Source organism: Ipomoea nil, unplaced genomic scaffold (genome assembly GCF_001879475.1).
Source record: "Ipomoea nil cultivar Tokyo-kokei standard unplaced genomic scaffold, Asagao_1.1 scaffold3199, whole genome shotgun sequence".
NCBI classification, from domain to species: Eukaryota; Viridiplantae; Streptophyta; class Magnoliopsida; order Solanales; family Convolvulaceae; genus Ipomoea; species Ipomoea nil.
Window position 1 is genome coordinate 1,617,764 of NW_017619627.1, and position 72,089 is coordinate 1,689,852.

General features: G+C 34.2%; 5 protein-coding genes and 1 long non-coding RNA gene across 20 annotated transcripts in view; 3 read left to right on the forward strand and 3 right to left on the reverse strand.

Moving 5' to 3' along the window:
- Positions 1 to 1,796, reverse strand: part of LOC109168499 (probable fructokinase-6, chloroplastic) — a 4,240-nt gene extending 2,444 nt beyond the window's left edge. Inside the window, exons 1-4 of one of the 3 annotated variants that reach the window (XM_019317534.1) lie at positions 1,392 to 1,796; positions 799 to 1,013; positions 456 to 668; positions 1 to 142 (exon numbers count right to left, since the gene is read on the reverse strand). The exon at positions 1 to 142 is cut by the window's left edge and continues 56 nt beyond it. In XM_019317534.1, coding sequence (XP_019173079.1) covers positions 1 to 142; positions 456 to 668; positions 799 to 1,013; positions 1,392 to 1,539 — 718 coding nt within the window. In that variant the 5' untranslated portion in view covers positions 1,540 to 1,796. Of the gene's footprint in view, positions 143 to 455; positions 669 to 798; positions 1,020 to 1,391 lie in introns of all 3 variants that reach the window. The other 2 variants (XM_019317535.1, XM_019317536.1) reach the window with 2 other exon arrangements.
- Positions 1,797 to 9,635: 7,839 nt separating this feature from the next.
- On the forward strand, positions 9,636 to 10,450 carry LOC109168501 (probable calcium-binding protein CML18). Its single transcript, XM_019317538.1, has one exon. It carries the CDS (start codon positions 9,771 to 9,773, stop codon positions 10,245 to 10,247), a length of 477 nt encoding a protein of 158 aa, XP_019173083.1. The 5' UTR covers positions 9,636 to 9,770; the 3' UTR covers positions 10,248 to 10,450.
- Positions 10,451 to 14,018: 3,568 nt separating this feature from the next.
- Positions 14,019 to 16,283, reverse strand: LOC109168500 (protein C2-DOMAIN ABA-RELATED 1-like). The gene is made up of 3 exons (XM_019317537.1): positions 16,048 to 16,283; positions 15,251 to 15,346; positions 14,019 to 14,620 (listed from the first exon to the last, which is right to left on the reverse strand). The coding sequence occupies exons 1-3, from the start codon at positions 16,180 to 16,182 to the stop codon at positions 14,321 to 14,323; spliced, it is 531 nt and encodes a 176-aa protein (XP_019173082.1). The 5' UTR covers positions 16,183 to 16,283; the 3' UTR covers positions 14,019 to 14,320.
- Positions 16,284 to 34,461: 18,178 nt separating this feature from the next.
- On the reverse strand, positions 34,462 to 34,696 carry LOC109168503. The gene is made up of 2 exons (XR_002052090.1): positions 34,606 to 34,696; positions 34,462 to 34,519 (listed from the first exon to the last, which is right to left on the reverse strand). It is a non-coding gene; the product is annotated as an uncharacterized LOC109168503 (long non-coding RNA).
- Positions 34,697 to 42,149: 7,453 nt separating this feature from the next.
- Positions 42,150 to 43,435, forward strand: LOC109168469 (uncharacterized protein At4g22758-like). Its single transcript, XM_019317494.1, has 2 exons — positions 42,150 to 42,716; positions 43,085 to 43,435. Exons 1-2 carry the CDS (start codon positions 42,455 to 42,457, stop codon positions 43,264 to 43,266), a joined length of 444 nt encoding a protein of 147 aa, XP_019173039.1. The 5' UTR covers positions 42,150 to 42,454; the 3' UTR covers positions 43,267 to 43,435.
- Positions 43,436 to 62,381: 18,946 nt separating this feature from the next.
- Positions 62,382 to 68,105, forward strand: LOC109168400 (MADS-box transcription factor 23-like). 13 transcript variants are annotated; one of them, XM_019317416.1, is made up of 8 exons: positions 62,382 to 62,524; positions 62,668 to 62,886; positions 64,974 to 65,058; positions 66,777 to 66,838; positions 66,965 to 67,061; positions 67,155 to 67,196; positions 67,282 to 67,323; positions 67,684 to 68,105. In XM_019317416.1, exons 2-8 carry the CDS (start codon positions 62,705 to 62,707, stop codon positions 67,846 to 67,848), a joined length of 675 nt encoding a protein of 224 aa, XP_019172961.1. In that variant the 5' UTR covers positions 62,382 to 62,524; positions 62,668 to 62,704; the 3' UTR covers positions 67,849 to 68,105. The 13 variants fall into 13 exon arrangements, with proteins under 13 accessions (XP_019172961.1, XP_019172969.1, XP_019172957.1 ...); XM_019317412.1 differs by having other exon boundaries at positions 62,383 to 62,527; positions 62,651 to 62,886; positions 67,155 to 67,195; positions 67,278 to 67,323; XM_019317419.1 differs by having other exon boundaries at positions 62,383 to 62,524; positions 67,690 to 68,105.
- The last annotated feature ends 3,984 nt before the right edge of the window (positions 68,106 to 72,089 follow it).

Here is a 72,089-nt window from a genome sequence, read left to right on the forward strand (position 1 = left end):
CTGATGGCCATAGTGGAAGCCTCAGGTTTGGATCATAAGACAAAATTACACCAGCATCCTTTGCAGCTTTAGCTGCAGCAACATGGGCTGATTTGCATGGTTCTGTAATCAAGCTTATAGAACCGTAATGGAAAATCTTTGCCTGTCAAACAATACAACTATCACTCAGCATCTACAATTGTAAAACCGCAGTGTTTGAAGGGTAAAGATAGGAATACTGGGCATGTCTATAAACCACAAAATAAATTGGTCTAAGTTAACAATTTCTAATATTTGGCTAAATTGTGCTTATGCACACAAATCACACAAATTGGCCCGCTTTAATCCCTCAGGCTCAACACAAACCCCCTCTTCCCTCTCTGTCTTTTTTATCTTAGGTTCCTTTTTTGTTTTGTCATGACCAATTCTACCCATTGCTACATTAGTTTACTAATGCTTCAAAGAAATTTATATACCTTCTTAATTAATTCAAAATCGAGTTCACTCGGTTTCAGCAACATATCAGCACTAGGATTACGGTAAAACATGAACTCGCGCTCCCCATCTTTTCTAAGAGTTACAAATGCTAAGGCAGTGCGAGCACCAGGATCAAAGCGCATCCCTTCACTGTTCACATTATTCTCCTTCAAAATATCAGCAAGCATGTACCCGAATTCATCTTCACCAACCTGTGCATAATTGCATATTCATATATTATCAATTTGCAATGCTGCAGCATAATCCAATCTTCTAGGTGTTTTTATGTGATAACATGGAGTTTGAGAAAGACTAAAAGGAGAAGAAATGCGAAAACGATACCTTGCCTATAAAAGCTGATGAACCACCAAGGCGAGATATGCCAACAGCAACATTAGCTGGTGCACCACCTGGAGCCTTTTTAAATGCAGGTGCTTCAGCCAAAGAAAGTCCACTTGTGGTTGGAACGAAATCGATCAACATCTCCCCAAAGCACACCACAAGTTCAGATTCATCCTTCTTTTCAAGTGCCCCATTATCGCTTGGCTGTGCTCTTCCTTGAATAATTATGATAATAAAAGTACATGTTAAAAGTTACAGTAGTTAATAATGCACAATTCTTGTTACACTTTCTGTGATCATTTGTTTGACTATACAATACAAAACAAGATGGCCTTATTAAACTTTCTGTAATTTTCTTTCATATCCATCCATCTAATCGTGTTAACCATATAGCCATATGCAACCAAACTATCAGCTTAGGCTTTTAGTTGAATGGAACACATGCTTCAATTAATCGTTCTACTATCCTGTCTGCTTCTTAATTTGTGAGCAACAAATTTAAAACACTAATTAAAGACATAAGCTCACACGGAATAAATATGCAACTCACTCAGTTGTCTAAATAAATAAATGAAGCAGGAAAATTTGAAGACCTTGAAGTCTGAGGGTTGGTGGTGGGGGCCTGCATCTCGGAAAAGCAGACGGACCGGAGAGTTGAGACCAGCCAAAACTTCTCCGACCGGAAGAGACTGAGACTGAGACTCCGGTGAAGCAGAGAGTAGAAGAATGAAGAGCGGCCATATATTAAGAAGCAGGCAGTGAGCTGAGCTTAGGTATTACACCCAAACAAATACGTAAAGGGGAAATCCCTAGCTATTGTGGCATTGGGAAAATCAGTTGGGATGAACCCTAATTTCAATGGCTTTGCTGACGAGACTGAGAGAGTAGCGGAGAAAGCAAAGAGAAAAAGGAAGCGTCACTTGTCAGCTTGCCATGTGTGACGTGTCTGCACTCTGCTACTCTGCTACTCTGCTACTCTGCCATTGGACACTTGTATGATTCTATATCAACTATGGAGGACACTGCAATTACAAATTACTCCCTCTCATTTCATAAAGCTGAAGCCTGATTCAAATTATTTTTATTTCATTTTTTATAATGTTAACATTTATATATTAATTAATTAAAAATATTATTAAATACAAAAAATATATTTAAAAAATACTAAAAAAAAGAAGTAAAGAAAAAATAATTTGTTTAATTAATAAATAATAAACATGACAGATAACTATTATCACCATCTTCCGCTTATTTTCTAGCCACCCTCCTTTGCTTTTTTCATTATTATCCTCTATCGTCGCAAAATTTTCTTTCCAGCTATCATCTTCAGCTTCTTGTGTTGAAATTTGTGTTTATAATTTTCAAAAATAAATTTAAAATTTTAGAATAATGAAAAACTGAAAAAAGAGTAGCCAGACCTTTAAAGATATTTTTGAAAAAGAAAAAAATAATTGAGTGGCAAAAGTATTACAGGGAATCATTATTATTGTCTAGAAGGATACAAATTGGGCCAGTGGACACGAGGTTGTGTAGGATACGTGGGTTTTGACGCACGTTGGTTGTTGACTTGTTTAGTACGGACAATGGAGTAGCCATTGGGCTTGTTTTACCTTTGACCCTTCTCCAAAACCAATATCCAACAACAGCCCATATCCAAGGAGGAAGACCGGAAAGACTGAAAGAGAGAGATTACTTTTTTTTTTTTTTTTTTTGACATATTGCGATTTGACGGACTGACCAAACAGAACATTCTGGAGTTTTCCATTCTTTATTATTCCCCCACTTTAGTTGCCGATGATTCCAACACCTTCAATCTATGCTCGCCTCTCATTGCTATGCAAATTCCAATTCTTAAGCCAAGTAGCAAGCCACGCTTTTAACCAATAATAATGGACCTCATCTCTATGGATGTTTCCTTACTTTTCTTTCTTTAACTTATGTATACTAGACTCCACCGCTGTATAGTATTCCGATCAATCATTTTGTGTTATGTCAACTACAAAATATTAATCACAAATTGTATGAAAAATAATATTAGGCAGCTTGAATCTAAGGATGACTACAGTTCTGTTTAGATTGAACCAAACACCGAGCAATCGAATCAGAACCATAAGAACGATTCCGGTTCTGATTTAAAATCATGGCTTTTATTATATAGAAAAGTCTAATTTTTAAAGAAAGAAAAAAAAAAAATAACAATTCAAATTGACGATTCCAACAATACCAAAACATTACTAAAGGTTTTGATTCTGACTTATCATTTTTATAACCGTAAACTAATGATTTAGAACTGAAATCGAACTAGAACCAAACCTGCATACATGTCTACTTGGACCCATCAATCCTTGCACTACTTATTGTTTAAACTTATTTACTAATTTTTTGTACACGTTTAACAAAATGATTACCAAATGTGCCAGATACTCATGAAGTAGTGCTTCACTGCTTGAGGAAACATGTGTTCAACAAAAAAAATCATACACACGACAATAAATAAAGAATTAAATTTATACTTGAGATATAACTCTTGAATTAAATATGTTATTTTTTCAATTTAAAGTGATATGGTTTATTATAGAGTGACGACTCTCCTATGTTTTACTATAGACAAGTTGGGTCAATATTAAAAAATGTAATACTAATTAGAAATAAAGTGTTTGTTACTTAATCAACATGAAAAAGTATTATATTTTTATTCAAAAATATTATACTGAGGTATAACTCAGGAATCAAATATATGTTATTTTTTTAAAAAAAAATTGTCAAATTGGCCCCTAAATCAAACGGATAGTGCAATTGAGCATCTAAGTGAAAAAAGATCCATTTAAATCTCCTAAACCGGTTAAAATGTTTAATTGGATCCTAAATTACCTGTTTGGCAAGTTAGTGTTTTCTAATGCTGACACATGTCTCATTTTTTAATTATTATTATTTTTTAAAAAAAATTACTTTTTTTTTGTTTTAATTTATTACTTTGTTTTAATAACTTATTATTATTAGCTCAGACGGCGGACGAAGAGAGGAGAAATGGAGAGTGTCGCCAAGTTCGCAGGATTCAAATGAAATTTTTTTCACTTAAAAACTCAATCGCATTATCTGTTTGATTTAGGGGGATAATTCAATCTTTTTCCTTTCTAATTTGAAGTGGTGTATGTGTTTGACTATAATATAACTCGAGCCTTTGGATTCAAAATCAAAGAAACTAATTAACCAAATTTAAGAGAAAATTTCAATTTTGGTCCTATAACTATAGGGGTTTTGTTAATTTCAGCACTTAACTTTTAAAAGTGTCATTTTAGTACCTTGAGTATGTAATTTTTGTCAATTTTGATCACTCCGGCCAAACTTCGCCAGAAAATTTTAATAAGTAAAATAATGAGGGTATTTTAGTTATTTTACCATTTTTCCTTGCTTCTCGACCAAAGAGAGGGATTAACAAGACCGCGGTGATGACGGCGGCCACGGTGAGGACGACATCTCTTTCTTCTCCGACGAGTGGAATAGCATTGGCCGGTCGCACGGAGTCCGCCGAACACCTCCGTGGTCCTTGGAGTGTGCTGGGGCTAATATCACCGACCTGCCGGCCACCTCGTACTTCTTCGGTTGCCTGGTCGGCGAACTCGCGCTCTCCACGTTCGCCGACACCTCCATTGGCCAGAAGAAAATGCTAGAATGGTTTTAGAACCTTCAATTTGGTCCTCCACGATGGTTCCCCCAACGTCGGTGGTGCCTGGCCTAATTAAGGAGGCTACCAATCAAAATGCTTTGGTCATTGATTCCGTTAAGCTCGCAAAAGTTGCGTTTAGATTTGTTTTGGTTTTAAAAGTGGCCTTGAGCCGCTTTGCCTGTACTTTCGAAGCCGGGAGAACTCGCCGGAAACAACTGAAACATGGTAGACTCGTCGGAGAAGAAGAAAATAGATGTGAAATGACTAAAATACCCTCATTATTTCAACTATTAAAATTTTTCGGCCAAATTTAGACGACAATTTGACCGGTGTAACCAATATTGACAAAAATTACATACTCAAGGTACTAAACTGACACTTTTGAAAGTTAGGTGCTAAAATTAACAAAGCCCCTATAGACATAAGACCAAAATTGAAATTTTCTCCCAAATTTAATGTTAAATTCGTGGGTTAAAGCCATTGTATATCATTCATTTGCTAAATGATTGTGTATGGCAAGATAAACTCGACAAAAACACGTATAAACTTCCTGTTGACGACACCAATAAAACAATTAATTTGTCCTACATTTGAATATAGGATTCGAGTTGGCAGCATATTACATAATGACATGTGAAGAAGGGTGGCTCAATTATTAATTAAGCCGGTGGATGGAAGGAAAGAGTTCCACTCATTTGTGCCTTGGATCGGATGACAGTTAACCAAGAACATGAAACATGCAGGAAGTACCCCACGCAAATGCCTTAGTCCCGTGGCATCACAAGCTTTTGTGCATAAATTATTAAAGCATCTATTCTACGCCATGATTTCACCCACTACTATACCAAAATATATTGAATGTACACCCAACTACTGCATGAATTGCGTGAAACCATAGGAATTATTGGTCCCGTCTCTGCCGACTTTTGCACCTCCATCACTCACCAATATCCCACGTACCGCCTTTCTCCATCACAAACACAACTACTAAAAATAGAAAGGGCTGAAAAGTTAATTAGGCACTCAATTTTTTTAAAGTTGTAATAATTAGGTACATAAACATGTCAATTAGTTCATCAATGCTCAATTACCTGTTAGTGACCTATAATACTAAGTCACTAAAATTTCGGCGATTATTCGGCAATAAAAATCGATGACGAAAATCAAGGCATCTCCGAAGAAGGCGTGGCCATCTCCTGTGATTGGAGATGGCGACCAAACTGGTCGCCATCTCCTAGGGACAAAGAAAGCAACCAGTTTGGTCACCATTTTCGTCAAGTGGAGATGGCGACCAAACTGGTCGCCTTCTTCGTCCCTTAGAGATGGGATGGTGACCAATTTGGTCGCTATCTCAGCCAGAGATGGTCACGCCTTTTCCGAGGACGTCTTGGTCTCCGTCATCGATTTCTATTGTCGGACAAATGTCAGAATTTTAGTGACCTGGTATTACGGGTTACTAACAGGTAATTGAGTCTTGATGAACTAAATTGACATGTTTATGTACCTAATTGTAACTTTAAAAAGTTTGAGAGTCTAATTGACTTTTCAGTTAAAATTCGATGACATATTTGACTTTTTTTTTTTTCAAAATAAAATAAATCCTCTTGTACAATTCAAATGGCCAATTAAATCAAAATAAGATTACAAACATTGTTTGCTAGTAGTACAGTTGCAGGGTGTAGAGTTCAAATCAAAATAAGTTTACAAATATTGTTTTGCTAGTTTTGCTTTATTTTGGACACGTGTATAAGAATTTGAGGGTCGGTAAATCAATTGAGACACATTTTGTCATTTGACTTTTTACAGGTACTAGTGTACATGTACTCGAGAAATGGTAGACTAATTAAGCGACATTTCCTACAATTTACCTTCTTTACTAAATTATATGACTTTTAAAAAAAAAAAAAAAAAAACTATAATGTTTGGAAAAGTACTGTGTCTACGACGGCAAATGAGAATAATGGAATGGTCTAGCTTATTTTTATTTATAGTAATATAGACACAAACATGATGGTGCCTGGCCTTTTTCGCCTGAGTAGAACTTTGCTATTATTTTATAGCAATAGGAATGTCTTAAACTACCAAAATAAATAACATACTTCATCCGTCTCATTTTATATGTCTAGGTCAGTTAACAAAATTTGATTGAAGTTACATTTAATTCAATTTTTTATAATATTAAATTTAGTATTAGTATACAAAATTTATCTTCACCAAAAAAAAAAAAATATACAAAATTTATATATTTAGAAACTACACTAAAAATACTATTAAATACAAAAAAAAAAATCAAAATTTGAAAATAAGTAAATAATGCTAAAGATAATTAATAAATAAAGAAGAAGAAATTAATTTGACCAATAAATAGTGGGTAAGACAGATAAAATGAGACAGATGGAGTAATAAATACCTTGCCCTCTTCAAAGGTATTCTAAAATTGACTTAATGGAGAATGTGGGTTATGTAAATTATTATGAAGTACGGAATATATATTATTAAGTGATGAAAAACTCTTATACCAAAATTACTACTTAGTATTCACTTTTTCTTATGATGTATTGTATTAAATTGTTTTGGGATAAGGCACTTGAACTCCAAAAAGCTTTATATAACCACCTGAACTTGAAAAAAAATAAAAATAAAAAAATTGGCCCATGTTTACCTGTTAGCTTCCAGTAATTATATTGACTTGGAATTTTCCCTTTAATTTTTAACTTATTTGGCTGATGTGGAATTTTTTTTTTAATTTTTCTTTAATTCTTTTTATCTCTTCTAAATCCCTACTTCCTAAATACTTTGTATATGTACTCCTCTCTTCTCCATCACTCACCCTTTTCAAGTTTACCTGCTCCTTTCTGGTTCATCGTTTTTTCATTTAATAAATCTTCATGTTGCGATTTATTTATTGACACCGCGGATGAGAGATTCAAATTCAAAATCAATTCAGTTGATCAGAGATTACAACAATAGAGAGTCCTTTGTACGTAGTAAGTAAAGATCTAGCATTTGTTGTTCAGTCGAGTTATCATAATTTACATTTTCCCAGATGCTCTGTCGGGCCGGGGTGTGGGAGACCCTCGGAGTTGGGGATTCAACCTGACAGAGTAATGGTGCCAGCACCCGACCCGGGTTGTCAAACGAGTACCTGACTCGACGCCACATGGAAACCCATCGGGCAGATTACTAATGGATGGAACGTTACCACGGTGCCACTTATTGCTACCATTGATGAGAGAGAATTAAAGGCATCAGCTCCTCATTTATGTCCCACCATGTTACCGTTAGGGCTTAATATAAATAGAAGCTCCCCTCAGCTTGAGGGGACACATTCTGATTCTTGTACTGAAACACTCAGCAATACAACTATTGTTACTCATTTACACAAAATAATTATTATCCAGTAACATATTTACCGTCAATCTGTCACAACTTTTTAAGAAGAATAAATATGATTGTATAGTTAATTTGGTAATCATAATGAGAATTGTCTATTTAACTCTTTGGGTTGAGTCGGTAGGTATGAGCAACCTATATTAATTTATTTCGTGATCATTTGTTGATTAGAATCATAAGTACAATCAAATTTCACTCAAAGCATTGTATGTGCTCAATTTGGTTATTGGAATACAATATATGGTGGTGGCTGCGTCAACTTCAATTACCAACTCCTTCCTTGTCTGGAAGAGAAGCAGAATAAATTAAAACTCCTATCAACCCATTTATACAATTCAATAAAAATTTGCTGTGTCTAAATCTAATTAACGAAGCAAAACCCGATTCTAGTTTTCTCACCATTGTAATACTAATTCACGATATTCAATAGTAGTAGAAGGTTTAATTAGAATTCTTTAACATGCATGATACAAATAAGACATACTACATAATTCAAAACTCTTTAACATGACAAACATATATTTATAATTGTATACTTGTATCAACAACCCACTTAGCAATCATCTTGATGATAATTTATTTTAAAATTAACATAAATAAAGACAATTGATAATGATTAATGAACGACAAAATCAGGCATAACCATTAAAATTAATGACAAATTTATTAATCAATAATTAAATTAAGAAATCCATTAAAATTGAGAACTAAATTACAAATTAAGTCTAAATAGAAGTCATGGACAAATGTTATGGCCTATTTGGTAAATGGCTATTAGCTGATAGCTGTTAGTTGTTAGCTGATTGTGTTAATTAGAGGGTATAAATAGTTGATAACATTAGCTGATTGTAGAAAAGTGTTTGGTACTGTTAGCTGATAGTTGTTTGATATAATTTCTTTTCTCAAAAAGCTAATTGAAAAAGTTGCTTGGAGTACCATTTTGAATTTTAGTATTTTAAAGTTGCAAAAAGCTAATTAACCAAACATTTAAACTAAATTAAACAATTAATAGTGATCAAATAAATTAAAATTGACCTATAGGCCAATTTTTTACCAAAAAGGGCCTATATCTAACAATAACTTTTGTGGTCATTTGCAAACGAATTATGCAGTGTTTTATATTTTTACATTCATTTATTTCAAAAAAAAAATATAAGAATGTTCGAAATTGTGATGCTCTTATTAAAAGAGCGAGACTATGAGATACTATTTTATGAAAAATACTTATATGAGAATAACCTCTCAAAGTGAGATGGACTTCTAGTGCGCAGTAAGTAATGGCCTAGCCTCTCTGCTCAGCGGAGTTATCATGATTTTTACTCATTTACATTTTAGTAAATGTTCTATCACGTACGTGAAGCCCTTAGAGTTAGGATGAATGAAAAATATTTATGTCTATACATTTACCATTCACACAATTTCCTATTCTCTTATGTGGTAATTTCTAATTAAGTTATTTTTTTCTTTATATATATATATATATATATATATATATATATATTTTTTTTTATATTAAAAAATTAAAACTTAACATATAGAAAGAATGAAAAGTTTGTGAGTGGTAAATAAAAAGACACTATGGTCCCTGTTTGATAACTTAATTTAAGGGCATCACGGTCCCGATAAACGGTTACTTTCATCCTGAAATCTGAACCAATAACAACCGAACACGTACCAATACCGTATGGAAAACTGTGTAGCCCAACACTGGATACTTCCCCTTATAATTAGTCGACAGTTGGAGTACAATTCACGTTAGAATGCGCGTGACCAGAGGATTATAACCAAGCACGCGTATATTCCTTCCATAACCGCGTGATGAACTATAGCTATATAACAATGGCTGAAACTAACTAGAAACCGAAAAAGTCTCCCAGAAGTCACACTTTCCCTATTATAGTCTCTCTCTGTAATGGCAAAAAGCGGAAGCGATCCGAAAGCGGCGGTGATTTCTGGCGGCGCGATGGGGGAAGTGGAGAAGGTGTTCAGGAAGTTTGACTCGAATGGCGACGGCAAAATCTCGCTGTCGGAGCTCGGAGCGATTCTGAATGCGCTCGGCTCCAAGACGTCGGCGGAGGAGGTGAAGCGCATAATGCTGGAGGTCGATACTGACGGCGACGGATTCATCGATATGGAGGAGTTCGCGGCTTTCCACTGCTCCAGCGACGGAGGATCCGACTCCGAGGACAAGGACCTCCGCGACGCCTTCAGCCTGTACGACAAGGATAAGAACGGGAAGATCTCCGCCAGCGAGCTTCACTCGGTGATGAAGAGCCTCGGAGAGAAGTGTTCGCTCAAGGACTGCCGCCGCATGATTAGCTCCGTCGACGTCGACGGCGACGGCTGCGTTAACTTCGAGGAATTCAAAAAGATGATGGCTAGGTCTTGAGCCTTGATCATTCAGTTTAGCCGAGTTTCGAAATTAACGGTAGGTTTAGCATTTAAGTAGTTTGATCTGATTAGATGCTTATTGCATGGCTGTATTACTGTCCAAACTTCATACTTTTTTTTTTCGGCCAAAAGCTGTTGATATGACTGGATTACGATTTATTCCAAATATTTCTACGGTTATTCCGATCCAAGTCCAATTTCATGAATTTGATTTTGAAGTTTCATTATCATTGATGAAAGGCCTCATGTGAATTATCTTTTTGAGTGGTGCTTACTCCTCTCCATTTAAAGTGATGCCGACTTCTCTCTCTCTTGATTTTTCTGCTTTACTCTTATTGGTTCAGAATTTAGAGTGCCACACAAGGAAATGTGTGGCTCATGGGTGATTGGAGAATGGGGAGTGGTTAAGTTTCTGCCGTGATATACACAACAATATATATGAATCGCGTTTTGTGCACCAACTAATATTAATTACTACTATTATTATATTCTTCATAGTTTTTATTTTCTCTGCTTTGATTACTGGAGTAATCCAACTTCTGATTTGTTGTTTTCTTCTCATGGTGTCGTTACTGCTGGTTTTGACCATTATAAAGTCCATGCTCAATTTTGCTCAATTTTTCAGTATAGGCAGAAAGTCTTCCTTTTTGGCGTAATTATGGGATAGCCATTACTAGTGTACTCTGCATACTTTTCCTTTTTTATGGGATCGCCGATTGGCGGATTGGATATGCTATTTCCCTATTTAAAGGGTCAATGTTTTATAAGTCAAGATTTTCGGTTTCAGAAGTGACCATTATAATTGCTATAAGCCTGTCCTCACATTTCACTATTTGTGCTTTAATTTTACTACACACTTTCTAGGAGCTTTAAAAAAACAAAAAAAGTTGTTTAGCCTCTACATACTCTTCTCTAGATTTCTCTCCCTCAACTTTCCATTCTCTGGTCTTCACTTTTATATGGAGTTTGGCTTCTAAAGTTTTATTACTTTTGACTCTAGGAAAACATCTTGATACTGCTTTTTACATTAAAGCAAGAGTTGTCCAATGCCGCCATAGTGGAAAGAGCACCATGGGGGTGAACATGGGCATTATAACGGACATATAAATTAAATCAACACAATTCACCAGGACTATGTGGTCTAATGGTACTCGGGTTGGACTTCCATTTGGAAGATTATGAGTTCGAGCCTTAGTGGAGGCGTTATTGGTTCTTTGTGTTTCAGTAGGTTGAGAAAGTATATGAACAGATACTACAATGTAATAGAGCCAGTAACTTTCAAAAAAAAAAAATCAACACAATTCAATCAATTAACTCTTTTTTTTTTTTTTGGAAGTTTCAAGATCTTCCTCGTACATTGGAATTTCTTGAGTTATCCCTCGAGCATGCTTAACAATTTGATTCATTGTTCCTCGTGTGAGTCTAGGTTTGGGACCAGTCAAGAATAATCTAAACTAGTTTGCATTCGGATAGCGGCTACAAATTTTCTCGTAAATTAAAGTTTGATTCATTATATTGGATTATGATTTTGTTATTCAAGACATTGAGCATAAATAGCTGTACCAGCCTCTATTATCTAATAGATTTTAAGAAAAGAAAAACAAACATTTTTATTTGATTTTACTATAATTTTCTCTTCTTTTATTTTTTTTAACCCACCCCAATATGGCACTATATCCCCCAAAATGGCAAAAAAAAAAAGTCAAAATATAATACTTGATCATAAAATAAGTACTTACTTAATTTTTGTTTATTTCTTACAATTTTCCGGATATAATACAATGAAGGACCTTTAATGTGAATTTATGACGAATTAAATACCAGGACTATGTGGTCTAATGGTACCCGAGTTAGACTTGAAAGGTTATGATTTCGAGCCTCAGTGGAGGTGTTATTGGTTCTTTGTGTTTCAGTACTTCTCCTAAAGATAACCTATCTAATCTCTTTTTTAATTACCGCCTAAAAAAATTAGCACCCCATAATTCGTGCAAAGAAAATTTGTGAAGTGAGATTGCTTTTGAGAAGGAAGACTTTAAACTTATTTTAAAACGCTTATATAACCATTTATTATTTAAACTATTCATACAAATTGTGCAAAAATTCACTGTTAACGAAACGTTTTATTTAAATAATTTTTTTAAAAGATGTTACTCGTTATATGAATAATGAATCTTATCATAAAATTAAATATGTTTGAATCGGTTTTGACATATGTTTATGATTTTATTTAATTTTAAACGTCTCCATAAAAGTTTTGAGACAAGTTGCAATTAAACAAAATTTGTTAAAGTTGTAATCTAAATCCTATACTTTTTTTTTTTTTTTGTTTTAACTTTTTTAGCCAATTCTTAATTTTAATTAACATTTAAGTGGACCCTAGTTCCTAATACATTTGGCCCTATTTTTTAAAATAGTTAGCCTATCAGTCAATTTTGACTTATTTGACCACTATTAAATGTTTGACTTTGTTAAATAATCAATATGTGTTTTTGATTAATTAGCTTTTTGTAACAATTTATTGCTCGAAAATGCTATAATTCAAAAACCTCTTCAAAGTTGTTTTTTCGATTAGCTTTTTGAGAAAGTCATTTTGTATGTAATCAGCTAACAACTAATTCATCAAACACTTTTCTACAATCAGCTAATACTATCAACTTGTCAAATCCACTAACCCAATCAGCTAATTATTATTAGTTAACAACCATTTACCAAACACCTCCTTTATATTTTATCATTATACTTCTATAAATATCTTTTCTAACCAAAAAGTTATTGAATTTCTTACACTCAACCAACATATCACCATCAGCCCATCACCAATGATTTACCTATTTAAATTGGTTGGCTAAAATAACAATACATTTTTTAATTTATGAAAAAGTTCGGCAGCCATTACTCGAAATTTGTTTGATTCAGAATAATTTTTAATATAATATATTTTACTAAGACTATTACGATATAGATTTAAGATAATTTCATATTTGGCAGGGTGGGGTTCCATTTCTAGTACGAACATGGGGACTTTGGTTTGAGTGTGACTCGTTATATGCAAAAGTGTACAATTTAATATTAGAGCCTTAAAGTTAAATTGATCTAATTTATCTCCTCATGAATCTAAGAATACTGGTTTATAAGATTCATGATATAGTTAAATGAAACAAGGATATTAAAGAATAAAAATAAAAATTGATTCAAATCTTGCCGTTGAAAACAAGCATAGTGCAAGCAATATAAACCTTGGAAGGGATGCATGGAGTTATGTGTACGGAATAATCACTTGAAAGTTGAAACCAATCTTCAAGTCACAAATTCATAACTACTACTAATAGAAAAGTTTAAGCACCAATATACCCAACCTTTCCCAATAGAGCTGGTCAATCTTAAGTATGACAAGCAATTATATTCATCACCCGACTCACTCCTATACTTTCTACTTCTAGTCTAAACCTTATTCCCAGAAGATTGAATCCCCCACCCCAAAGGCCCCACACTCCAGCCCGACAAAGCATCTAGAAAGATGTAAATCATGGTAACTCAACTGAACACAAAGACTAGACTTTTATTTACTGCGCATAAGGAATCCCATCACTTTGAAAGGTTGTTCCCACACTGCCGCTGGTGAAACTCGACCCAGGGTCATTGTTTCTAAACTTCACCCTGTGACCAACTGAGCTGCCAATGCGGGCTCCACCTGGTCTAAACCTGGGAGGCCGGTGGGTGATATATATAGTAGGAGGTTGATTCTATATAATACTCTCTTAAAGAAGTATATAAATATGGTTGAACTTAAACCACCACTTTAACAGAATACATTCCTCTGTAGATCACAATCTCTGCTGTCACATAAAATTGTGGCACTAATAACCCAAAGCACAATGGTTTCTCATCATAAACAGTCACAAAACCTAATCACAACATTGATCATCTCATTCTAGTACTAGTAAAAGCACCATTACAATGTAACACACACATCTTTACATATGACAAAATAGAAGGCAATGCAGATTAGACACCGAGAACCATTTATTTTACATCTTGAAGCTTGTATAGTATAGCACAGTGGTGACACAGCTACAGACCTCTGGAACCCGGAATATCAATCCAGTGCAGCTCGAGTTCCACTTCACCACGCTCAACATTTTGCAGCCTAACGACCATTTTCTGGACAACCTTGTCATTTTCCCACACGATGTTGCTTGCTTCAGCGAGGCAGTTTGTCCTGCACGATTCGACTCTAGTGATTATACTGCCACTGGGAATGTTGTGTGAGCTCATATTCAGATTCTTCACAGCTTCTAAGAATGGTGTGATGTTAAATTCTGCATCCCCCATTTTATCGTCGAGACTGAATGTATCCTTGTCATAGACTTGCTGCAACGACAAACAAAAAAAATAAAATTCCTCATATGGATCATAGTCTGTATATGGAATTGCAATAAATCCACGCCATCCAAAATTTATAGAGAATTTACAGCCTATACTGTCATTGCGTTTATATATCCATTCTGAATGACATGATCTAGTATACCCAGAACGTGTTTCAAGCATAAGCAATATCACTTTTCACGAAAATAGACTGTTTAACCATTATATCCCGCCCCCTTAAAGCTTTGGATTGAGAACATTATTATAATCCTTTTTTTTTTGCAGTTTCTTCATCGAGTAAGGATGCAATGGGATTTCGTTGGATACTTAGCAGGTGCCTATTCACCAGAGAATTTCAAAACGCCATTCATCTTAACCAAAATATCAGCAGCCAAGAACGATTGGCTGCAATAATAGCAGATTTCAAATATATGAGGACACACAAATGCACAACTCCTATAATTTTCATCTTTAATCAGCAAAATTGTGCTCCCAAGAAGTCCACCAACCTTTGGCACTTTCTAATCCCTATTTCTTTTTTCTAGCAACCAAGAATTATTGGTGTATGAATATACAAAAGGAATTTTCTTTTGATCAAAATAATACTATGAGGCACCAAAAGGTGAAGACACATACCAGTTTTATAGGGAGATTTGGGTCTGAGATTGATAGAGTTAATTCTTCATTCCACTCAGGGTTGACAGTCTTCTTCACCACTTTGGTCTTTAGTTTCTGTGTTAAAAGATCAAAAAGGAAGCAAAACAAGAAAACAATACTAGCTGTGAAACAAGCCCAAAAGGAACATAAGCACATGTCCTAGTAATTTGCTGAAACAAAAACAAATGTTTCTTAATTGAAAACTATGGTTTAAACTAGAAACCATTCAATACAAAGTTAATGGTCTATGGTGTCCAAACAAGTAGCTCAGTTGATTTTTGGATGGCAAATTGTGGGTAAGGAAGCAGGATCGAGCCCCGATGGCAAGGTGGGAGTTGACTCTTTGTGAACATGATCCTCTCACCTAATAGGTTAACCGTGATTTACACATAGCAATCATGTCGGATTGGAGCGTGGGTCGGGGTGAGGGATTTGGCCTTTTGTTGCAAGTTAATGGTCTAAAGCATATTAATACAGGGCTTCAGTTTTCTGGGCATTATTTTGACATTTTGAGATGAAATCCAAAAATGAATGAACTTTGTTCTGCACTTCAGCAAATCTACAAACCCAAAACAACCCAAAGGGAAAATTCAAGTCAAAAACTCATCATCTGCACCAAAGCTTTCATCTTTCCCCCAAGAAAACCATGGGTTTTTGACTGATTAGACAAAATGATCCAAGAAATCCCATCAAAATCTGGAAATCAAACACCCTGAGACCATGAAGCTGCAGTAAAAGCACAGCACACAACGAGAAACAGCAAACACAGCGATTACCTGCTTGCCCATGCGCACAATAACGTATGGGTCGCTGGTGTTGACATCTCTCACAGCCAAGTTCACTCCTCTGCGAATATGAATCCTCAGAAGCCCCAACAAGTTCTCCATTGAAACAGAAGCTCTGCCCTTCATTTGCCGCTGCTAACTTTATGGCCGAACCGCGTGAATGAAGAAAGAGCAGAAGGGTGAGATGGGGGTGCAAAGGGGCCTATTGGTTGAGGCTGAATGGCTGACGCTAAACACCTAATTTGTCCAAAATTAGCAGAAAAAGTGATTTCGTATACAGACTTGAAAATAAATGTCAGATTTTAAATGGCTAAATTGGTACAATTGAACATATAATTTATTTATATAGAACTTTTTTTAAATCACGAGGTGGTTCGGATCTTTCTCTGTTTGTTCATTTAACGAATTTATTTATATTCATTATAAGGGCTTTAATATGATTATTTTTACATGGTCTGGAAATGGAAATACAAACGGTAATTTCATAATCAAATTAATTATTAGAGAGCAAATTCCAATTTCAGTTCACGACTATTGCCTTATTGTCACGTTTACTCATTCTTTTTAAATTTTACCTAAATCCATAATTGACTTTGTGTACAAAAAAATTGACTTTTATTTATTTGTCACAATTAGTTTTCAATCTAATTTTTTTTTAATCATTCAATCGTTTAATAAAAATGATTAATACGTAATTTGATCTTTAAAGTTTTTTGCTTTAACATGTAATTTTTCTTTCTCTCTTTGTAACTTCTTTTAATTGAGTGATGAAATTACACGTTACTGATCTTTATTAATTGTGAAATTTAATAAAAATTAAGGACATAATGGGACAAAATTTAAACAGTGTGATTAAATGTGACAATGTTGTAATGGTTTGAGGCTAAAAGTGAAATTTACTCATTATTAAATTACGGAGTACCTGCCAAGGACCTTGTGGTCTATACGTCTAGTACTCTAGTGGCACTAAGTTGCACTCCCATATGAGAGGTTGTGGGTTTGAGCCTTGCTGGAGGTGGTATTGACTTTCTCTTTGTGCTTCAATAGGTTGAGAAAGTAGTTATGAATAGACACTGCATTTTAATAGAGTCAGTAGTACTCTTCTAATTTCTAACAAGATAATATTGTCATTGTTTATTCGTCGAGTGACTTTTCTATTTTTAATCTCTCAAAATTTTCAAATAAGATTTAAAATATTTTAAAATTCCTTAACTTTTATGAAATCTCATATGTTTTTTTGTAAGCACATTTTAATTTTAATTTGATTGATTTCAAATTTGAGAGATCAAACATAATCAAATGGAAAGTTGAAAATCAAGAGTAGAGATGTGCCAAAAGGATGATTTCCTCTTTACCCTCTTGACAACTTGGTTAGTTGTAACATTTTTATTTATATTGAGAAGATTATGTTTACATTAAAAAGATGATGATGAGTAATATTTGATATATATGGTAAATGGTAAAGAATAATTATGAAAAGTAAGAGAGTTGGTATTTAATATATTTATACACACGGGCAAAATCTTAACAATGCGATGACAATTTAGACCAATAAAGCTTAGAGTACAATACACTAGCACAACATTCACAATTTAGGAGTATTAAACTTATTTGTTCTTTACTAATGCTAATTTTGGCTACTTTCACTACTAGAAATTATGGAATTTTTGACCACCTAAAAGTAATCTTAAATCACGTCGAAAGCAAAAAGTGGTCGGAAATAGCAACAAAAATTTTTCCGGATACCAAAAGTGGTCGGAACAAGGCTTTCGACTTGATTTAAGATCACTTTCAGGTGGTCAGAAATTACATAATTTTCAGTAGTGTTTGGTGTGGTTATTTTGGATAGGGATGGTGGTTTCATTTCTGCCAAAAATGGTAGATTTCGATGCTTGAATGATCCCTATTTTGCTTAGGCATTGGCTGTGAAGGAAGTGCTTTCTTGGGCAAAGGATAGACACTTTACGAAAATAAAAGTCTTTTTCGAATTGTCAGTTGGTGTGCAGGGCTATAAATCAGACGTTCATGGACAATTCTTATGCAGGTTGTGTGATTAATGATAAGAAATTATCAAAAACACTTTGAAGTAGTGTCCTTCAATTTTATTTCTAGATCAGTGAATAAGGCTGCCCATGCTTTAGTTCGGGCTGCTCTTTCACAGATTGATTCTACAGTTTGGATTTCTTTAGTTCCTTATTGTACTCAACATTTGATTTAATAAATTTCTCTCTTTTGGACTTCAAAAAAAAAAACTTGTTTGTTCTTATAAAACTTTTTAGATTAAAGGGATCAAAAAACAACATTTTTAATTAAAAAGTTATAAGTTAATAGTAAACATACAATATCTATATTACAAACGTTACCACTTTTAATTAGTTATTGAAGTGATTTCATTTCTTCCATTAATAATTTTGTTAAAATTTATCATTAATTTTCAAGAATTCTAAATCATCAAGGTTAATCAAGGAATTTCATCCGCTTTCAGTTTTAAAAAGAATTTCCCCTCTCAATTTGCGCTTAAATTCTTTCTATAACTTAATAGCCAGAAATGCAAAATGTGGCAAATTATGCTGTGCAAGGTAGACACAGTTCTAAAACTGTTCATAATTATGAATAGAGTTAATACTCATTTTGGTCCTCTGACTATTAGCTAATACTCGATTTAGTCCCAAAGTATTAAACGTACTCAATTTAGTCCTCTCACTTTTAAAATCACACCCAATGTGATCCTCCGTTACAATTGTCGTTTATCCACCGTTATTTTGAAGGCACAAGCGTCATTTTAGTTAAAGGCCAAACCCGTTTCTTCTTCTGCTAGCCGCTGAACGTGGAAACTGCCCAGGCCAACGGCGTCGTTGCTGATCTCTCTTCATCCAGGAAGCGCCGACCGACTACCTTGAGGAAGATGGTTGGCGGCATTGGCTGGTCTTCGGTGTCTCCTTCACCTCCGATGAAACAGCAGCGCCGTTAGGTCTGTCTCCTCCGACTGCGGAGAGGACAGTTGAATGGTATTCAGAGCAGTTGTACGGTGGGGGTTGGTGTTCCTCAGGTGTCAACTAATTATTCTACCGGTGGAATATTTCTAGGGTGCAGCAACATGCCTTTTCCGGTCACATTAATGAGAATGGTGTTCCAGTGTTGTCATCTGGTGCTCTAGCAGATGGGGTCAATGGGTGCCCTGCTCTTTCTGGTTCGAATTTGAATGCTCTGCCTGCTGGGAATAGATTGGGTTCTAGAACCCCTGGGATTAGTAGACAGGTGGCTCAGGGATGCCAATCGAATCTGGGGGGGGGGGGGGGGGTGGTGCTCCTCTGACGTTGAATGGCTCTCCCACCGGCGGAGATACCTCTGGGCTGCCTCTTCCGGCCATTTCCAGTCATTGTGCAAGCAGTGAACCATCTGCCTCTTGCACTATTGGTTCTACTGATACCTATTTTGTTGAGAGAGTTAATGATGGTGATGAGCAGGGGCGGACCTACAGTGGGGGCAGTGGGGTCAGCTGCCCCCACTCACCCCACCCCCACCCCTTATATAACCCTTGTATGTATATGTGTATATATAGTAGACGTTTAAGTATAAGTATTAAAAAATAGAGAAATGTCAATAGAATGTGGCTTAGCCCAGTTGGCTGGGCGCGTGGGTGGTTTGGACGCAGGCCAGGGTTTGAATCTCCTTCATTTATTTTCAACATTTCCTTTTCTTATTCTTTCACTATTAACACTATCTTTTCTCATTATTTCACATTTTCACTATTATTAAAAGTGCATATTGCTTCAACACAATAATATAATCTTCATTTATATATTAATAATGAGATGAGATGTGTAATTTATAATAGATCTTTACTCAAATTATTTTATCAAATTGATTATGTTCATATTTTGTTATGAATAAAAATATAATGTTTTTTATGTATTTTATAATTTTCTTACATCCAATATTATTTATGGCTATACTTTTTAAGTGTTTCATTTTTTTTTTCTAATTATCTATTTTACTTTAATATTTTGCCCCCGCTGAAAAAAATTCCTGGGTCCGCCACTGGTGATGAGGTGTTTGGTACCAAGCGTATGAGGTGGGTTCCTAAACAAAATAATAAACAAACTAATCCCACTAATAACTAGCAGAACCGTTACAGTAATGTGGTGTCACGAAACACTTTGGAAGGGGATGAATATAAGCTGGATTTTCTTGTGTCTAAGGAAGAGATATTTCAGTTGGCAACATACATACATACTAACTTATACCTTCTCCTTCCTATTCCCACTTTTCTTTTCAATGTTTTCTTAGTTATTTTGCCCAAATTTCAACTAAAATTATACATAGATAAATATCATCTTCTTGAATTTTTTTTAAAAAATTACTGTGTATTCTATGTGTTTGGCTGAAGTCTATAAAGAGCAAAGTCTAGTATCAATTGAGATTTCTCCTACATGTATGTTTTTGGTTGTTGAAATTAGAAGACAGAGCCATTTCTATGGGAGAGAGAGGTTTCATTAAGCAACAATCTCTTCTTTTATGAAACAATGCTTATTATCCTTTTTGTCAAAACAGATTCTACAACATTTTTCAATTTTTATCCTGCCGCCGAACCACCACCTGCTACGCCAGAGTTCGTTGGAGGGGAGGTCTGCTACGCTAGAAGGTCGCCGGAACACACCCCTGTCGCCTGCTCTTCGATCTGCTACTGCCGCGGGCTACGTCGAGCGAAAGGAAGGGAGAGACGAAGAGGAAGGAGGACGAGAAGGTTGAAGAACCTGGGGGTTCTTGTTTTTTTATTTTTTTTTATTTTTTTATTATTTTTTATTTTTTTGCGAGGGAGAAGAGGCTGAGGACGGCTGGTTTGTGTCTTCACATTTTGACGAAGATGATGAAGAAATCTCCACTAAAATGACGCTTATACCCTTCAAAATAACGGTGGATAGATGGCAATTGTAACGGAGGACTACATTAGGTACCGTTTTAAAAGTAAGAGGACTAAATTGGGTACTTTTAATACTTTGGGACTAAATCGAGTATTAGCTAATAGTCAGAGGACCAAACTGGGTATTAACTCTTATGGATATATAGTTAAAAAATTATGAATATATAGTTTTATAGTTATGAACATAGAGTTCTGGACATAATTATGAACCTATAGTTCTGTAATTAGGAATATAGAGATTCAATAATTGTGAATATGAAGTTTAAAAATTTTTAATATATAGTTCAGTAAAAGTTAATTTCAGCAATGGTCTTCCGACTATTGCGATTTTCCAAAATTGATCCTCGACTTTTAATTTGGACAAAAAGACACTTGACTTTCTAAATTGTTCCACAAAAGGTCATTCTGTTAGGTTTTCGTTTGTTGGCCGTCAGTTTTAGGGGTAATTGTGTCTTTTCATTATATTGTGTCTATTAAGTGAATGGTAGAATGGTAAATTACTTGGTCTTCTAATTGACTGGTAAAATCCCCAATTGTAAAACTTAATTTGATAACCCTAAAATTGAATAAGTCTCAGCGAGCGAAATACGTAGCAAGCAAGACAACATCGAGCGAAATTCAAGCGATGGTGTGGTGAATAGCGAGAAAGCAAGACTGAATTCGACGTAATACGCAGCAATCACAGTTAATTTGTTCATTGATTCGACATGTATGTACTTAGTTGCCCTAACTTTTGTGATCTTGTGAAGCTTTAGAGTCGCAATAGCAGGTGTAAATACAATTTAGAGTCGCAATAGCAGGTGTAAATACAAAATCCGTAGGGACCATTTTTGTTTGTAACAATAGCAGGTTTTGTGTTTACTAGAGTTGTTTTTGTGTAATATAGCATGTGTAATATATGCTTTATTATAGTTGTTTTGTGTTTTGTGGGGACCATTTTTGTTTGTTTATGCTTATACATGTGCTCGCTGGGGACCATTTTTTGTTTCTTTCTATAAAGTGTATTGCATACTTTATTATTTGCAGTAGAAAGTAGTTGTCACTAGTACAAAATTAAACATAGAAGACTGGCATTTAGCCACTGTTGTTGAAAGAACAGTTGCCTAATCTTAACCCAAAATTTGTGATGGCAATTTTGTAAATAAGTGATCAATAATCCGCCACCGTTGTTATCTGTAACGGTTGCCTATTCTATTTCTTATGCATTTAAAAAATATATTGCTTTGTAATAGGCAACCGTTCTAAGAGAAATGGTTGCCTTAAAAAACAAATTGCTTTATAATAGGCAACCGTTTCCCTTCTAAGATAAGAGAAGCGGTTGCCTATAGGCATCCCCTTTCAGATCAGATATGATATTGTCGTCTCGCCTCCCACGCACGCTCTTCAACTTCAGATCTATATTCTCCATCGCACACCCACCGGCTACCACCGTTCACTGCTTCACGTCGCACCCCGGCCACCACCGTTTGCAGCCACTGCGACGTCGCGCACCGGCCACCACCGTCGATGCACATCCACCGCGACATTGCACACCACCAACTATCATCGCACGCACATCCACTGCGACGCCACAGCTGCCGCTTCCGCCCTTGAGTGCTAGAGATCTGTTCGATCAGCCGGCGCCTCCCTCCCCCGGTTTGCTGCAGGTTAGGTTTTTTTTTTTGTTTTTTTTTTTTTTTGTTTTTTTTTCAATTGTTAATTTTGGTTTCTGATTTTAACATTACTTGATTTCAAAATGGATTGGTTCATTGGAAAATGGAAGCTCATGGAGTAATATACTATCCGTATGGAGTATTTTAATTTGTAAATTTAGCTATTTCTATTGTGAATTATTTGTAAATTTGGTGATGGATTTTTTGAGGTAGGAACGAGCTAATCTTAGAATATAGATTTTAGCTTTGCTTGTTAAGATTTGTTAAGTATCGAGTTTGGTAACATATATACAATTAATAGTGATAGACTGGAGTAGTCATTACTATAATGTTCATTGGTTTAAAACAAAATGCTCTTTAGTACTGTAGTGTTGATCAAATTTACTCTTCATGTTTAAGGTAAACAAATGCGATGCACATTTGATCTACATAGCCACCACTCAGACTATACCGTTGCTATAGCATCCCAGCTTGTGTTGAATTTTAGCCTACTGAAAATATTAAGTAGGCATATACCATAAACCGAAGGTGTTTGGTGACTGAATGCAAGTTTTGGCAGGTATCCTGACACCAGGGGAAGCGGGAATGAAATGGTTTCAAGGAACTGTGGATGCTGTTAGGAAATTTACGTGGGCATTTGAGGTGGGTCTATGTTGTTCTTCATCCACACGGGATTGATATGATGTCTTGTGAATTTCTTTGTTTTTCCACTCTTTAAAATTTGGAGATTTCACCGGTAAATAGATAATATACTTATTCTATCTGGGGATCAGCTTTACAAGATGGACTACATGGACCTGGTGCAGGTATGTCCATTATTTCGAGTAATTAAGTTGGGCATTTCTCATTAGATTGATCTCGCTGCTAAGCTATGAGGTTTCTGGTTGTTTAAACAGAATCACATTGACTGCAATTATGATATTACTATTTCTTGTGTGGCAACCAATGAAAGGTAAGAATTTCCATTTGTTCGTTGTCTAAAACAATACTCCTTATTTGTCTATATATCATGAACTAGTTTGAAGTTTGAAACTTTTCGCAATTGAGCTTCCAACTTTGGGCTGGTGAAAATAGACCATAGCGGTAGAGTTGTCTAGTTTGTTAAGAAACCTAAAGGCATTGATCTAAAAGAAATGGTAGGCACAATAACATCTTGCATCCGTTTTTGAGTTTCCCCTTTCAAAGAAAGCGAATTGTAATAATCTTTTTGTTGTATCACAACAAGTAGATACCATTCTTCTGGGGTAGTCTTCAGAGGAAGCCAGAAGAACCTTTTATTGCTTCAATAGGGATTTATGTATTTAGGACGGAGCTTCTCTTGAATCTTCTTACATGAAAATATCTCGCATTCAATGACTTCGGGTCAGAAATCATCCCCGCAACTCTCATAGACCACCGCATTAAATAAATCAGCCCTGGGAATAAGTGCATCTCCATCAGAAGACAATATGAAGGTAATTGGTATTCTTTTGGGTAGATGAGTGATGAAGACTTTGTGTTTTTATGCATCATATCATGTTTAATTGGCAAAACTCATTTTATGTAATTACAATTGATAGAGTATTCAAATTAAAAGGAGGATTGCGATATCATTATACACTTTAGTTTAAGTAGGTGGTTATATATAAAGATTCTTAGAGTGACACTAAACAAGCAAAGAACAAGAAATATGAGTTAGTACTATAGGTGACTGTGGCGATGACATTTATAGATTGTTATCTTAGCTTATTTACTCTACCTTTGATTTATCCTAATTAAGAATGTTTATATCGGGTTTTAGATTTTAGAAAAAGGGGGTGTTACAAGTTGGTATCAGAGCAGCGCGAACCGCGGGACATATGAAAATTGAGCTGTGAGACTTAGTATAAGAGCCCTAGGTTGAAGTCCTAGGGTGGTTAAAGTTAAAGAAATGAGCCCTAAGTTGTGAGTTATAGGGTGCGAAAGATTGCCTTACTTGAGCCTAGAGAGTTTGACCATAAGCTAAGTGTTTAAGAATAAAATTTTCAGGCTAAGAAGTTTCTTTGAGGCTATCAGTCGTGTATAGGAACGTAGTGAGATTGCGAGTTTCATGCGCATGCTTAATGTGATTTCATGCTTTATTAAACTTTTTAGCATTCAGCTTATTTTGTTCGCAGAAGTTGTTAACTATGTGTTAAAGATTTATTGAATCTTGAGTATATCGTCGTGTTCATTATGCCAATCTTCTATTCTAAATCCCTTGTTGTTGATGGCATGATAATCCTTGAATTTGTACTGTCGAGTTTGAGCTTATGCTTTATGGAAATTATCTCGTAACTTGTTGTTGATCCCTGTGTTATTCTGATTACCTCCTGTTTGCTTTCATGTCTATCGAAGCTATCAAATGCCTAGAGTTGAGTATGAGAAGTTGTTTTGATTGAGTTGAGCCTTGAATTGTTGATAACATCTACTCTTGGCATTTTCCACGATTTATTGTTGAAATTGTATTTAGAATGCTTATAAATTCCTTCTAAGTATTCTTGTGAGCTTTCGTTGACTTGCAATGCTAGTAGAATTGAATCTTGATGCTAGTGTGATCTTGTTGCCATCTTTATTGTGGAATCTTGTTGTATTTGACTTGAGCGTATTACCCTTGAGTCCTTATTGTTGGAATCCATTGAGTTGTTGAGTCAAGATCTATTCGTTGTTGTTATGCCATTGGAATCCATATTTGTTGAGTTATTCCTATGAGCTTATGTCTGTTGAGTATTCTTGAAAGTGTTTTGTTCTTAAAGAGCTATTGTATTGACTATGTGTCCTTTTTGTACTCTCGGATCCTGTTGCTATAGTCTTGAGATCGTCCATTGTGGTATTCTTTCCTTGTTATTGAACTATTGAGCTATTGAGCTATTGCTTCGAGATCATCCCTCTTTTATAGCTCCATTTGGAATCCATTGGTAGTGATCTATTGCCTTGATATAAATTTTAGAGAAAATTTCAATTTTGGTCCACTGACTATTGCACTTGTGTTAATTGCAACACCTGACTTTCAAAAATGTTAATTTAGTACCTTGATTATGCAATTTTTATCAATTTTGGTCATGCCGGCCAAATTACCGGCCAAATGTGACCGGAAAATTTTAAATCAACAATTTGTCTTAAATAGAAGGGATAAAATTGTCATTTCAGATCACCATTTTCTTCTTCCTTGCACTGGCCGGAATTGCATTGAAATTACCGGCGAAATATGCCATTCCACGTCGTCAGACTTTCCCATGCCCAATTCGGTCACCATCTCCTCCATTAACATCAAAAGCAAATTCTAGAAACTCCACTTGGTAATTAGAAGAATTTGTCATCTAACAAATGATGACTGCTTCTTCTTAAAAAAACAACAAATGATGACTGCTTCTTCTAAATAAAAAAAAAAAAAAAACAAATGATGACTGCTTGCACAGTTTTATTGATTTGAAGGTTAACGCAGAACCACACACCCCATGGACCCAGACAAGATAAAATCTGTTACCTGACTTACATTATTGTAATTTTCCTGTTGGGCAATATGAGAACTGCTAATAGGTTTCCTTCGAAATGGATTGTCGTCGGAGAAGATCGATGCGGTGGCAGCATTCGCCGAGACTTCTCCAAACAGGTGTTGGAAAATGCTGGATGAATCAGAGTTTGGGGTAACTTTTCCGCTTTCTTTGTCGTGTAGTTTCTTCGATTTCTTGGCCGTTACGGATTTTTGGTTCGGAATTGGAGAGAGTAAAAATCCACTTTCATGGCCACCGAAGAGCTCGACGGCGTGGACGAAGCGGGCACGAAGGGTGCTGATCCAACGCATTTTGAGGGCCGCATGCTCTGCTTCACAGGAAGCTTAGGGAGAAATGTCGATCTCATCATCATCATCATCATCCAGTGAGAAGGCGGAGTGTTGTGGTGAGGATGAAGGCGATGGTGGTGAGAAGCTGCGACTCCTATTCCAACTTCGTCGTACTGATTGTGGGGCAGTTCGTCAAATGATGATGAGTTCCAAAATTGATAGAGAACACTGTGAAATGGGAGGAAATTAAAAACGGAGGTGAGAGGTGAAAATGGGTCAAAAGCTAGCTTTGTTGCTGGGTTTGTGGTGGCGGTGGCACCGGATCCGATAGGAGTGCTGAAGACGAAGGAGTTATGTGGAGGAGACTAGGGTAAAAGACGCTTTTGCCCTTATCATTTAAAATTAGTTGGTGAGTTAAAATTTTTCGATCACATTTAGCCGGTAATTTGGCCGGCGTGACAAAAATTGACAAAAATTGCATAGTCAAGGTACTAAATCAACAGTTTTGAAAGTCAAGTGTTGCAATTAACACAAGTTCAATAGTCAGTGGACCAAAATTGAAATTTACTCTAAATTTTTATTGCATCTTTATTTGGAATCCGTTAATATTGAGTTATTTTCTTGAGATTATTCTTTGTTGTGCCCTTCTCTTGGAATCCGTTTTACAACCTTTGTTTCACGAGACTCCTTTGTTGAATCTTTGAAAGTTGAAAGTTGCTTTGTTTAGCCTTGTTAATACCCTTGAAAGTTGAAAGTTGAAAGTTATGTGAAAGTTGCTAATGTGACAAGTATAAGAGTTATGCATATATCCTGTTAGTGGGTTTTACTTGTGTGATCTTTACTGTTGAGAAAAGAAAGTTAGAAGTAGTGAGATTTTATTTTTGTGAAGTAGTAAGGTAGTAGCGTATGCATCGAGACAACCGAAGAACCTGATGAAAAAGGCTACTCTACTTGCGGCTTGGAATCAGTTGTAGCTGTCCTTGCTCGAAATGATCGACATCGTCTGTAAGACCTAAGCTAACCAACCCCAAGGGTTGAAGTGAATCTTCGTACAACTAGAGACAGATATGAAAAAAAGGAAGTGATTAGAACTTAAAGGCTTCGGGTTAAGGATTCTTAATCGTGGAAGAAATACAAGTGTAAATGTTGATGCAACAAGAAGAAGTCAAACCCACCCAAGTGGATGCTTTTGAGATCAATGGTGAAAAGAATTTCAAAGATTAAACTTGAAGGTTAAAAGAAAAACTTGGGGCACCGAGAATTTAAACTTAAGGGTGGATTAAACAAACGTAAAGGTGATTCCATCTATCTTTGAATGGATAAGGAATGGATAAGTTAGGTGTTGTGAACTCCGAAAGAATGAAGTCTAAGACGATTGACAATGACTTTGAACTTGTGAGATATATGAAGGTGGGAAGAAAAGTTGTAAGTAGGTCGTATGTTTTTATGAAGTGTGAGGAACTAAGAATTGAATTAAGGAAATGGCAAGTTAAGGGATGTGAACTTGGAAATGATAAGTTGTGTGGAATCTATTTCATTGTCTTTGCTTCTTGAGATTCCTTTTATTGAATTGAATCCTTGTTGAGATTGTTATGATGGCACAGTGGACAGTGTGGGGAACTTATTTGATTGACTTGAGATGATATTTGATTTGAGTTGGGCAACCCGGTAGAAATGTATCCTGGGTTGTCGGATCTAATTCTACTTATTGGGCCTGGAGAACCCAATAGGGGTGTATACACTTAAGGGATTAGAGCTGATCCACTATTCGAGTCTTTTACTTCGTGAAATCTATATTCGGGTATATGACCCCATGAACTTGAGTTGTCTAGGAGCCCGGCCTCCACACTGATCTACTAGTAATCGAGTCACTGAGATTGACTCCGTGATATTTGAGATGTTGGTGTCCTTGTGAGGACTTGAGAATTAATATTGATTGTTCTATCATGTTGAGAATCGAGATATACTTGAATTGTGTGAACTGATCTACCTTTCCTGCCATTCATATCTTGATATTGTTATTCTAGTGGTTGAATTCATTTATTGATCCTTATCCTATGATGACCATGTTCTATCTCATATTATTGTTGAGTATTGGTTGATGAACCGAGTCATGTCTTTATTGATATCCGTTGAGTTGATTCCGAGCGGGTATCATTTCCTCTGTTTTACTGAACTAAAGTTGAGTAGAGATATATATATGTATTCCCAAGTCTCAAAACCTATTTGAAGTATGAAAAGTATATCTATGTATCTTTACACATTGGAGTGGGGTTACTTAGCATTTCTCACTAATCCTTTTAAATATGTTTTCAGGTATGGAGTAGTCCAGCTTTTGAGAGCACGGTAGTTCGAGCCTAGCTTCTACCTTGTAGCTAGATCCTTTTATTTTATCCTTAGTTTGATGGCCAGTGAGCCTTATGTTAGACTTATGTTGTTTTGACTAACTATGACCAGTTTGACGTTTATGTTTGAGGATTAGACTAGCATGTGCATTTGGGTTGAGTTAACCTAAATGTGGCATAGCATCCCCGTTGGATTGATTTAGCTTCCGCAGCTTATTTATATCAGTTAGACTTTATTTACCTATCTTTGCCCAGTTAATGCTTTAAGTTGTGACTAGAAATCGGGGGTGTTACAAACTGTTACCAATTATGCAATCAAAGAAGGGAAGGACTTGAAATATGAAAAAAAAAAATGACAAAGTTAGATGTGTTGTGAAGTGCAAGCATGATAGTCGTCCATGGCAGGTTACCCTTAGGTATGCTAAAGATGACAAGTGTTGGAGGGTCACTGTATTTAAGGATAAGCATGATGGGTGTGTTAGGACAAAAAATAATGCAATGGTGAACTCCCCAATAGTTACTAAAAGATGGAAACAAGAGATTAAAGGCCATTTGAAGTGAAAAACAAATTAGTTTTTACACAAGGTTTGCACTGATGACCATTACACCATAAGTAAGAAGCAAACGTAGAGGGCTTTAACTAAGGCTAAAGGTGAAATAAACTGTGAGGCTGAGGACTATTTCAATAGGATTTAGAGCTACTGCAAGGAAATTCAAAGAACAAATCCCATGACTAAATGTGTTGTTAAGTTGAGTGACATGCTAGAGGATGGGAAACAAAGATTTAAGAGGATGTACATATGTTGGGAGGCTATTAGGGAATGGTTTAAACATTGTAGGAAAATCATTGGCTTGGATGGTTGTCACCTCAAGTGTAAAATAGGAGGACAGTTGTTGACAACAGTTGGGATTGATGGAAATGAGAGTATATTCCCAATTGCTTACGCAATTATTGAAGGTGAAAACAAGGACTCTTGGAGTTGGTTTTTAGAATTGCTAAAGACGGGCTTACAGATTGATACAATGTCAGAAAATGAATTTACAGTCATGTCAGATAAGCAAAAAGGACTCCTACTAACCTTTGAAATTGTGATGCCAGCAGTTACACATAGATTTTGTGTTAGGCATTTACATTGCAACATGAGAGTGGCAGGTTTCACAGCTAATCCAATCAAAGATGGCTTGTGGAAAGCAGCTAGGGCCACCACACTCAACGCCTTTACTGCAGCATTACAAGATTTAAGAAATCTAGATGAAGGTGCATTTGCTTGGGTTGCTGATAAGCAACCATCGGAGTGGTCTAGATCCCACTTCACTGGAGCACCACACTATGACATACTTGTGAACAACATCTCAGAATCTTTCAACTCCATGATCTTGGCAGCTAGGGAAAATCCTGTGATTAATTGCTTGGAGTTAATTAGAAAAAAAAAATTACTACAAGGTTATTTGAGTCCAAGACTAAGACTATTGACTGGAATGGTGTAATTTATCGAAGCATTGTGAAAAAGATAGATGAGATTGAGAGGCAAGCTGGAGGATTGATAGGCTATCAGTGTGGTCCCAAGCTATTTGAAATAATAGGGACAGTTTCTGGGCAGTATAGTGTGGATTTAGGGGCCAGATCTTGTACTTGTAGGAGATGGGATCTAACTGGAATTCCTTGTCCCCATGCTGTTTGTGCAATACGGATAAAACATGGTAAAGGACCAGTTTGGCATTATGTGGATCCTTGCTACTACATTTCAACATACTTGAAAACTTATGAGGGTTTTATAAAGCCTATGTCTAGTTATGAAGAGTGGACTGTCACAGATAGAGAACCTCCATTGCCACCAATATATAATGCTAAACCTGGAAGACTTTAGAAAATTGAGGAAGAAATCTGCTGGTGAGACAAGTAACTCTGCTAGGACAAGTAAAGCTGGTGAGAGAAGAGAAGATGGTGTTTACTTGACCAGGAAGCATGTTCGTTTGCATTGCACCAAATGCAAACAAACAAGTCATAACAGCAGAAAGTGTCCACAAAATCCAACACAAGTTACATAATTTCATAATTAACATTTCAGGTTGTTAGTAATTAACATTTCATGTTGTTACTAATTAACACTTACCTCTTAATTCTAGGTTCCAGTGAGGGTTCCACCATAACAGCCATTCCAGGTTCCAGTTCAGGTGCCAGTCCAGGTTCCCATTCAAGATGCAGTCTAAGTTCCCCTTAAAGAGGCAGTCTAGGTTCCAGTCCAGGTTCCACCAATGATGGTTTCCAGTTCAAGAGCCATTCCAGGTTCTAGTTCAGGTGCCAGTCCAGGTTCCCCTTTAAGATGCAGTCCAGCCAGATGTTATTACTCAGCCTGAGGTGGAAGATAACCAATGTGAGATTCCAGATGATGTTTTGGATGCTCATTGGCATCATATTGAGGGTAATGATGGAGGTAATTGTTTGTTCACTCAGTTTACTCCAATGTTTGCATTTATTAAGTATTAACTCAATTGTTGACAAACATGTCTTGTAGGCATTACAAGTGTTAGAGAGAATCCACCAAAAAAACCAAGAAGGAACAAACTCCCAATCAAGAAGTATCATACAAGATCAGGGGATTTCAAGTCTAAGTTTTTTGGGAATGACAAAGATCCAATCAATTTAGTTTAACTAATGTATAGTTACTATTTTTTTGGATACTATGCATTTTGGTAATGCAAATAGAATGTATTTTGCTAGTGGAAATGGTGTAGTTCATTGCAGACATAATGTGTAGTACAAAACTGTAATTTAGCTTTGTTTTGGTGTTGCCTTTTAGTACCTACTGGAGATGGTTTGCAGATATAATGTAAATTGCTATTTGGTATGCTACTGGAATGTAATTTGCAGATATAATGTAAATTGCTATTTGTTATGCTACTGGAACGTTTGCCATTTGGTGTGCAGTTTGTGTAACACCCCCATTTTTCGGCATAATTTAAAATCATTAAAGCTTATGAAATAAGGATAAAGCTATCATTAATACCCAAAACAGAGCAGAAGCTAAACATAAGTGTTGGGGTGTTATGCCACATATAAGCTTGAGAACCTAGATGCACAGTCTAAAACTAACTAAACAAGGCATAAACCATAATCATTATCCAATTACAAGAATGACTAACAGGCCGTCTAACTAAACTAGAACTAACTAAGCTAGGAACTACAGCACCTTCTAGCGCGCCCTCGGCCAACTAATCAGTACCTGAAAAACATGCGGTATCACAACCGTTAGTGAATAATGCTAAGCAACCCACTCCCACGCGTTGAGTACAATACATATAGATATAAGAAATCATTTTGAGACTTGGGAATACATAATATAGTCCTAAACGACTCTATCTTCAAAACCAGGAGTAAGACTCAAGGCATATCAATAGACTCGACACGACAAGGCACATAAAGACACAGCATGCAACTACGACCACGAGACAAGACAACAATAAGACTCAACAATAACAAACAAGAGCACATAACAAGACATGTCCATGTTCCAACCTTATAACACTGCTTCATCCTTATAACAGTTCCAACCTGTACCTCCAGTCCACCCTACACACCACATCCTTATCCCTCCGGGGCAAAGAATGCCCCTCGCCTACAAGACCTCCTACATAACCGCTGATCTCATAGCATCCGCAATGCCTTTAAATCACACACCGGTACCGCGGTACCATCACACACAAGCACGCGCAGTGCATCAACCACCAATCACAGTTTTTACCACCAATCTCATATCTTTTCTTTTCATCATGGACAATCATCACACAAGCAAGACTCAACAATGACTCCACAATGGGGTAATCAGGGAAGGGTTCATCATGCACATTGACTCTTAACAACAAGCGCCCTCGAGGTGACTACAAGGCACACAAAGACCACTAAAGATCATACTTTGACACCACACGATACAAGTATGGACCACATGCAAAGACTCGACTCACAAATCACGTTACAACATATAAGACATCACACTAGACCTAAAAACATCAACGAAGACATCACGGGGCACGGGGTTCGACTTGCGGAGACTGAACGACCCCGCACCGGCCCATACTCGCGGGGGGTACGGTGGGTGGCCGTCCGCCCGCAGGCGGCGGTGCACTGTTCCAGCGGGTGGCCGTCCACCCGCCCATCCTCCCCGCTGGAATACATTTCTTGGCCAACTTCCCAACCCGGGAATTTCCCCAATTTCACCCAAAATCAAGTCCCAACACGCCCAAACACATATCAATAACCGTAGGGACTCGAACTCATAGGACAAGCCAAGAAACAACACAATTGAAGTCTAAACGTAAACTCTAAACATGCCAAGACCCAAGGATAAACGCATCAAAGTTCAAGAGCATCAAGAATCTCAAGAACGTCAAGAAACCAATATACAAAGCCCTAAAGACAAGTCCTAAACCTAGCACCCGAACATGCATAAACCCACCCAAGAATGCCAAGAATGTTACAAATAACAAGATTCACCATATAAGCCCTAACACAAGCTCTAAATACTCATAAACCGAAAAACCTGCAATCAACCACACAAGTTCATCAAGAATATTAAGAATCCATACCAAAATCCTAAAGACAAGCTCTAACAAGGCAAACATATCAAATCACACATTCAATCATCCAACAGAGCCAATCAATAAAAGATAGCAAGGAAAATAGGTTTTGTAGGACATGGGTTACCTGGTAGCTTTAATTAAACTTCTTACGTCTTCTAGGATCTTTTCTCAAGGTCCCCTTCCTATCAATCTTTCCTAGGCTTGTTGACAGGTAATTCTTTGTTTGAACTCTGGGAGGGGATTTTCGAGTGGGGAGAATAAGGTGGGATGGAAAAGGTTCTAAAGACTTTCTAATCCCTTTTATATAGATTTAGGAATCCTAATCAGAGTCTAATTAGTAATGAGCCTTCTTTCCTTATTCTAACAAGCTTGGGGCTTCAATATGGGTAAGGGTTCACGATCCTTCGTGGACCATATTAATTAATTAAGGGATCCTGACTGAATTAAGTTCTTTTAACTAATCTTTAACGAAATTAATTAAATAATTAATCTGAGTTTAAAGGGCGTAACACGAGGTGTTACAATTTGCCATTTGGTTTGTAGATTGTCATTTGGTTTGCAGAGTGTTTGTAGATTCCAAATGGTTAGCATAAATAATGTATGTTGGCATTTGCTATGTGAAAATGATGGATGAGATTGGAAATGGTATGCAGATTGTTGTCATTTACTACTGGAAATGGTATGCTACTGGAAATGTATGGAAATTGCTACTGGAAATGGTATGCAGATCGGAAATGGTATGCTACTGAAAATGTAAGCCAACATAAGATTGTGTAAATGGAAATTGCTACATTGTAAATGGTGATAAGCATAACATATTGGAAATGATAATTCATTACAAATCAATTCTTCAAATTACAGAAACATTCTGCTTTCCTTACACATAACCATTACTATTAGTCAACATAAGAACTTTATCTTTTGTAGGTGGATTGAGTCTTATAACTACCAACAACAAAATCCATATCACAATGACTCCACTGTCTCCACTCATTATCCTAGCACATTGTTTACCATTGCTTCCTTGCCCATCAACTTTAGCACAAGCTTGTAGCCTCATTTTAAGCCTTGCTATTTCTTCTTCCTTTCGATTAATCCTTCTCAATAGTCCAGGAATAATTCTTCTTGACCTAGCACACATGGGAGGATCATACCATCTAACAAAACCACACATTTGCCATCCCTACACAAAAATCACAAAATTGAATTAAAAAAAATTAATTCGTCCAATGATGTGGATAAAATCCCTAACCAAAAATTAATACTCACATTTTCAAATCGACACTCCCAATACCTTCTACCTGGATTATCATTAGTCCAAGATGTTTGTAGCTTCAATCGTTGGCTACATTGACAGTTTGAAATGCTTATGACCTCACCATAGATGTATTCTTCATTCCTTGAAGATGCAAATCTTTGACTACTATACCTTGTAGACATTTTAATACTGAAGGAATTTCATACACTGAGGAAGTTGTGGAGTTCTTCGTGCTTTGTGCGTCAAATAAGCCAGGCAACGTCAAATAAGCTAGGCTAGGAGGAAAATTAGGAAGAAGAAAGCAATATACTGAAAAGACATAATTGCCTCCAACAATGACGGCCAACAAACGCTAATTGGACGGAAGGACCTTTGGTGAAATGATTTAGAAAGTCAAGTATCTTTTTTGTTCAAATTAAAAGTCGATGACCAATTTTAGAAAATCGTAATAGTCAGAGGACCATTGCTGGAATTAACTCGTTTAGTAATTATGAACATAGAGTTCTGTAATTGTGAATATAGGGTTCAATAATTTATGAATATTAAGTTCAAAAGTTATGAATATATAATTTTATAATTATAAATATATAGTTCAGTAATTATGAATTTAGAACCGTGTCCACCTTGCAAGGTGGACACGGTTCCACAGCATACCGATTGGCAAAATGTAGACCAGGCCAATAACTTCTATCAAACCAATGGAAAAAAAAAAAACACAAATCAAATGGCTTGCATTTTTTAAACATGCGATTTGTGAAATAGGAGATGAAATTTTTTATTATTAGTCATGATCAATTAGGGTTTTTGAACAATAATAATAAACTTCGGCTTGTCAAGAAAAAAATAATATTCCATAATAAATTTCAGCAAACTCATCATAGAAAAATTTAAAACATCACATCACCAATAATTCAAAAACTAAAAGTAATTACACTTTAACACAAAAATTAAATCCTTCATTGATCTACATAACTTTCCAATAACCTTTTTTTTTTTAAGTATAATCCTTTTTTTTTCTTTATTAAATCAAGGACATTAGACGTGTTAAAAAGAAAAAAAAAAACTTACTATTGAAAATGCATTTCAAGTAAAGTTTGCTTTGTAACCTTAGTTAAAAAGTAATTAAAAAAATCAGTTTAGATTATTTATAATTGATAGTTCAAATTGAAAATATAGAATTGATACTACATTATAAAGAATTATGAGTATTTAAAAAAAATAAAAATTTGATAACTCAAAGGTAGGCACTTGTGTAGACTAGTTACCTTTTCAATCCCACGTTTTTGTCTCATCACTTTAATGGGGAGCCACATAAAGCAAAGTTGACTATGATCCTAAATGGACTCAACGTGTCTGAAACCACCCGTTTGATTTTGGATTTTACGAAATTATTATTATTATTATTATTATTATTATTATTATTATTATTATTATTATTATTATTTAGCACAAATAGCATAATAATTAATTTTTTATTTGTTACAAAATATATTCCTTAATATTTGTCTAACTTTAACGTCCCCATTGTTATATTAATTAACTTATTTTATGTATTTAATTATTACCTAAACTCTTTATTAACTTGTGAAGTTGGAAAAATAGCATTAAAATAGCATTTTAAGTGACTATTTTGTGGTACAATTATCAGTGGAGTCCACTTCTGATTTGGGTCGGGTCAATGTGAACTCGGGTTCTTCGTAGTGAGACGAAGAGATTGATATATTGTACGCTTAAAACGGATAATAGGTGAATGAGATATTGATTCTCAAAGTAGACCCATTTGAGTTGGAAAAATGAAGGAAAAAAGTGAGCTTTTGTCCCACATTGGTTTGGAAAGAAGATTTGCCCCCCTTTTTATACAAGAGCTCTTTTCAAACTTGTAGAATTGTATAGCATAGAGGCTCTTTCGCGCACATGTGGTTGGCAGGGTGGGGGTGCAAATCAAATTTCAACTAGAAATGAGATCAAAAATGCTTGATTCAATCCCGAGCTCAAGTGCGCGGGCACGAATGTCGTCTGACCTCGCGGGCTAAGTTAGTTATGCCAACTTTCGGTATCAGTGAACTAGTCTCGGAATTCAATTCTACAATTACGGAATTAATTCCAAGTGTTACAAAGCCAAGTTTTAATGGCCTTGTTTAATGTTATTTAGTACAGATTTTTTACACAAGAGAGGGAACAAGAAGAAAGCATACATACTTGCACGATTTTAGCTCCAAAATACTCTGCTCCTACTCCTTTCTTTGCCTGTGTTCATGGCTTTGCTCTAGTTCGCCAGGTTCGTTCATTTGGGTGCTCAAACGTCGAACCGTAGCACGTTTTATCCTGGAAAACCTAGGCCACAACGATCCTAGCACTTTTGGGAGGTGGCAAATAAGGTTTTAAGGAAAGAGTGGTCTCTTGACTCGCGCTAAAAACCCTATACCCAAACACAAGCCAATCTCCTTCCTCTTTCGGTTTGGATTATGCTTCTAAGCAAAAATCCTCTCACTATTTGATTTAGTTGTGGATTGGAATTATAATATGAGGATTATACGTTCCAAATTTGGTTGATATATATATATATATATATATATATATATATATATATATATATATATTTGTATATCTTTTCCGTAGATATATATATGTATATATAACCGTGGGGATCTAATTTATATATATTTGTGTGTATATATATATTTCGGATATATATCGAATAATATTTTATATACTTGTGTGTGTATATATAAATATTATTTTGCGATATTAAGTCGATTTTGGTTCATTATTACCAACAGAAGTTTGGTTAAATCAATCAAATCATAAATAAAAAATGTAATTACGGAGTATTTTTCTTTTTTAAAGCTTATAAATAATTCCAAGAGATGAAATCATATAGTAATTTTAGTATGAGATAAATATTTTTTTTATTATATATTTTGACACAATAAAAAACCCTAACTAAATAATCGGGTTGTGATTAACTAATTTTTACAAAACAATGTTTGTACATGCAATAAAACTCATATTTTCACCTAAATTGCAAAATTACTTATTAATGTTGGTTTTTATGATACACTATAACTACATAGCTGGATTCTTTATGTGATTATTGTATGATATTTTATACATTATATTATCTAATTCACTCATAGTGTGGTATGCATGTCATTTACAACTAATAATAATAATAATATAATAGATAGAGAGATTAATTTAGATTTTTAAAGCATTAATTAATAATATTTAATAATATTTTTAAAAAATTCATTTAATTAATTAATGTATTATAGATAATAATAAAATTTGAAAATTTCCTTTAAAAAAATACATTTGCAAGAAACAAGAATTCAACTTGTTTAGAGTTGGGGTTCAACCTTTTGGAAGAAGAATTTAACTTGTTTGGTGCAATTTATCTTGAATCTTAAATGTAATGTTATTGAAGCACAATATGAAGAAAGTGGCAAATAATAAGCCACTTATTAAGTTGATCAAATAGGATTATAAAGTATTTTATTAGTTGAAAAAAGTTTCATCAAATTCTCTTACAACCAAAAAAAAAAAAAAAAAAAAAGAAGTGAGTTCTAATGTTATTTATTTAGCATTAACTATACTTCAATTTATACGTTTTTCAATTGTGGCGATGATTTGAACCTGCTTACTAAAATGAATTGGACGTACAAGTGTACAATATTGAGTATGATCCCCGTTGCGGCTTTTGAGGAGTTTTTATAAGTGTGATTAGGAAATCAAAAAAAATGTGAATAAAAAAGAAAAAGAAAAAACGTGTCGAACACGCGCCCACTATGGGCGCAAGGTGTGCGCACCTGTCTTTCGTTGTTTTTATTTTTTATTTTTAAAGTCAGACATTATTTTTGTTTCTGAGGAGGCTTCACTCATGAAATAACCCCACCTCACATCTTTAAATAAGCCCACTCAAATTTATTGCAATCATTATTGCAATCATTATTGCATGGACCATGGTCCACACAATTGTATAGACCATAAATAAAAAGTACATTTTTAATATACTAAGGGTACATTATTTTTTGTACATGAAATACATTTTTTAAAGTACATTTTTAATATACTAAGGATACATTATTTTGTATAATGTACATTTAATACAAAAATAATGTACTTTCAGTACAAAAAATTGTATCTGATATTCATTGTCTACACAATTGTGTGGACCATGGTCTATGTAATTTTGCCAATTTATTGATCTAACATAAACCTAATATTCCAAACTTTTGGTACGGATGCTCTAAGAAACTAAAACACTAAACATAAAGTTTTAGGATATCTTATTTAGCACCGGAAGTCTGATATAGCCATTAGGCAGGGGGGCTTGTCTAGATTTTTGAATCTCAAAATCTCTAAGTAGGGGAAGGCAACTATTGTTGCACCCAACTTAAAGTTTAGATATAGACTTATTTAAAATAGTTTAGAATCCATGAACGATACTTGAATATCAACTTAAGTTTAGAATTTACGATTCCAGACTCAAGAAGGTAACCAGAACGATACTTGAATATCAACTTAAGTTTAGAATTTACGAGTCCAGACTCAAGAAGGTAACCAGAACTCAATAAAATGACCCGGGACTCAAAAAGGTGACTTAGACCAAGAAGGTATGTGGTCCAGACCAAGAGAGGCGATACAAACGAAGAAGGTAACCCAGACGGAGCGATCCGAACCAAGGGACCTGGATGAGGCTACTCGAGCCAAGTGGTTCTACATACAGTCGGTCCTGGGCAATCGCCGTTCCGCCTCGGAGCTCGTTTCCGGGGCCTGGGCTGTCGGATTTGGCCCACCCCTGTAGCTCATGTGTGCGAGCCTTGACCCGGTCTTATGGCCTACCACGAAGTTAACTAAATTAGTTAGAATCTCTAGATATAAATTGGAGTAAATGCCCAAAATGGTCCCTCGACTATAACTAAATTCACAAATTGGTCCTCGACTTTCAATTTCAACCAATTAAGTCCTTAACTTTGCAATTTTAACACAATTTGGTCCTCTGTCTATTTGACCGTTTGTTGACTGTGATTTTTGAGGATATATATGTAATTTCATGGTCCATCGTCGGATTTTTAAGGTTCCGGTTGCATTTCCAGACCGCACTGTTACATTTGAATCCACTGCCGAAAGCAATCTACCATCCGGTCGCCTTTTTTCATCCTCCCTTTGGATTCAATGTAGTTGAGTTCGTACCAGAGCGAAGAAGACAACGTGTTTCCGAACCGGTGCAATGTCATCCTGGAGGCCTCTACGTGCTCCAACGAGAGCTAAAGGTTCTTATGGAGACCGTCGATCACGGTCAACAAATGGTCAAATAGATGGAGGACCAAATCGTGTCAAAATTACAAAGTTAAGGACTTAATTGGTTGAAATTAAAAGTCGAGGACCAATTTGTGAATTTAGCTATAGTCGAGGGACCATTTTAGGTATTTACTCTATAAATTAGCCTTGTTTAATTATTACAAATCATGTCTTGTTCTTACACAACCTTCTTGTAGTATTCTTACATTAATCCACTCAATATTATTACTACAATATTTTTCCTTTACCATTATTTAACCCCGTATTGCTTATTCAAACTTATTGATTCGTACATACCACGGGTCAATTTGTTCAATCACTTAATTACTATCTTATGTCAACGTAGCAAATTAATTTAGACAATTATTAACTTCTAAATTTTATATGCCACAATAATTGTGATTAATAATAGACAAATTAAAAATGACTAACGTCCAAACTGTTCAAGCGTTGACCAATGCATCAGTAGGAACAATAGAAGTTTGATTCTATTCTATTGGTACCTTTACGTCGAACATCAATAATAGAAGCAATTTTGATGAGATTTATATGTAAATAAATTATTTTGTGTACGGCATATTTTAATCTGTTTTTATATTTAGACATATTCAAGAATTATATTAAAGATATTCATTGATTAATTGATATTATAATAGACAGATGTTACACTTATCATTTTATAAAAATAAAAAAAAATACAAGAAGTTTGGTGACTCACACCAAAGGCATTCTAGTATTCACGAACTAGAAAGTAGAAAGGAATTATTATGCTTTTAAATGAATATACTATATTCACATTCAATTCAATGTACCCCCTCCCCCCTTTCTCTCTATATATAAAGTCAGCTCTAATGAGTAGTCTTGTAAAAACAAATAAACTAATCTCATTTATCAATTTAAGATGGTAAATTTTGTAATTATGATTGTATATATGAAAATGCTCGATAATATTTTTGCGGATAACTAAATAACTAATAGTGCATACATATGAATGCACTTGATAGTACAAATTAAATACGGAGGTCTACGCTCAAAAATTAAAGTAGCTCGTAGTCATGTGCATATAGTATGAACAAGTATGAAAAGAGATAGAACGGAACCTGCGTTCTATTTTGAGGTCGAGGAATGAATGAGGTGTGTTTGGGAGTGTGTAGGTGAGAAAAAGGGTCAAAAGTCGATCTCCTCCTTATAGTAATAAATGCGTCTTTTATAGGCAAGTCTGAGTGAGCATGCCGGTCCTTCGACATGTCTTACACGTGTTGAGCATCATGGGTTTACCGATCATAATTATTACGCCCGGTGTCCAGATGGTATTGAAAAGGTTATGGGACATGATAGGACTATTTGTTCTGTCTGGAGAGTATATTTAAGTTAATTGTAGGGCAAAAGACTTAACGACCACTCGACCAGTCACATTAGTGAACTTCCTTGTCACGTCCGGTTGGGAATGACCGAATGAGCAATGAGACGGGGCGTTAAAGTCGAGTCTATAGGGCACTCGTCTGAATCGGGAAACGTGGTCGGGAGGTGAGGGCAATATGGGTCAATATGGTCGGTTTAGACAAACTCCACCAGATACGGTTGATCGTACTTGTATATTCCCTATTATCTATTATAAATCTTGAGTACACTATCAGTTATTGTGAATGTACTATCAAGTATTTTCAAATGCTTCATCCTAATTAATTACACAAACACATAACGTTTGATTATTATCAATGAACAGATAAGATTAGTCCATGCCTTCTCACAAAATTATTAATTCTCATTTCATCTCGATTATATATATACCATTTATTATGTGAAGTGAGCAATAAATACATAATGATCAGTACATACGAGGCCAGACATTAAAGTCAGCCTTCCCTAGTTGGCTAATACCTTCTTTCCTTGACGCATCATGCACAAACACATATAAAACGTTGTGGATACATCCAGGCCATATACAATCCTTATCTATTACTGCTTCGGTGCCGAGGATTAATTCGGATTTAAATTACTATATGTGAGTCTATACACAAAACTTTTCTAAATCCTATCAATCTATATATTCATATCACTTAAATTCGAGATATTAATTTGTTAAGAAAAAATTTCACCCGAAGTGTAGGTGGTTTATAGTTGACAGTTTGGTATAATTGTGGGTGTATATATCAAATATGGGTAAAATACGAGGGGCTTTATATATATATTAAATAAACTATATCCTTGGTATTATATAAGAGCTTGTTTGTTGAGTAATATAATCACAACAATCTAAATTAAAGTTCATTAATTGGTTCATGCCAAGAATTTGCCCACTTTTGCCTTTTGTCTCTCTCCCATGCATCCACGTTTCTTCTGGGCGGGCTGTTAATTTGCGCAGAAAATTAATTGACACACCGATTGAGTGGTAGCAAATAACTCTTCAAGCACGCATTTGATGCCTGCCAGGCCAGTTCTGGGAATTGAATTGAAGCTCGATCTCTCAGCTCGCTCCTTCTCTCTCTGCTGCTATTCTCTTCTCCTTCATTTCTTCGATCATCATTTAATTTGTAGGTAGAACCCAGAATATATATGGAGGTGAAGATGAAGAAAAGCCTTTCTGAGAAGATGACGATGATGCAGAGGCAGAAGAGTGGGAATAAGAAGAGGTTGTTGATCAGTATCAACGTGTTTGGAAGTGCGGGGCCGATAAGGTTTGTTGTGAACGAGGATGATAAGGTTGTCGGGGTGGTGGACATGGCTCTCAAGCAATACGCTCGCCAGGGGCGCCTTCCGCTTCTTGGATCTGACCCCCATCATTTCTTCCTCTACCCTGTCACTTCAGGTTTCGAAGGTGAGCAACTCCAATTAAGTTGGTTGATTGTTAACTTGTAATTAGTATATTACAAGTTCGACTTTCAATTCTTTATTGATTTGAGTGGATCAGTTATTATGGGCAATTTAGGTTGATTTACTTTCTTAGGCTTAAGCTGTCTAAATGTACAGTTCAAATGTCATATTGACCTTCTTGGTTTAATTTGAACTGGTTAATGGACAATTTAAGATGGTTTAGGTACCGTTTTAAGGCTGAGTTTACACCGTACTGCACATTCTCAAATAGTTGCTGCGAATTTTTTTTTTTTCACAAAAAAAAAAAGATAAAAAATCAAAATCAAACATGGATGGTGACTTAGCTTACTATTATGATATCTTTTTGTCCAGCTTTGAGTGCATCAAGTTCAATAGGAAATTGTGGGGAAAGGAACTTCATGCTGTGCAAGAAGAACAGGCAGCCATTGATGACAGAAGGAAGGCCACAGGTGGTGACTGGTTTGAAGGGGACAAGAAGCTGGAAATCATGGCTCACCAAATCTTTCTTCCACAAGATGATCCTCACTGAGTAATATGTATGTATGTAGGTGGCTCTGTGATGATAGATGTTCTTGAAGATATCAAGTTATAAATGTAATCACCTCTCAATATAATGTAGCTAGCTTAGCATCCTATGCAAGTCATCCATGCAGATGCATGGTGTATCACCATTTGTAACTTTACTATCCTAATTAAGCATCAAATGGCTATTAAACCTGGGGTAAGTTGCTTGATTTTCATATATCTAGCTAGTATTTGCAGAATAACTTTAATTTTACATAAATTAACAATAATATATTATTTGTCATGATAGCAGTACTGCAACTCTACAATTATGGAATCCCAATGACATCATTGTACTCAATGATACATGACTTCTTCAACCAAAAATTAATTAAAATGATGAGAGAATAGAAGCAGTTGTGAAGAAGACAGAACAAACCTGCCCAGTTAGATATTCGATCTTTAAATATTTGAAACCTACGGAATTGGTGATATGTGTACTTTGATGATTGACTATTTTAACGGATTTCACCCGCCCCCCCCCCCCTCCCAACCCCACCCCCTTTATTAAGCACAAGTTTTTAAAGATTTCCTAGGTTTCTCGACGTTGAATGGTCCCTTTTATAGTTTAATCAAACTTGTAAGAAAAATTGGATGTCACCTGCCAACTAAAAATAAAAGATAGTGAGGAAAAAGGACAACCTAAGTTCGCTAGGTTATTGAGTCGGAGTAATTTATTTTGAGTCGATTATTAATGAACATTTTAAATTGTTTTACTCTCTTGTAATTTTTTGTTTGTTAGAATTATAATGTTAAGTTAATATGTTCTTATAGGATTCTGAAAGTCGATCGATATTTTGAGGAATGACTGAGACATTTTGTGATGAGCAACTGACAATGAGGGCTGAGGATTGCCATTAAAAGCTCAAATTGTTCTAGTCAATTTGGCACCTTGATAACGATAATATCTTGGGTAGTTTTTCTCGTTACCGGTGTGAACTAGAAGTAGGGCAAATTATGCTGGATGTGAATCCGGGTCCAAAACGTGTGTCTGGAATAACGGTGTTGTTAGTGATACCGTTTTCTCAGCTAATGATATCTTTTTGTGAATATAGAGTTCAAAAATGGTGAATATAGATTCAAAATTGTGTTATACTGTTGAATATAGAGTTCCGTAATTGTGAATATAGAGTTATGAAATTGTGATTATAGAATTTTGTAATTGTGAATATAGAGTTCAAAATTTGTGAATATAGATCCAAAATTGTGATATACTGTTGAATATAGAGTTCCGTAATTGTAAATATAGAGTTCTTTAATTGTGAATATAGAGTTATGAAATTGTGATTATAGAGTTTTGTAATTGTGAATATATATATTCAAAATTGTGATATACTGTTGAATATAGAGTTATGAAATTGTGATTATAGAGTTTTGTAATTGTGAATATATATTCAAAATTGTGATATACTGTTGAATATAGAGTTATGAAATTGTGATTATAGAGTTTTGTAATTGTGAATATAGATTCAAAATTGTGATATACTGTTGAATATAGAGTTCCGTAATTGTGAATATAGAGTTCTTTAATTGTAAATATAGAGTTATGAAATTGTGAATATAGAGTTATGAAATTGTGATTATAGAGTTTTGTAATTGTGAATATAGAGTTCAAAAGTTGTGAATATAGATTCAAAATTGTGCTATACTGTTGAATATAGAGTTATGAAATTGTGAATGTAGAATTCAAAAATTGTGAATATAGAGTTCTGTAATTGTGAATATTGAGTTATGTAATTTTGTTTAGTGAGATAAAAAATTGTGAATATAAAGTTCTAAAATTGTCAATGATGGGGTGTGAACCCCGTGGGCTCGGGGCCCAAGAAGAAAAGAGATCAAGCCCAAAAAGAAGAAGCAAAGCCCAAGAGGAAAATGAAGTAAGCCCAAAAGAGATACGGGCCAAGCCGAGGAGTCGGCTCGACCCGGGAGTCGGTGCGAGTGTGGGATCGGCACGGGTAGAGGGTCGGCCTAAAACTAGCCGTTAGCCCCTATTAAATTCCTAATTATCTACCCTTAAAGTCCTATTTACTACCCCACCATTCCTAACCTCCCACTTATTACCCCATCTTATTACCCCATTATTATTATTTTCCATAACCCCCTAATTATCACCCATCACTACCCTACTAAATGTCCAACGGACACTTTTGTGATGGGTTAGCTATAAAAAGGAGGGGAAGACAAGAAGAAAGGGATCATCCATTCACTCACTCATACACACAGGGGAGGACTCTCCCAAGCACTCTTCCTACACACTTGAAGACTACTATCACTCTCCCACAACTACTCTCCCAAGAAGGCCTCATTCCACAACATACCAAGAAGGCTCCACCACTCATCCATACACATGGAAGGACTCTTCCACACCATTCCATCACTCTTCTTTATATTATTATTGCTATATTATTAGAAACACAACACTTTGTGTAGAGAATAGCCCTACAAGTATGTACAAAGACACCTACAAAATACATAGTGGAGTTAGGCTTGGCACCGCCCAAAAAGGCCCGTGGTTTTCCTTTCGGTTTCCACGTCAAAATCATCGAGCTCATATTATTTTAGCAAGCTTTTTATTGAAAGGTGTATCCTCCGTCTAAAGGTTGTGTTGGACCTCCTTGGGCCCGAAAACCCAAAAACCATCAGTCAATATACAATTCAAAAATTGTAAATATAGATGAACGAATTCTAAAGACAAAAGACAAATTAACGGCAAGGAAGTAAGTAAATTTAAAAAAAAAAAAAAAAAAAATTTAGACGGTGTCGTTTAGGACCTGAGTCCACCTTGTAAGGTGGACCTGCGTCCATGGCATAACAATTGCTAGGAGTAGTTAATGGGCCTAAAATAATATAAGTTTCAAATGGGCCTCATGAGAAAATTAGATTAATTTAAGGCCCCTTGACTTAAATAAACCTAAGTAGGAGTAGTTAATGGGCCTAAAATAATATAAGTTTCAAATGGGCCTCATGAGAAAATTAGATTAATTTAAGGCCCCTTGACTTAAATAAACCTAATCAATGAACATTTTTGAATATGAGCCTCATGAACCCATTACAAGTTTCTATTCTTCATGTAATTTTTTTAAAATAATATTTATTTTCTTAATAATAATAATAATAATATTATTATTATTATTATTATTATTATTATTTTAATTTGTTTTTTTGAAAATAACAACAACAACAACAACAAGAATAATAATAATAATAATAATAATAATAATAATAATAATAATAATAATATTATTATTATTATTATTATTATTATTATTATTATTATTATTATTATTATTATTATTATACCTTCAAAGTTTAATATATGATTAAATTATACTACTTGCGTCCTATGTTATGTGTCTAGTTCGATTAACGAGACTTGTCTAAAATTATTTTTAATTCAATTTTCATAATATTGAATTTATTATTAGTGTATAAAATTTATATATTTAGAAACTACATTAAATATTAAACATAAAAAATTAAATTTTAAAATAAGTTTAAAACATTAAAGAAAATAGGAATAAGAGTCAAATAGGTCATCGAACTGCACAGGATAATACAATTAGGCCATGAACCTAAAAAATCAACAATTAGGTCCCTAAACAAACCAATTTTAAACAATTATTTCAATTTGAAGGTTTCCAACAGATCATCCTCCCAAATTAATTATTTTTTTAAAGAATAAATTTTAAAAATTAATTATTTTTAAATTAAAAAAAAAAATCAGGACCCGGCCGGAGAAGACCTTCTCCGGCCGATTTCTTCGTCTCCACAGCCGGAGTCCTTTTTTTTTTAAATTAAATAATTAATAATTAATTTTTAAAATTTATTTTTTAAAAAATAATTAATTTGGAAGGATAACCTGTTGACTTGTTAGAAACCTTCAAATTGGAAGAATTGTTTGAAATTGGTTAGTTTAGGGACCTAATTGTTGATTTTTTTTTTGTTCGGTGGCCTAATTGAATTATCATGTGCAGTTCGATGGCCTATTTGACCCTTATTCCAAGAAAATAAGTAAAAAAAAAAAGTTAATTTGACTAACAAATAATAAATGTAATAGATAAAATGAGACAAGGAAAATATTATTCTGATTTCTTAGTTCTTAGAGCATCCCCGGTAGGGATTTTTATATTGATTTTTGCATAGCTAAAATCTGGTTGTATGATTTTTAACAAATGTGAGCATTGATTTTTTTTCTTCTGCAAAGACAGTAATTTTTGCAGGAGAAAAAAAAAAAAAAAAAAAAAACAAGGGGGGAAGGGAGCACTGCATGCCAATGTAGGGCGCTTCAAAGTGGCCACCAGCTGGCTGTCACTCTGAAATAAAACTTTCTTTTTTAAGCTGGATGTTACAACGCCATCTTTTTTTTTAAAAAAAGTTTTTCTTGTTTAATTTTGTTGTTAAATTTTTAAAATTTGAACAAAAATTTATGCAATATAAATGTAGTATATAATTTTGATACGATATTATTAGAATTAAAAAATTGTAATTAAAATTTTATTTTAATTTTGACATATTTAATTTAAATATAATTAAAAAAAAATAATAATTGTAATTATAATTTTTTATCTACAAATACAAATCTAATAAGAGCCAATAAAGTTATGCCCTTGACGGGAACAAAAAAAAATGTTTGTGTAATTGTTTTTTAAAATGAATGATTCATATTATTTTGATTTTAGTATTTTTTTTTTAAATAATTTTCCTTATTAAAAAAAAAAAGTATTCATTATTAAAAAAAAAAAATTAAAACGAGATATAATTTCATTAGTTATATTATCTTTATTTTTTACAATTCAAAAATTTCTTACCTTCAAATTCATTAATTGATTATATTCACTATATTATCAATTGTCTTCTTTTTACACTATCTTGTAATTAAATATTAAAGTTATAATACAAAATATGTTATATATTTTTTTACCAAGTATTTTATACAAATATAATAAATATTAATATTTTGTTCAATACTTTCACATGATAATCTACGACACACATCTCACAACACATGAAACATGTAGGGGAAAAACTACCACGGTCAAATATCAACCGACACTTGCAAGATAAATAGTTCATAGTACAACTAAGATCGCAGTCATATACACACCGAGGTAAATCTAAAACTTCCTACACCATATAATTTCATTGCATGACGCTACCTACTATGCTACCACCAATAACCCAATTACACATGACACATTAGTAATAGAAAAGAAGAGGACAAGTAGTGAAGATGAAGACAATGACAGTGCTATCCAGAAGAGAACTAAGAAAACTTAGGGGTCGTTTACCAACTTAGAAGAATGGAGGATTTTCCAAAAAAATGAAGAAATTGAGAAGTGGAAAAAATAAAAAATGGAGAAGTTGTTTACTAAATTTCTTCTTCCAAATGTCTTTTCCATCTCCATTTTCCAATCTTCTTAAGGATTTTGGAGAATAGAAAAACTAATGTTTCCAAATGAAAGAATGGAAATACACGGATGAACAGTGTAAGCTAGCGTGAGGTCTTGGTATTGAACCCTGTTGGCTACTAAGATGCTTTTTCTTCTCCTTTTAATGCCTGAAGCTTCTCCTGCCTAAAGCTTTTCCTTCAATCTTCTTCCATTTGGCTGCCTCTTCAAGATTTATTATTATTATTCAATTATTATTATTATTATTATTATTATTATTATTATTATTATTATTATTCAATTCTTCTTATTAGTATTATTATTATTACTATTATTATTGTTGTTATTAATATTATTATTAATATTATTATTATTATTATTATTATTGTTGTTGTTGTTGTTGTTGTTGTTGTTGTTGTTGTTATTGTTATTGTTATTATTATAATATATTATGACTATGATTATTATTATTATCTTTGTTGTATAAATATACAAATGGAATATAAGATAATTGTATTTAATAAAATCACAAAATTAGAGAAATAAAAAATTGGAGGAATGGAGAAATGGAAAATTGGAAGAATGGAGAAGAAAAACTGGAGAAATGGAGAAATAGAAAACTGGAAATGGAAAAACAGAGAAATGAAGTAAACGACCCCTTAGGGTCCGTTTGGAAAGCAGGAAAATGACTTTTGAAAAATAACTTTTGGAAAATGAGCCATTTTTCCAGAAGTCATTTTCCTTTCCTGTGTTTGGCTGCACAATGGAAAATTGTCTTTCCTGTGTTTGGCTCATTTTCTGGAAATGATGTAGAATTGTATAATTAAACATTTTATATAATTAATTATTTTGTTTAAAATATATAAAATTTACAATAATATTATAAATAATAATTTATTTTTAAAATCAAATAATATTATTTATTAAAAAAATTATTAAAAAAAAAACAGAAAATTCATTGGTTTCCGCCGAAAACCAGATATTCTTTGGTTTCCGGTGGAAACCAAGATCTGGTTTCTGCGCGGAAACCAGATGGGTTGTTTATTATTATTTTTTAAAAACCTTTAGTTTCCGGCGGAAACCAGAAACCAGATTTCCGCCGGAAACCAAAGCTTAGAAAACCAGTGCTTAAGTTTCCGGCGGAAACCTGCCGGAAACCAGTGAGCCCAAAAGTCAGAGGATGAAGAAGCCAGTGAAGATGAAGAAAGTCAGATATTCTTGACGTGAAGAAATGAAGAAGTCAACGTCCGGAAAATGACTTTCCCTTTTTTAAAGGGGAAGTTATTTTCCTTAAAAATAGGCTCATTTTTCATTGACCAATACCTCATTTTCAGTTGACTTCAAATTTTCCTTCCTTCCAAACATTGGAAACCCGGAAAATGGCCGGATTTCCAAACACACCCTTAGAGAAATTTAAACCAAAAGTAGTATTTATTTAGACTATCGTTTTTAGACTAAGTATTTAGACTATCTTATTACAAAGTTACAAACATTTATTTTAGTGACAATTATAATCAATCTCTCATATATTATATTGCATTTATAGACTTTGAATTACTGATTTAAATAAACAAATTCAATATTCAATTACCTATGCATGAACATCTACTATATAATCTTGCATTTATATATAATTTGAATTACTTATTTAAAAATAACCATGGGGCATTATCATATTCGCGTGCGTGAAAAAACTAATAATGTTAATAAATAAAAAAATAATTAAAATTTAGTGGAGTAAAATGATGAGTCCACAAAAAAATATGAAAAAAAAAACTTAAAATTAAGAGAAACCACAATAGTGATTTGTGCTATGTTAGGAGAATGTAGCCTATGGGGAGGAGGGAAAGTGGAGAAAAGAGGTGCAGGCGGGCCCATTTCGTGCATTTACCGCCGTCGCGTTAAATGTTTAATTTTTTTTTTTTCTTTGTGCGTTTGCTTTTTATTTTTTTCCCCACTTTTCCCTTCTTCTCTCTCCCATCCATTCTCTTCTATTTGACACCTTAAAAACTAAAAAAAAAAAAACTTATTTGTATAGTCTTATTGGTGTTGTCCTAATAGGGAGAATGATTTTTGTGATTGAGTGAGATAGTAAATGATGTGTGGATGTTGGTTCTACAAAAAATTGATAGAAAAAACCTTTGAGGTTGCTCTTACCCATGAGGCCATAAGTATGAATGAATGCACTACATTCGACAGTTCGATACAAAGAAATACCCAAAAAGCTGCGCCCGAAACAACGTTAAACATCGGAGTCAAGCACGACGGCCGTCCATTCTCGTACGTATTATATTCTTGGTAACAAGTACAGTACTTGCTGCAATTTCGTACGTATTATATTCCTGGTAACAAGTACAGTACTTGCTACAATTTGCAGTTTTTTACACTGTCATAGATAGAAAATACTATATGGATTCCAAGTTTTACTACCTACTTTTACTTACTCTTTAAATTTTGATATTGATATTTTTATTTATGGAGTGAAAATGAGATAATAGAGATTAGAAGTCTATGTAATAGAATTCGTCATTAATATATGATACATCCCATGCATATATACCCATGTATTCTATACATATGATATATTGATATACTTATAGTAGCAGGAAGCACGTGGGCATGGAGGATGAGAAGGGAGACAAATCTCCCACTCCAAAGAAAAGGGTTGTCTTCTTAATAATTCTCTCCATACAGATAAACTTCATTTGCGGCTTTTGCCCTAAGAACATCATTCTCAAATGAAACGAAAAGCAAAAAGAATAATGGATACATGTATGTATGAACACAGTACACACACGAATATATAAATTAAAACCTAGGAAACATCAAAACTGAGTTTGTGTGTCGAGGATGAGTCAGAAAGGAAGAGTGGTTTTGATAAAGAAAGGTGAAGTTGAATCTCAGGAAAGCTTTCTTCTTGGTCTTCGAACTGTGTATCATATCATTTGCTGATGATTGACACCTGTTTGATTCAAGCTTGTTGGTAATGGAGCCTCACCTAGATCGAAGCTAGGGAGAATGCGGTCTTATATTAATCATTAATTTCTCCGATAAAATCCTGAGAATCTGGCTGCTTTAATGGAATTTGGTCACATGGCATCGCCCAATCGCCGCTCGTCTTGGCAGACAACCCTCACACGCTTTCATCATGCTCGTCTGCTAGCTGAGAGATGTGAAAATTTTCCTCTTCTAAAAACCCTAAGTCACATAATTTTTTTTTTTTTTTTGTTTTGTTTTGTTTTGTTTTTATTTTTTTTAAGAACAGGAGGAAGGAAGACCCCGAGACGATGATGAGACCTACACATGGACAGGGATCCAATGAGAATGAGGATGCTGCCAAAGCAGCCCTCTAGCAAAAAGCAATAAAGAATATAGCTTAAGAACTAGGAAGATCAAACACTTAAAATTTCGTTCATATTAAATGAAAACACTAACTTATCGAAAAGCTAAGTTTGTAGCTCGATTTTGCTCGATCTCCGAATCCATGAACTGTGCTTCCTCCTTACTTCCCACTGGCACCATATCATACTTCTGCAAGCCTCCACCCTGAGGTGACAAAGAACTTGTTAGCCATGGGGGATGGAGTGTGTTTTTTTGTATTCTTTTATATTTTATCTAGCCACTAATACATGCTGGATATTCGACTCTCCTAAAGATGGCCCATCTTAAAAAATTACAGGTTAGATTTGTTAGTGTTTTGATTGTAAACCTTTTTTTTTAAAACATAATTGGCTATATTGTGGCAAATTAGTTATGTGTAGGTTATTCCAACGGATGGAGTCTCTGACCGACCAGTTCCTACACCAGTGAAGATTTGGAAACTTGTTGAACATCTTCACCGACTTACCTTTAGAACCAGTGGAGCAGATTTTCATATTTATGCTTTTGGAAACCAGAGTTTAAGAAGTCGGAATTCCCTAAGAAATATGGCAAGTGATCTTCGTCTACATGGTAACTCTAAAGGATTACTTGCCATCCAAGACTCGAAGACTCATTATTTATTTGAAGAAGTTTACAGCCTTGAGAACACACACTAGAGAGTATCTTACACTTGAGAGGCTTCTTCTTCTTCATGTGCGACTAACAGTACGTACATTCTTCGGATCATCATCTTCTCAAAAATGTTTAGAGCTAAGCCGATCTATTGAGAAGACAACTTTCATTGTGCTAATCTGTGGACCGTATTCCATACAAGCCGATCTATTGAGAAGATCTGTGGACCGTATTCCATACAACTGTGGTGCAGTGGTGCGTGAGTCAATGGAACGGACAGTAGCACTGTGGATCTCCAAACGAGGGACTCTTTGGACATGTGACTGTTTGGATTTCCTCTATAAGCTTCATCAGATTGGGTTGCTATCTTGTGAGGTATAACACACATTGGGTTGAGATTGCGATCTCTTTACCATCTGTATGATTGACTGGTTGAGATAATGGATTGGACTGTACGATGGTGGTTCTCTAGACGTAGATATTGTTATATCGAATTGGATTTACAATATTGTGTGTCTCTATTTATGTTTGGTTTTTTTCCACACTAAGACTTATCACTAATACACTTACTATTTGAATAGTCATATACTAGTTCAGTGATAAGTCTGTCTCTCAAACATAATAATTTGAAATTATAATCTTAAGGGTCAAATAGGACATCGAAATGCACACAATAATTCAATTAGGCCACTGAACCTAAAAAACTAACAATTGAGTCCATAAACTAACCAATTTCAAACAATTCTTCCAATTTGAAGATTTTCAACAGGTCAACAAGTCATTCTTCCAAATTAATTATTTTTTAAAAAATAAATTATTAATTATTTAAATTTAAAAAAAAAAAAAAAAAAAAAAAAAAAAAAACAGGATTCCGGCCATGGAGACGAGGAGTTTCTTCTTCTCCATGGCTGGAGACGAAGAAATCGGCCGGAGTCATTTTTTTTTAATAATTATATTTTTAAAATTTATTTTTTAAAAAATAATTAATTTGGGAGGATGACCTGTTGGAAACCTTCCAATTGGAAGGTTTGTTTGAAATTGGTTAGTTTAGGGAACTAATTGTTAGTTTTTTAGGTTGAGTGGCCTAATTGCATAATTGTGTGTAGTTCGATGGCATATTTGACCCTTATTCCTTCATTTAATAATGAATATGAACATTGTTGATTTTACAACTGGAGCACTGGAGGGTATGTTAACACAATCACTCGGATTACAAGCAAGAATGTAAAGAGGAGTGATAATCGTAGGACTCTATATTCTAGGCACACTAGAATTCATTCTCCTTCAAGCTCTTCCTATATTATTAGGAATATTATCATTTACCATTTCTGTCTTATTCTGACGGGGACGCGCATTTTGTATCCTTAAAAATACATATCTTCATATGTACTTTTATATATCATAGATTGATCAATAATAAAATCATTTCCAAAACTATTTTTCTCATATAGTATCAATAGACCAAACGATCTATGGCTACAAGCCCTACCAAAAAAAAAAAAAACTTCACCGCCACGGGCCAGTGACACCACATCCTCTTCTCGCATCATTTTCGATATTGTCTATCCAACCACAGCCCCGATAAATACCCTACAAACAGCCCATCACATTATCTCCATTAAACATACTTTCTCAAACTATCTGTAATGGAAGACTCAACTTGTTCCCTTTCTCTGTGGTAAAAATCTCAGTGAATACGTTGAAGGCAAGTTTCTGTGTCCGGCTTCATTTATTAAGGTTCCGGATGAGATTCTTGTTGTAGCTGTGTTCTTGGATAAGTGTTCCGTTGTAGTTGCGATGAGTTGATTGAATTCAAAATCTAATTTGTTACAAGAAATTACAAGATAAGACCTATAGAAGAGCTACCACTTAATGCTCCTAAACTCTAGGCTAGAATAGTAGACTAAATCTACAACCACTAATACAAACTATATATATATTATAAAGATAATACAATATTACTGACAGTTGCGTTTCAGATGAGTGTTCCATTGTAACCGATCTTGTGAGAAAATCATTTTGCATGTAATCAGCTATCAACTAATTTATCAAACAATTTTCTACGATCATCCCTAACTCTATTACCGCCAAACTACACTCATGTCCCTCCGATTCCTTTCTCCTTTCGAAGGTCGGGTGGGCGATCCCCGAATGCTTTAATTTGCAATCACTTGAGCAGAGTTGGAGCACTGAATCCGACTACCCTAACCCATCAAACACCATATAACATGCTTTTCTTTGGTCAACGAGCTGAGGCTAATAGGGAAAGAGGGAAAAATCATCAGAAGATTCAGAACTCTCTGAAGCGTGTGAGAGGTATTACTGGAAAGTGGAGATGAATTAATTATTATAATTAGTGCCAAAGAATGAATTAAAGAGTTAATTAAGTAACCTTAATAATTAAGGGAATTAATTCCTAGGTTGACGAATAAATGAATAATTTCACTTGAATCTTTCACGTGCATGTCGGATAATTGGTCCCTCGACATCATATCATGACTAATTTAATTAATTCCAGGATTAACGAATAACGTTAATTTTAATATTCATGTCATCAGTGCACTGAAATGTCTTAACAGCCATGAGAGCTTACTCGGGGTAGGCATGATCCAACTCACCTAATTTGAAGCACTATGAAGATTCAGAGGCTTCTAAGTGGTAGGAGACTGACCAAATGGTTTGCTCCATTAACATGGATGGAAATCGAATCTCCAACTTCATGCTTAAAGGACGAGGTGCTTAAGGGATGAGGTGCTGCACTACCATGCCAATCAGGTTGATTTCTTTCTTGACGTTAGATCACTCTGAGAACCACCTAATAATAGTTACGTTCTGAGTTACCCTCTCCTTTCACTTAAAATAATTTTAAAAAAAAAAGAGAAATAATCAAAATTAATCACTTAACTATAAAAGCAAATTAAAATCATGGGTTACCCCGTAACCCAATACTAATTAATTCATCTTTTAGCTAGTTTGGACACTAGAGAATGTGTTTTTGCATAATGCTTCTCGGATAAAAATTATTGTTCACAAGACTCAATACTAATGTTTTTTTACCCAACTCTTTATTTTTATTTATTTTTTAGCTTTTTTTTTTTATAATAATTATGTCCTAATATTATATTGTTTCTAACCACTACTATGCTTTCCTGAAGCCTAAAAAATTCAATTATTTTATGTCTTATTTTAATTGAATTTATCAGTCCACTAATTAAGTAAGTACGGAGTAATAATTAAACAATTAGTTTGTGGTTGTACATTCACATTTTTTTAAAAGTGAATAGAGAAATCTATAGTCACTATTCGAATGTATGTATATTTACGTTTTTTTTCGGTGACGAGAGAAATCTATAGTCACTACTCAAATGTATGTACTGAGTAAACTAATCACACATGACAGGTAAACCACACTAAAAAAATCATGTGTGACGGGTGAGGATATGCACTAAGTAAGTCATTCACACAAGAAAAATAAATTATACTAGAAAGACATGTATAACATATTTAACTAAAAAAGTGTTAACAAGAAATTAAATGCAAAACATTCTAATATAAAAATTATATTATATTCATACGACTACACGAGATTTGGAGTACCCTTTCAGAACGGTTGTACATTTAGGTGGAATAGCAAAAGGTATAGTGCGTTACGCCCCAAAGTTTCAATGTGAGTATGTAACTATGTATTAGGTTTCCAAGGAATTTGTAGTCTTTTAAGAATTTAAGGTTTGACGTTACTTAAAGGGGAAACCAATTTTTTATCCCCTACTATTTCCAGGAAGAATTTCGAATCCCCACGTGTCATTGACCCATACGGCGACGGCTGCCATTAATTATAGTACTCATTCATTGGCACAATGCCAGTATGGCACCCCAGTTTTAATAACCAAAATTGTCACCTTTATATCCCACACATCTAATAAAACTTGAGTCAAATTATATGTAATTCGATGTTATATAATATTTAATTTAGCATTACAGAATAAAATTTATATATTTAAGATATATTATAATAACAAAATATTAAAAGTATATTAAATAAAAGAATTTATTTAACCAATGAATAACAAAAAAAAAAACATATAAAATGAGATAAGGTATATAATATTGATTATTTTCTTGAATTTTTTTTTTTTGTCTTGAATGACGAGAGAAACTCTCGGATCACAAGAAGAGTTGATAATTAGTCTAAACGCTAATAAGTCGCTCTCACGAGGGATCGAATATATATATATATATATATATATATATATATATATATATATATATATATATATATATATATATAGGTTCTGGTGCGGTTAGGGTGCCCAGGTGCGGTTTAATCTGGTCCATTCAGCTCGCTTAAATCAACATCCAGGATTATCAAAATTAAAAAAAAAAAAATGCGGTGGCAATTTTGTAATTTTTGCATCTAGGTCAAAATTAAGGTGAGCGGTTCTGTGATTAATGTGCGTGGGTTTTGTATATAAGATGCGTGAGTCTTATGTGTAAGGTGCGTGAGTTTTGTGCTTAATGTGCGTGGGGTTGTGCTTAATGTGAGTAGTTGTTTGAATTTAAAGTGTGAGCTTTTGTACTTAAGGTGCGTGAGATTTGTTTTTAATGTGAATGGAGTTTGTGCTTAATGTGCGTAGGGTTTGTGCTTAATGTGTGTGAGGTTCGTGATTAATGTCAGTAGTTGTTGAAACTTAAGGTCTGTGAGTTAATACTTAAAGTGCGTGGGTTTTGTGCTTAATGCGCGTGAGGTTGTGCTTAATGTGCGTGGGTTTTGTACTTAATGTGCGTGAGTTTGTGCTTAATGTGAGACATTTTAAAATTTTAAGTGTGTGAGTTTTGTGCTTAAAGTGCTTTGTTCTGTGCTTAATGTGCTTGTGTTTTGTACTTAAAGGTGAGTGATTTGTGTTCTTAAGGTGCTTTGTTTGTGGACTTAATGTGCGTGGTAATTTGTGTATTTTAGATGCGCCATGTTAATGATTAAGGTGCGTCCAACCGCACAACCGCACGGGAAGCCATTCCCGCACCTGAACCCTTCCCTACACACACACACACACACACACACACACACACATATATATATATATGTATGTGTATATATATATATATATATATATATATATATATATATACATATAATATGTATGTTTTTTTTAATTTTTACATATATATATATATATATATATATATATATATATATATATATATATACATATAATAAGTCTCCGGCCGAAGTCTTTTTTTTTTTTTTTTTTTTTTTTTACAATTTATTTTTTAAAAAATAATTAATTTGGAAGAATGACATGTTGACCTGTTGGAAACCTTTAAATTGGAAGAATTGTTTGAAATTGGTTAGTTTAGGGACCCAATTGTTGGTTTTTTAGGTTCAATAGCTTAATTGAATTATTGTGTGCAGTTCGATGGCCTATTTGACTCTTATTCCTATTTAAATATTTTTTTAAATAATAGTATATAATTTTTTTTCTAAATCATAGTTCTAGAATTTATATTATATTAAAAGTATAGTTGCTAATTTGAGTACGTAAAAATTATGGTATGATTAATATTATTAAAGTAACAATTTATAGATTTGCCAATAAATTACTAAATGTAATTATGGTAACATTTAATTAAAATCTAAATGAAATCAAACTTATTTCGTATTGGAAAATGCTTTCTTCCCTTTCTAAATTTCATTGTTGTTGTAATGTTGTTGTGTTGTTTGTGCCCGTTGGCCATTAGCTCTAACCGATGAACTTTGTAGGAAGAAAGAGATCGACAAAAGTGAAAAAGGGGAATGATAAGGTGGTGAGATATAAAGCGAGTTTGTAGCCTAAGGGTTCACGCAGAAATCCGGAATCAAGTATACACTCCCAAGATGAATATCATTAAAAGTTCCGCTACATAATTGTCAGAATAATAAATTTAGATATGCAGCTTATTAAAGTCATGACCTAGAAATTATGGGTCACTAGACTCTAATGTTTATATCAAAATCCTTGATGGATTTATAATTCTCAAAAATGAAAGAAAGTAAATATCACAACACGTTTGTTGTTGAAGTACAATTGCTTTACTCAAACTTAAAATAGTGAAGCAATTGTTGAATATGTACCATTAGGTACTTATTAAGGGGCTTATTTTAAAATAAAGGAGATGGAAAATCAAGTATTACATCGACCTGTAGATCGAGCATTTCCTTAAAAGAAATTTTACATACTATTTAGTCTATGTCCAAATAATCTCCCGAAGTAGATAAATGAATATTTTAACCTAAAAAGATAATTCAGGGCTAGAAGTATGTTGCTTCAAAACATCATTTTTGAATACATTTTCTTTGAGACAGAAAATTCCCAAATTCACATCTTATTTTTGTAATTTGTAAAGAGTGATTTGGTGATTCTCCTAGAAAGAAAAGGAAATGATGTTAAATAATATCCATTAATATCCTTAGGGTATAAAATATGTCTTTCGAGAAGTCATTTGAATATTGGCATTATGTTAAATGTCATGACTTGGATTGATATATTATAAATCAATTTAAACTTTAAAGCATCTTAAAAGCCTAAAGGATAATACTTGTCCTTATAGATGTACTTTGTATATTTTCATCTCTTCATTACTCTACAATATTCTCGCTTTGTTATAGCGACTGTTAAGAGATACGATAAGGAATAGCAAGTCAATGCACAAATATTCATATTGATGCTTTTTTACATGAAGTCATCATACTTGGGACAAATAAAAACGTATATAGTTTTTCATGACATAAAATACACTAATCCACATGAACTCTAGAAGAGTGATAAAATATTTGTCCAGAAAATTTACTCCAGTGACAAGTTAGCAAATGTATACCTACAAAATATGCATAAGATTGATATGCGTAGGTAAAGAAAATTATTATATTTAGGGGGAGCAACAAAATATAATAGGGGAAATTGTAAAAAATGCCCCTCTATAATATGTCAATTATCAATGTCACCCCTGAATTATGAGTGGTGTAAATGTTGCCCCTCAATTATCAAAATGGTGCTCATATAGCCCCTCCCGTAATGAACCTGTGGTTCCCCACCGTTGTTCATCCCTGGTACTTCAAATCGAGGGAGGGAAAAAACAACTAAATTACATATTTACTCCGACTTAACGGTGTCCTACACTAACGGAGAACCACATGTCCGTTATGGGAGGGGCTATATGTGCACCGTTTTGATAATTGAGGGGCAACATTTACACCACTCATAATTCAGGGGTGATATTGATAATTGGCATATTATAGAGGGGCATTTTTTACAATTTTCTCTATAAACTATAAATAATTTTTATTGGTCCAGATGATCATGAGAAAATATGATAAATTCTATTGACAAACCTGAAGATTGTGACACATCCCTTGATAACTTCTAATGACAATCCTGAAGATTGTACCATATCCCTTCTCTTTTGAAACAATGATTTTACTTTAAGCAATGTAGAATTTGAAGATTGTTATCTTCAGGGGGAGACGGGAAGTACATTCACCCGAGTCAATCTGTAGATTGGTCAATCCTGCAGACTGGGTCTTAAAAGGACTAATAGTTGCACTTTTTGCAGCGTATATATTCACTCGAGTCAATCCTATAGATTGGGTCTTAAAAGGACTAATAGTTGCACTTTTTGCAGCGTATATATTCGCTCGAGTCAATCCTGTAGATTGGGTCTTAAATTAAAAGGACTAATAATTATAATTTTTGCAGCATATACATACCATGTACTCTTTTCCTCATTAGTTTTTCCGAATGGGTTTTTCAAGTCTGGTTTTTAACGAGGTATGAGTATGATATATTAATGGGGGAGTTGTATATAAATACTTAAATAGACAAACCCCAAAATCCTGAAGATTATGCCTTGAAGGCAAATACTTAAATATACAAATCTCAAAATCCTGAAGATTATGACTTGAAGGCAAATACTTAAATAGACAAACCCCAAATTCCTGAAGATTATGCCTTGAAGGTTTATGGTTGTACTCTTTTTCCCTTAACTAAGTTTTTCCCACGAGGTTTTCTTAAGTTAATTAAGGTTTTTAACGAGGCAATCGGTACAATATATGAGTTTACGAATATCATGTACTCTTTTCTTCAACTAGGTTTTTCCCACGTGGTTTTCCTAGTGAAGTTTTTAACGAGGCATGAATATATTTAAATATAGTATCCATATACCTTGTACTCTTTTCTTGTATAGGTTTTTCCCACAGGGTTTTCCTAGCAAGTTTTTAACGAGGCAAGATCATGGACAAATAATGTCCAAGGGGGAGTGTTGTAAATATTAATGGTGGCCATTATTTTGTAACGTTTGTAACAGACATATTAATGTCTCATTATGTATGCCATTATTATTCGGTATTATATACACTGCTGGAAATTATGAAATTTCCAACCACCTGAAATTGATCTTAAATCAAGTCGAAAGCAAAAAGTGGTCGGAAATAGCAACAAAGATTTTTCCGGATACCAAAAGTGGTCGGAACAAGGCTTTCGACTTGATTTAAGATCACTTTCAGGTGGTCGGAAATTCCATAATTTCCAGCAGTGATATGTGTGTAATCCATTTGTAAGAGGATGCTGTTGAAATGAAATCATGTCACTCCCTTCTTCTCTATCCATTACTTTTATTGTTGATTCAATCCTGAAACTCACCGGTTAGGAGCTAAAGGCCAACGGGCACAAACAACAACATTACAACAATTGCAAATATTTTCTCTCGTGATATGACATTTATTCATTGGGTGCCATGAATTGGTTGACCGTATCACTAATTCAAAATAAAATATAGTTATCAATTAGATGTTGTCACATCACGAGAGATGAATTGGAGGGAAAAATATTAATGATCTCTAACATTACTCTTTCTTATATTACTCCAAGATATAATGTCTATATACATTATTAATTACCATTGAAGAATATAAGAAAAGATATTCTGTATGCATGTACATGGTAATAATAATGGCAAAAGATAACAGAAGTTATAACGGTAGGGATATTTTGTTCCAAAAAATGTATATTACAACTCTTATAGTATAATGCATATATAAAAAAAAAATTAATAGAAAAAACGGACATAAATCATGAATATAACTTAGATGGAGACTTATCATATTTTTAGATTATATATATTGGAAAATATTTTGTTCCCCTAAAAATTTTCCCCTCCTGAAATCCATCCTGACATTACTAATAATAATTGGGTGTCAGGAATTGGACCTCACTAACTTGTTATCAAAAACTAAATCATCCAATGAAAAATATCATGTCAAAGTTCATGTTAAATTTTATATTGTATTTAATTCTTTTTTTTTATTTATAACAAATGCTCATTCTAACAAAGTTTAGAGTAAATGAGCAATATTCAAATTTACAGTCCAAATTCTAAATTATTTAGAGTCTAAATTCTTCCCAAAAATTTAGTGTATTTAATTCCTGTATAAAATTTGATTATTGCTCATTTACTCTAAACTTTCCTGTATTTTAAACTAAATTTGGAGGGGTTAGGACCACTCACTTAATACATTATTGCTCATGATAAGACTTGAAACACTAATGCTAATATCAAATGACCTACATAGTATTTTCTTAAACACAGGATATGATTGTATACAAATACCATTATTTAAAGGGGAAACCACATTCCTAGCTGTTTCCGAAAACAAACAGCTAACATTAGTGGTTTTGAGGTTCTTACTTATGTATTAATCTGGCTTATAAAACCCCCATTTCCATGTTGAATAATTGGTGTGAACAACCAACCACCTAAACCTTCTTCAACAATTCTACCCTACTAAGTACTATCATCCCCCAACACTTATCCGACCCCAGTAAATCATCTTTCCTCTTTCAGTGGTTTCTTCATTTAACTTTGCTATATATATCTACTGTTTATATATATATATGTGTGTGTAAAAGTCTGCAGATAAAGATCTGAACTTTTTATCTTCCAGTTTGGTACTTGCTTGCATGCTGCAGAAAACCCCCCAGAAATAGTGTGGAGAAGGATGGGGAGGGGCAAGGTTGTAATTAGGAGGATCGACAATTCGACGAACAGGCAAGTCACTTTCTCGAAGAGGAGAAATGGGTTGTTGAAGAAGGCGAAGGAGCTGGGGATTCTGTGCGATGCAGAAGTGGGATTGATGATCTTCTCCAGCACAGGGAAGCTCCATGAATTTGCAAGCACCAGGTCTTTTACTTTTCTTAATTGTTTCATTAATTAATTAATGGCCTCATATATTTTATTATATGTACTGTTTAATAATTTGTTCTGTCTTTGTTCTTCGCTGGTTTCGAAACCCCATATGTTTCTTTTGTGCAAATAATTTCCCTTTTCTTTCTTTCTTGTCCTATATATTACATCTACTAACTACATACTTAAAACTCGGTTAAACTAGTTTACGTATAGTTTATCAACTAAAAGATTTTATACAAGAATATTATAATGTCAGATATAAATGATAAAACGTCAAATTTGAAAATGCTGATGTATATAACATGATGTCATAATATTTCGTTTATGTATGTGGTAAATACTGGATGGAATAGGTTTCTAATACATATCAGAGTAAGAGAATCAGACCAGCTAAACACAAGCTAGCTAGTAACAACATATAATGTTAGGGTTAAACTAGTTTACGTGTAGTTTATCAACTAAAAGATTTTATACAAGAATATTATAATGTCAGATATAAATGACAAAACATCTCACTTGAAAATGCTGATGTATATAACATGATGTCATAACATATTCCGTTTATGTATGTGGTACTACGGGATGAAATGGTTTGTAATACATATCAGAGCAAGAGAATTAAACCAGCTAAACACAAGCTAGCCAGTAACAACATATAGTGTTAGGGTTAAAATAGTTTGCGTGCAGTTTATCAACTAAAAGATTTTAGACAAAAATATTATAAAGTCATATATAAATGACAAACATCTAACTTAGAAATGCTGATGTATATAACATGATGTCATAATATTCCGTTTATGTATGTGGTAGTATGGGATGAAATTGGTTTGTAATACATATCAGAGCAAGAGAATTAAACCAGCTAAACACAAATTAAACTAGCTAGTAACAACATATAATGTTAGGGTTAAAATAGTTTACGTGTAGTTTATCAACTAAAAGGTTTTTGTACTAAACTACATACTATAATCAAATACAAAATTCACACCACTTGTCTTGTAAATGCTGATATATATTACATGATGTAATATTTCGTTTCTGTTAATAATAGTTGAAATTGGTCGGTTTGTAATATATATCAGAGTAAGAGAATTAAACTAGCTAAACCTACACAAGCTAATAAATAACAACACATATATGCCTTAATTAAAACATTGGAATATTTTGAGATTATATTAAGTATGCTTTCTTGGATCTTTGAGTTTATAAAACAAGCTGCGCTTTTTACTCATCAGCACATAGAATGTGGTGTTGCATGCAACACTATGGGAGAAAATAAAATAAAATAATTAAAGCTACAGCTACTCATCCCAAACCTTTTCCTTTGGTGATTAAATTAATTAGACAAACCTTAATTAACTAATGAAAATGAATTTCATAATTATCCATATATAAATTGTTGATTAATATATCATAAATTTAAAAGCAAGCTATATAAATTAAATATTAGGAAAATTAAAGTGTCTTTCTCCAATAAATCATATATGTACTATATTAAAGATGAACTGTACTTTATGTATCTTAAGTCCATATATAAACCTCAAGTGGGCAAACCCTAGCTAGGTTTCTAGCAATGCCTTACAACATTATTTATATTTGTATTTGTCTAGTGTATATGCATACATTTTGATCTCATAAGTTCACAAATACAACTTTCTTGCTATGTTGCATGATAATAAGCCATAATTAACAAGACTAAAACTCTACATATAATGACACAGCATTTGACTTTCATCTGTACTTTTAATAAAAGTCGAACCCATAGTCTTTTTGTAATGGACTACTTCATCAACTAATACACTTAAAATTTTATCCATCATGTATAGAGACTTAGCTTGATTGTATTAGATTGACAAAAATGTAAACTAATGCATAAGGTAATTTAGTTGAAGTTGCTCCAACCCACTATACTTGTGTCATATTGAACTTCATTATCATGAAAGATTCAAATATAAATTAGTTATAACATTAAACTAAAGCTAGCCTCTTTTTTTTTTTTTTTTAAACAATGAACATTAATAATATTATGAGAATTACATATGCTTTTTGTGCTTCCCTTTTAATCTAATTTCATTAATTAGCAGCATGAGATCAGTAATTGAACGCTACAACAAGACACAAGATGAAAGCCTTCAATCCCCTCAGAATCCAGCATCAGAACTCAAGGTAAATATCTCCCAGGCACACCATATTTTTATACTAATTTGAATATTGTGACAAGAATTTTCCTCAAATATTTGATAGTCGTAGCTCGATTTTAATTAAATAATTAGAGGTCAATATTGTGACTACTAGATACAAGAGAATCACGGTACCAAAAGAGTTAGCTAGTACGTTGAAGGATTATATTGACCCGTTGGTACGACTCAAATAACTCGATAATATAATGATAAATAATAAGAGATAAAGACAAAGGTAATGGAATGGAAAATGTAGTGAATGGCTAGTCACGGAGACAAAGTTTGTATTAATGAGATGTGTCAAGCTATTACAAGAGAATGGAATGATGTCTTAACTAGACAAAGATGAGTGTTTTTATACTAATCAACTCCTAACCGTCTCGCGAGAAAGGGGCGGGAGATTAAAATAACCGCAATGGGCCGCACCTCGCACCGCACGCATTGCCCCAGCCGAAGACCAAGCCCCCGGCAGAGCGTGGGCTTGACCTAGGTGGCTGAGAACTGGACTCGGCCTGAGCAGCCGAGCGCTGGGCTCAACCCAGGCAGCGAGCACTGGCCTCAGACGAGACTAGGCTAGGCCACGCCTGGGTGGGTCGGGCTCGGCTCCGGAGCCCCACAGCTGGTTGGGTCCGGTTTCCTTTGGGTACGGTTGATTCGTATCGAGTCCATTTATAATATATTCATCATACATCAGAAGTAGGGTAGGGTGTAGAATAGGTGGAGGAATTGTTAACTAAATCAACTAAAAGAGATGAAATCAAGTGCCTCAAGCATAGCTCAGTGGTGAAAGTATGAGTGATTGTGGTGGCTCGCAAATGTCCGGATTTGAATCCTACAAGGGGTAAAATCTTGAGAAATAAACAAGCACTTATATCACTGCGCTACTGAGGCACTTGAAATCAAGTTGGAGCGGCCTTCTCGATTATGGACTAATTTACCTAGGTCACAAGGTGAACTTTGCGCCTTTGCCGTATATGAAATCAAGTTAAGCTATTTGAATTTGAAGTAGAATAATTCCCGTTGAGCCAAGCTCAAACTTCAGTGTTTTTTTAATCGAGCTAAATTTTGAGTTTTGAATATATACTCGAAGTAATTATTATATATGGGGTAACAAAAAAGATAATTTGGCAAACTTAGCCGGATATATGTGCTGAGTTAAGAGGAACGAACTATTTTTTAATGGAATTATATGCAAGAACATGCAATGAGTCTCAATTTCTGAAGCATAGCATTCAGCAATGGCGTTTGTTCATCAAAGCTCAATAGAATCCATGCTAGCTAGCAAGCTAGTTAGCTGGTGCATTTAGAGCTGCAAAGATTATTAATTAATCTCTTACTTGATCGATCACCACGCCATGGCTGCATATATAGTTCCATTGAAAGATAGTTCGTCTGTCTTGGCCGAGCACACAAAAATGGAGGAACACTTTTGATGGAATTAATTGACCCTGATCCAAATCAATAATTCTGGATAGAAAATAAGAACAAATACTTGGACTTGAACAATCATATATAGTTCCATTGAAAGATAATTCTGGAGCCCTATATACTTGGACTTCTTTCTTTTGGGCCGGCCTTGATATATCTACCATATATATCAACACTTTAATTAGTTTCATCAGTTTGTATTAATGTTGAAAGTTTTCAAGTTTTGGATGCACGCTGAGCAGTTTAATATATGATATGATATGATGTTGCTGCTAGTTTTGGCAAACAGAAGCAGCAATTCTGAGGCAACAATTACACAACATGCAAGAAGATCATCGGTAATATAAATAATATTATATTATATACCACAAAATTAAATCTTACAGTTTATTCAATTCATCAACTGTACTGAACTCTACTCATCATCATCATCATATATATATACTGCAACAAAATTAAACCAGGAAATTAATGGGAGAACTGTATGGGTTGAGTGTTAAAGAGCTGCAGAATCTTGAAAACCAACTGGAAATGAGTTTGAGAGGCATCAGAATGAAGAAGGTCAGTAACTAACCAATTCATTCTCATCTGATCTGCTAATATATGGATCATAGTCTATCAAGAGTTTATTAATTTAACCTCTGCACTCTGCAGGAACAAATACTAATTGATCAGATTCAAGAACTAACCAACAAGGTACTTTAATTTCTTAAACAATGGAAACCTATATATATGTAAGTGTGTTGATCCGAGGATGTTTTTTTCTGTTAAATCCACGCAGGGGAGTTTCGTGCACCAGGAAAACTTGGAACTCTTTAAGAAGGTAAACATTATTCAACAACAAGATATACGGAATTCTAAGGGAATGAGAACAGTCTATTGGCTTTTCGGTTTGAGCTGGTCACCTCAGTATAGACCTTCTTAATTAGTTTGAGCCGGTTAGGGAGTAACCGTGACATAGGCTTCGTTTGAGCTAGTCGACTAGGTGCAACTTAGACTGGTATACCTCTTCAGTATAGGTCTCCTTGGTTGGATAATCTAACCTGGATTATCACCTTGTGATCTTTTGTCGAGTAAGTGAGATTTAGTTGAAACTTCAAGCATTAAATCTTAGCTTGCCAGAGATCTTCGTCAGTGACTAAAAACTAATGGTGGTAAGAAGCTAAATAAGCTTAATTTTTGGTTCCAGGTATATGGCACAAGGGACCCAAATACAGTGAATGGGGACACCATTTCTCCATATGACTTCACCATTAGTGAAGAATCCCACGCCCACATACATCTCCAGCTAAGCCAACCCCAACCTCAAAACTTCAGCGATCGAGCCACAGCATTAGACTCAACGTAAGCCTACCTCGTCTCAACTAAATTTATTATTTACATATATTATGCTTCACAAGTTTCCTAATAAACCGATTACAACTCCGGTTTTCTCCTTACAAAACAAATCCAAAAAGAAGATAAGATGCTGTTTGGCGAAGACCAGTGAACGGCCAAAGTCTAACACCTGTTAGCCAAGGATTGTTGGGCAGAGGCCTGAAGGGCCAAGTCCAGCATCATGTCTCTCGAAAATGTAGCGGTATAAAGAAATAAAGTTACACATTCGCTAAGAGTGTGCAGATTGTTGGGCCGAGACTTGAAGGGTTAAGTCTAATAGCACCCTAACTATAGTTTTTGACGTAATGATAAGCGTTTGATATATCCTAACAAATGAGAGTCTAGCACCCTAACTATAGCTTTTGATGTAATGATAAGCGTTTGATATATCATAACAGATGGGTGCATGCATGTTGCAGGTAAATGATGAGAGTGCAGCATGCATGAGGTACAACTACTCTGCAGCAACGTGAAATGTGATTCTTAACACGCATTGGATGGGTGGCAGGGGTGTCTGTAGACTGTAATTTGTTTGCTATTAATTACACGCAAAATCATAGTATGATTTTGTATATGATAAGGTTTAAGGTAGCTTAGGTTGTCACAATTACGCTATCTAGGATGCATATATGCTCAGGCAGGTGGGCGATGCCCTGTGCAGAACTGAATTGGAGCCAGCAGGAACTTACAATAGCTTGTTTAATTTAATTAGCTAGAATTATCTCCTTCAATTAATTTAACCAATATTTTAGTATTTGCAAAATAGTGTTTGTAAACTTTTGAGATATAATTCTAAAAATGTAACCATAATTTACTGAGTTTATGGTTAAAATAAATGTTAAGTTCAAATGATATTAAATGCATTATATTATTACTAACAAATAAATGAGCTGAAATATCTAAACTTATAAAATTAATAATAGATCATTGGGGTATTAGGAGAATGACTTATCAGCTAAATAAAGTCTAGTTTGTTTGACTAATTTTACTTGTACTGTTTGACTGGTCAAACAACTAATTTGAGTATTTGGTAATAGATTTTTGGCTTAGCTTATTGATGTCAAATGTTAATAAGCTGAAAATGAAAAAGTAACTTATTGCATTTTCATTCTAAAGTTTAATATATTAATTTACCTTTAATAATTGTTAATAATAATTCGGTATGTAACAATTAACCCAATCATATATAAGAATTCACATGCACGGCTGGTGATAGTGCACAAATGCACATGATAATAAGAATTCACACCTGAACAGTTTTCTCTCTCTCTCTCTCTCTCTCTCTCTATATATATATATATATATATATATATATATATATATATATATATATATTATTGTGTTAATTGTTATATATCGAATTATTATGAACAACTTATGTCTATTCTATTTGTATTTAAAATTATGATTTTAATATTTAATTATTATTAACTATGAAGTATTTTTTTTTAATTATAACATATTAATAATAAAAGACAAATAATATTTAAAAATAATTAATAATAACACAACGATACCTATTAAAACTATATTTATCCATACAATTTTCTTCCATTTTTAAAATTGAACTATGCTGTACATTCTTATTATTTTAATTTACTCTCATAATTTAATAATAATATAATAATATTTAAATTTAGTACTATTTTTTTAAAAAGGTACAAATGGCAAGAAAAGGACACAAAGGGCCACATTAACCCTACTCGGGGAGTAGCTGGCTACGTATTACTGAAGAATTGATTTAACCAGCTCATCAAATTAATTATTTGTACAAAAAATATTCGGTAAATTCATTACTTTGCCTGTAAATATGACCGCACTAAAATTTACCCACATAATATTTTCATAGTGCAGTTCACCTTTCTTTTACAGTTTATTAGTAGTTTACCTTTTTGTATAATTTACAAGTTATCAGTCAAAATATGATTTACTTGGTGCACATTATCAAATAATTATTGCAGATTTTCATCGTATAAAAAAATATCTATAAAAAAACAATAATAATTACATTTTTTCCTAAAAAAAAAAATACACATAACACAAAATGAGAATGAATAGTTTTGTGATTTATCCCAAAAAAGTTTATCTAAAAATTCCTATCAAATAATTAAAAATCTTTTTAAAATGTAAGTACTCTTCAGTCTTCAATGAGCTATTAACTTCCTGCTTACATATGCTTGATATTTTTTCTAAATAAAGTGGAGTAAATAACATTATTCATATAAAAAAAAAATCTCTATTTACTTTTTTGGAGCATAATTCTCTCTTTAAAAACACATAATCAAACGTACGGATAAACCAACATACCAAGATTCCAATGTAACTTGTTGGACATTTTTTTTGTGGAACGCTAACGTTATATATCCATCTATTAGATTAGATGGCAGATTAAAGTTTACCGTAATTTTATCCATCTATTAGGGGCAAGATTGGCATTATGCATACAAAACATCCTTCTCTTTTATGATACTTTAATCAAAAGACTACGTTCAAATTACTATGTAACCCTCTTCTATTGCCCCTCTAATATCACCAAAACACTTAAATACCTACAAGTTTACAAAGTTTATTATTTTATCTACTTTTTAATTAAAATATAATACTTTTTTATGAACAGTCAAAAATATTATATGTCTCATGATCTCACATAATACTTATTCAATTTATCTAAAGAAAATACTACTTTTACTGTAAGATATAATTTTATTCTCAACTTTTATTCCCTCCGCTATCAAAATGTTTATGTTGACAGATCAACAAGATGAAAAAAAACTTATCATTTTTTATTACATCAAAGTGTAAAATATAGAGTACATGTAGTAAAGCTCTTTATCTAGACAAAATCAACCATTTACGGATTTTATGAATTCATGAAATTGATTTGCTGTGGTACAAAACACATCAGTGCGCATCATTAAGCTTAAAAAAAAAAAAAAAAAAAAAAAAAAAAAAAAAAAAAAAAACCCCTAAAATTTGAGTGTGTCATTTATAGTAAACCAAGAAAAAAGAAAATGATTATGTTCAAAGTGGACAAATTCCTTGTGCGCACTGGCATTTGACCCTCTTTGCTGAATCATTAAGTTCCGTGATTTACATCCTCCCTGATATTCTGTCGGGCCAGAGTGTAAGTGCCCGTAGGGTTGGGGATTCAACCTTTTGGGAGAAGAAAAAAGGAAGAGGATTCATCTTTGTAAAGTTGTGAATATGAAACCAAAATTGAAGAATGCTTAATGGCTAATTAACAATAAGCTTTGAAATTGAGCAATAATGAAGCAATTCAATTGACATTGCAGTATGTATATATGTGCTTTAATTGAGGAATAGATCTTGGCCGGAGGTTTTCAAAGTAACGAGACACAAAAACAGACACTACTAATCTTTATTATACTTATAAAGCAAACTAATTATGTACATTCAATCGGAGATCCCGGCAAACGTGATGTCTCCGGGGAAACTCGTCGTCGCGGCGCCCCTCGTCGAAGTTCTGTGAGTAGCTAACGGCGTCGTACTGGAACGACGTCGTCATCGGCTTGGATCTACACATGATCTTGCCGTCGTTCACCAACTTCTTTATGATCTTCCCCCACGAGGAGGAGGAGGAGGAGGACGGTCTCCGGTACCGGCCGCCGCCGCCGTCGACGTGGCAGGCGTTTATCCGCGAGTACTCCTCGTGCACGGGGACGCACGACGGCGACATGCAGCTGTAGAAGCCGTGATATTGGCGGCGGCGCGTCGGATCGGGCCCCATATCCATAGTGTAGTGTATACGCGCTAAAGTTGTAAAATGTGAGAAGACGAAAAATGGTTTTGGGCCATGTGTTCTTATAATAGTGAAGTGAGTGAACGGAATCAAATACAAAGCTTAGTAACAGGCGGGGACGTTTATCCTTTCTCCCCTCGGTGGGCCCACACTTTCGGTGTCTTTCAGTCACGCTGTCACATTTTGTTTGATTACCATAATTTCCTTTTCTTTTTTAAATAAACATTATTATTAAGCTCTATATTATTTTTCATTTTTCTAAACGCATCATATACATATATTATTAGATTAAGCTCTTAGTGATTGCTATTACATTACTAGTTATAATCGATAGCAAAATTAAATTGTATCGTTTATTTCTTTATATTTGTTAAATAATCAATATTACCTGTCAAATGTTATTGTTGCAGGATGCTAAATTTGACCATTCAAGACTCTATCTAACAATTTAG

What these genes read in the sequence shown, in the direction of transcription:
- LOC109168501 (XM_019317538.1), top strand. Translation starts at nt 9,771, where the DNA reads ATGGCAAAAAGCGGAAGCGATCCGAAAGCGGCGGTGATTTCTGGCGGC.
- LOC109168500 (XM_019317537.1), bottom strand. Translation starts at nt 16,182, where the DNA reads ATGAAGGGCAGAGCTTCTGTTTCAATGGAGAACTTGTTGGGGCTTCTG. An exon ending in TTGTGCGCATGGGCAAGCAG is followed by an intron (nt 15,347 to 16,047) that starts GTAATCGCTGTG and finishes CTTTTAACACAG; the next exon opens with AAACTAAAGACCAAAGTGGT. An exon ending in CAAATCTCCCTATAAAACTG is followed by an intron (nt 14,621 to 15,250) that starts GTATGTGTCTTC and finishes TTGTCGTTGCAG; the next exon opens with CAAGTCTATGACAAGGATAC.
- LOC109168469 (XM_019317494.1), top strand. Translation starts at nt 42,455, where the DNA reads ATGGAGGTGAAGATGAAGAAAAGCCTTTCTGAGAAGATGACGATGATG. An exon ending in TGTCACTTCAGGTTTCGAAG is followed by an intron (nt 42,717 to 43,084) that starts GTGAGCAACTCC and finishes CTTTTTGTCCAG; the next exon opens with CTTTGAGTGCATCAAGTTCA.
- LOC109168400 (XM_019317412.1), top strand. Translation starts at nt 62,705, where the DNA reads ATGGGGAGGGGCAAGGTTGTAATTAGGAGGATCGACAATTCGACGAAC. An exon ending in ATTCAAGAACTAACCAACAA is followed by an intron (nt 67,196 to 67,277) that starts GGTACTTTAATT and finishes TGTTAAATCCAC; the next exon opens with GCAGGGGAGTTTCGTGCACC. An exon ending in ACTTGGAACTCTTTAAGAAG is followed by an intron (nt 67,324 to 67,683) that starts GTAAACATTATT and finishes CTTAATTTTTGG; the next exon opens with TTCCAGGTATATGGCACAAG.